General features: G+C 40.6%; 1 protein-coding gene across 3 annotated transcripts; it reads left to right on the top strand.

Moving 5' to 3' along the window:
* Positions 1-21,927: 21,927 nt before the first annotated feature.
* Positions 21,928-52,940, top strand: FAM50B (family with sequence similarity 50 member B). Of its 3 annotated transcripts, none has more exons than XM_049655091.1 (2): positions 21,928-22,029; positions 51,637-52,940. In XM_049655091.1, the coding sequence occupies exon 2, from the start codon at positions 51,717-51,719 to the stop codon at positions 52,725-52,727; it is 1,011 nt and encodes a 336-aa protein (XP_049511048.1). In that variant the 5' UTR covers positions 21,928-22,029; positions 51,637-51,716; the 3' UTR covers positions 52,728-52,940. The 3 variants fall into 3 exon arrangements, with proteins under 3 accessions (XP_049511048.1, XP_049511049.1, XP_049511050.1); XM_049655092.1 differs by having other exon boundaries at positions 21,938-22,029; positions 51,640-52,940; XM_049655093.1 differs by lacking the exon at positions 21,928-22,029 and adding an exon at positions 48,682-48,790.
* Positions 52,941-72,089: the final 19,149 nt, after the last annotated feature.

The raw sequence follows: 72,089 nt of genomic DNA, 5'->3' as shown, positions 1-72,089 counted from the left end.
GTTTATTATTTTTTTATTATTTTTTTTTAACTTTGCTGGGCCTAAACTCTTTGCTGATCAAATGAAGATGATAGCTCAAGCATCATTTCCTTTCTGACCATTCACCTTCCTTCATTCCACCCTAAGCTGGGCCAGGATCATCTATTAGAAATTTTCCCAAAATGTCTCCTCCCTTTAGGATACTATCTTAGATTACAATTTCACGTACATTCATTGACCAAGGTCCTCTTCCTCCCCTGGATTATGAGCTCCTTGCTAATTACTGAATTCCCTACAGCTAGCATAGTGATGGGCACCTAGGAGAGGCTCAATAGATTGTAGTTAAAACATGAATGAATAAATAACCTACTTTACCAGGTAATTGGGAATGGTAATTGTGGTAGATTAACAGTAGCTGCAAATTTCTTATCATTTTTTCCTCCCCTTGAATCTGGACCAGCCCCTTCATTCACATTGGTCAGTGGGATAAAGTGGATATGACACTGTAATTTCTGAGCCCGGACATCAATATATTTGCAATTTCCACTTTTGTATACTTGTAATTCTTCTTGGAATCTAGCACACCTGATGTGAGAAGTCCACACACATGACACAGCCATGTGGAGGAGAGCTGAGGATCCAGGGACCACAAGTCTGGCTGAACTCCCAGCCAACAGCAGAGCCTGATGTGGAGCTTAAATTCATGAACTGTGAGATCATGACCTGAGCTGAAGTCAGACACTCAACCAACTGAGCCACCTAGGTGTCCCTGGATGGCTGGCTTTCTTTGGAGGAGCTACCCTGACATTGGTCAAGGCCCATGACCCCAAGGAGCACTGCCTGCAGATCCCCTATCTGTTAAATGTGACTGCTTTAAAGACATAACAACTGTAAATTTTATGCACCTAATGTGGAAGCACCCACATACATAAAACAGTTAATAACAAAATCTACAGTAATACAATAATAGCAGGGGACTTTAACATCCTACTTACATCAATGGACAGGTCACACAAACAGAAAAATCAATAAGGAAACGGTGGCTTTGAATGACATATTGGACCAGATGGATTTATCAGACATATTTGCAACATCCTAGTCTAAAACAACAGAAATACACATTCTTTTCAAGTGCACAGGGAATGATCTCCAGAATAGATCACATATTAGGCCACAAAACACAAAACACTTTCTGTACACAATGCTATGAAACTAGAAGTCAACCACAAGAAAAAAATCTGGAAAGACCACAAATATATGGAGGTTCAATAACATGCTACTAAGCAATGAATGAGTCAACCAAGAAATCAAAGAAGAAATCAAAAAATACATGGAGATAAATGAAAATGAAAACACAATGGTCCAAAACTTTGGGATGCATCAAAATCAGTTCTAAGAGGCAAGTTTATATCAATAAAGGCCTACCTGAAGAAGCAATAAAAACCTCAAATAAACAACCTAAACTTATACCTAAAGGATCTAGGAAAAGAAAAATAACAAACAGCAGAAGGAAAGAAGTAATAAACAGCAGAAGGAAAGAAGTAATAAAGATTGAAGCAGAGATAAATGACATAGAAACTAAAAGAAACACAATAGAACAGATCAATGAAACCAGGAGCTGGTTCTTTGAAAACATCAACAAAATTGATAAACCTTTAAAAAGAGAGAGACAGAAAGAGACAGAGACAAAGACAGGACTCAAATAAACAAAATTCAAAATGAAAGAGGAGAAATAACAACCAACCCCACAGAAAGGATTGTAAAAGAATATTATGAAAAACTATATGCCAACAAGTTGGACAACCTAGGAAAAATAGATAAATTCCTACAAACATATAACCTCCCAAAATGTCAACAGCATTGTTCACAGAACTAGACTAATCCTAAAATTTGTACAGAAACACAAAAACCCCTCGTAACCAAATCAATCATGAAAAAGAAAAACAAAACTGAGAGTATCACAATTCCAGACTTGAAGTTACACTACAAATCTGTTGCGATCAAAACAGTATGGTACTGGACAAAAGTAGACACATAGATCAATAGAACAAAACAGAAACTTCAGAAGTAAACCCACAGTTACATGGTAAATTAATCTTTGATAAAGCAGGAAAGAATATATAATATATAAGCAGTCTCTTTAACAAATGGTGTTAAGAACACTGGACAGCCACATACAAAAGAATGAAACTGGGCCACTTTCTTACACTACACACAAAAATAAGCTCAAAATGGATTAAGGACCTAAATGTGAGACCTAAAACCATAAAAATCCTAGAGGAGAGCACAGGCAGTAATGTCTCCAGATGTGTCTTCTGAGGCAAGGGAAACAAAAACAAAACTCAGTTATTGGGACTTTATCCAAATAAAAAGGTTCTGCACAGCAAAGGAAATAACCAACAAAACTAAAAGGCAATTATTAAGTGGGAGAAGGTATTTGTAAACTAATTATAGGGTAAAGGGTTAGTATCAAAATATATAAAGAACTTCTACAACTCAATACAAAATAACCAAATAATCCAATTTAAAAATGGGCAGAAGATGGGGTGCCTGGGTGGTTCAGTCGGCTAAGCATCTGACTTCTGCTCAGGTTGTGGTCTCATGGTTTGTGAGTTCAAGCCCCACATCGGGTTCTGTGCTGACAGCTCAGAGCTTAGAGCCTGCTTCTGGTTCTGTGTCTCCCTCTCTCTGCTCCTCCTTTGCTCACGCTCTGTCTCTCTCAAAAATAAATAAATAAATAAATAAATAAATAAAATAAAAATGGGCAGAAGATATGAACAAGACATTTCTCCAAAGAAGACATACAGATGGCCAACAGACACATGAAAAGATGCTCAGTATGACTCATCATTAGGGAAATGTAAATCAAAACCACAATGAGATATCACCTCACACCTGTCAGAATGGCTAAAAGCAACAACACAAGAAATAACAGGTGGTGGTGAAGGTGTAGAGAAAATGGAATCCTGGTGCATTATTGGTGGGAATGTAAACTAGTGCAGCCACTGTGGAAAAGAGTATGAAGGTTCCTCAAAAACTTCAAAATAGAAACTACTCTGATCCAGTATTTGTACTACTGGGTATTTACTCAAAGAATATGAAAGCCCTAATTCAAAGGGATATATGCAGCCCTATGTTTATTGCAGCATTATTTACAATAGCTAAATTATGGAAGTAGTGCAAGTGTCCATTGATAGATGAATGGATAAAGAAGATATGCTACAGGGGAGCCTGGGTGGCTGGGTGGCTCAGTCAGTTAAGCATTGGACTCTTGACTCCAGCTTAGGTCATCACCTCACAGTCATGAGACTGAGCCACAAATTAGGCTCCGGGCTGGGGGTGGACCCTGCTTAGGATTCTCTCTCTCCCTCTTGGTCTGCCCCTCCCCCAATTGCATGTGCTCTTTCTCTCTCTCGCTCAAAAAATTTTTTAAAAAAAGAAGATCTGGTGTATATACACAATAGAATATTATTCAGCCATAAGAAAGAATGAAATCTTGCCATTTGCAACAATATGGATGGATCTAGAGAGTATAACATTAAGTATAAGTCAGTTAGAGAAAGACAAATACCATATGATTTCATTCATATGTGGAATTTAAGAAACAAAACAAATAAAAAGGAACAAAAGGAGAGAAACCAAAAAACAGACTCTTAGCAAACTGGTGGATGCCAGAGGGGAGGTCAGTGGGGGGATGGGTGAAATAGGTGAAGGGGATTAAGGGTATACTTATCATGATGAGCACTGAGTGATGTACACAATTGTTGAATCATTACTTTGTACACCTGAAACTCATGTAACACTGTACGTCAACCACACTGGAATTAATTTTTTTTTAAATGTGATTGCTTTAGTCTCAAGTATGTATAGCTCCTTGAGGGAAGCGACCAGAGCACTCAACACTCTCTTTGGCTCATAGTCAGTGTCCACAAGTACTTTGTCTTCTATTTGGCAGGCTTCCCCAGGAAAGGATTATCTGGTGACCTGAGGATAAAAGCACTGAACTCAAAGTGGTTTCATCAGAAACCTGAGGTCAGTGAATCAATGCTGGTTTGTTTCTTGGACCTTAATCTCTCACACTTCCCACATTGACCCCATGCTGGGAAGGATAAAGCAACCATGAGCTCACGTACCAGAAACCTGCAAGGTCTGGATAAATCCACAAACAGATCAAACTAGAGTAACCAGGGTGGTCTGCATTGTCAAGCCTTTTCCTCACACTGCTCTAGAACAGTACAGAAGGTCATCTTTACTCCTGCCCTATGTCAAGAGCCTGAGGCACTGATGAAGGTTGAAGTCAACTGCCACAATTTTTCCTGAATAGGTAACAAACACTTTTATTAGAACTTTCTGATATTCTCGGGGTGCCTGGGTGGCTCAGTCAGTTAAGCATCCAATTTTGGCTTAGGTCATGATCTCAGTTTGTGAGTTTGAGCCCTGTGTCAGGCTCTGTGCTGACAGCTCAGAGCCTAGAGCCTGCTTCAGATTCTGTGTCTCCTTCTCTCTTTGCTCCTCCTCCATTCGCACTCTGTCTCTCAAAAATAAAATGGAAACATTAAAAAAATTTAAAAAAAAGGAATTTTCTGACATTCTTTTTTGAACTTCATGTAAATTTGAAGTCACTGAGTATCTTTATGACAGTTCATGTTGGACCCACAGTGGCTGTGGGTGCTGAAGTCTCAAGGAACCTACCACTCTGCCTCATTTTGTCAGTGCTTGTGACCTATGCCCCTTCTCCTAGACTGTCCAGCGCTGGACTGGAGTGCTCGGGTGGGTTCTAACACACCCACGGGCTTCCCTGGCAGTTCTTCCCACCTAAAACATGTATCTTTGTTCCTAAAATAATTGGTTCCTTGCCATATGTCAAACATGCTGGATATTGTGGATACAGAGAGGAAAAGACATAGTTTCTGTCACTAAGGAGCTTTAGTCTGGTGGGAAGGCATACATGCCCAAAATAGTATGAAATAGGGGCAGTTTTTGCCTAAGAATGCCAGGGCTGCAATGTCTAAGTGGTACGTACAGGACCATGAGATGGAACCAGAGTCTCCCCTCTTTTGCTTATAACTGACTCCAAGCCAGCCTGGCATCCTCTCAAATACAGGTGTCCAATCCCAGACACAGGGAAGGCTGTGGCCAAGGTGGGGATCTGAAAGCCAGGAACCAGAGTGATTGCTGAATCACTGAATCTCATGTGTACTCACTCAATTTATTTATTTTTTTTTTGAAAAAACATTTTTAAAATTTTTTAATGTTTATTTTTGAGAGAGAGAGAGAGACAGAGCATGGGCAGAGAGGGGCAGAGACACAGAATCAGAAGCAGGCTCCAGGCTCTGAGCTGTCAGCACAGAGCCTGATGTAGGGCTCAAACTCACAAGCTGTGAGATCATGACCTGAGCCGAAGTTGGATGCTCAACCGACTGAGCCACCCAGATGCCCCTGAAAAAATGTTTTAATGTTTATTTTTGAGAGAGGGAGAGACAGACAGAGCGTGAGTGGGGAAGGGGCAGAGAGAGAGGGAGACTCAGAGTCCGAAGCAGGCTCCAGGCTCCGAGCTGCCAGCATAGAGCCTGACGTGGGGCTCAAACCCACAAACTGGGAGATCATGACCTGAGCTGAAGTTCAGTGCTTAACTGACTGAGCCACTCAGGTGCCCTGTATTCACTCAATTTAAATAGGGACCCTGGGGCACCTGGGTGGCTCAGTCAGTTAAGTGTGGGACTCTTGGTTTCGAATCAGGTCATGATCTCATGATTTTGTGAGTTCGAGCCCTGCATTTGGGCTCTGTGCTCACAGCAGGGAGCCAGCTTGGGATTCTCTTTCTCTCTCTCCCTCTCTCTCTCTCTCTCTCTCTGTCTCTGTCTCTCTCTCTGCCCCTCCCGTGCTCACGCTGTCTCTGTCTCTCTCAAAAATAAATAAATAAACTTAAAAAAACTCAACAGGGACCCTAACAGGAACTGATGAAGTTGAGAGCATTCCAGCTCGCGTGTGTGCATTCAGTGATGCAGAACACGGGGTACTGAGGACCGGCTCAAGGACTCGGCCTCCCCCATGCTAGCAGAAGTAGGGCAGACCAACGTCTTCAGGTGAAGCTGGTCCAGGACCACTCTTTCCCTTTGGTCCTACACTTGAGTGTGGAGAGGATTTGACAAAGCCCTGCCCCTCAGGGGCGGGGCCTCATATTTCAGTCCAGATGGAAACCTAACTGCATAGCCCTGAAAACTAAGAGTCTCTGATTTTCTACTTTTGTTTGTTTCAGTTTCCTCTCTTATGGATTATGACGCATTTACTTTTTGCCATTATTTTATTATGCACTTTTATTAGGCAGGAAATAAACAGATAAAAAGAGAAGGAGGGAGGGAGCTATGACGGACATACAGACAAGTGTTGATAGATAAATGGATGGATGGAAGGAAGATAGCTTCAAGCTGGCATGCAGAGAAGAGGGTGAGGGATGAGCAGAAGAAAACAAAAGAGAGAGACTCAACATGTCAACATGACAACTTTGTGAGCTTGTATTCACCCCCAGCTCTGCCCTCAGGAACTTTCCTGAGCATTCAGCTCTTGAAGGCAGCTGAAGCCACCCACTGCTGCGTGCCAGAGCTTGGCCTTTCCATTCCCCGTGTGCAGGCAGCCCAAAGCTATGCTCACAATGGAGGCAAACGAGTAGCCAGCCAAGGTGTCCTAAGTGCTCATCAGGTGGGGCAGCTCCTGGAAGTGCGGCAGGTACTGTCAAATTGGCTTCAGGACAGGATCACAGCAGCCCCACCGGTGGAAGTGGAGAGCTGGCAGATATCACTAAAGCTGACACCAAAATTTGAAGGCCATTCCCCAGAATCATAGAACCTTAGAGCTCCACAGTCACACGTCCCAGGGAGATGGTATGATTTTGCCTGGGTCAGGATACATGCTGCTATTTCATACTTCGCTATTTTGGCCACACACATGCACAAATCTGGATGGTTTTGTGATGATGTCCTGAATGGCCAAGGAAATTGTACAAGAGTGAGTCCTGGTTTTGAGTCTTGAACTAATGTTTTATCCTGTGTTTAATGAATGCCTATTGGGTGAATGAGTGCCTAGATATATACAATAATATACACACCTCTGCATTCCAAAATCCTGAACAAATTACTTTTGATTTTATAAAGTCACAATAGAATTGGTTTTTAATATTTCAAAATCTGGGTTTCAATATCTCAGAACTTCCCATATTGACACCCTGTCCTCTCTCACACCCTACCCCTTCCTCTTCTGAGGAGTCTCATCCCCCCACTCCCTAAGTCTCTGTAGTTTGTAACATTTCTTACCAAACAATTACTTAAAATTATTATTTTCATGGACTCCATGATTTGAAAGTTTTTGTGTGACAAATTATATTTATTAAGAAATAATTTCTTTCCCGAGATTGAGGGGTAAAAATGGCCCCCAAATTCCTTTTCCATCCCTTGGATGGGTGGGTTGATTTGACCACCAGGATAGAAAGAGAACTTTTGAAATTTCTAGATAAGACCTCAAAAAGCCTTGAAGTCTCCACTTGTGCTGTCTTGGAATATTGCTGTCCTTATAAGAAGCCCAGGTTCTCCTTCTGGAGAGCCTATGAATAGCTCCAGCTAACCAGCAGATGTGGGAGTGAGGCCATCTTTAACCAGCCTGAGTAGACCCTCCAGATGGCCACAGCCACATGAGTGACCCCAGACAAGACTAGAAGAACAGGCTAGCTGAGCCCAGACCAAATGGCAAAATCTTAAGCAAGTATGCAACTGTTGGTTTATGGTACTAAATTTTGGGCAGGCATGTTATGCTGCCTTAATAGATAATAGATAGTGAAATTATTACCAGAAATGAGGTACCTGCATAATAAAAACCACAAGTATATGGTGTCATCTTTGGGACCAGACCGAGTCTGGAAAAAAAATGAGGTAACACATGTTATGTAGTGGTGGAACAATGGGGGGAAATGTCATGTGTAGCAACTTAGAAAATAGAAAATGTATTTAATAAGCTTGTAGCCCTGGGCAAGAACATCTCTACATAGAGTGCTGAAATTCAGTTGAGTGTTTTTGCTGAGTAGAAAAACATACTGCGAAAGCGAGGTGAGCTGAAAGAAATTGTGAGTTTGCAAACAGAATTCACAGCGAATATGGAGGGCCCAGGACTTACAAGGTGGGAAAATCAAAGTCAGCCAAACAAAAAGGCATTGTCCCAGAGCAGCCTGACCCAGTAGCAGATCTGTCTCAGGACACATGGACAGGTGTGGCTCAAGAATATCAGAATCATGGGGGCACCTACGTGGGCCAGTCGGTTAAGTGTCTGACTTTGGCTCAGGTCACGATCTCATGGTTCATGGATTCAAGTCCTGTGTCAGGATCTGTGTTGACAGCTCAGATCCTGGAGCCTGCTTTGGATTCTGTGTCTTCCTCTCCTGCTGCCCCTCCCGCACTCGTGCTTTCTCTGTCTCCCAAAAAATGAATAAACGTTAAAAAAAATTTTTTTTAAGGAATATTGGATTCATTGGAAGCCCACAGAGTCTCTAAGAGAGTTGTATTATAAAAAGCACCAACAGCTCAAACAGACAATGGCTGAGACGGGGCAGACGCAAGAGATCTCTAGATGCCCAACTTTCCATGGGCAGGAATCAGACTGAGAGAGGGGCTAAGCTACCACCGTGGACCCTTGCTATGGAAAAGGAAGGACTTCTCAGTGAGTTATAGTGAGTCCAGAGGGCTGAGCCAAAAGGCCAGAGAACAGTGGCCATCAGATCCACTCCCAAGGAGCAGAACTAGGCCCAAAACACCAAACATGCCCAACCCCCACTCCCAGCTGGACTTCAGAACTTCTGTGTGTACCCAACTGCCATGTGCCCCAACCCTCCCCCTTTTAATGTGAGGGCCCTGTTTCCCCATTATATATTGGGTAGTAAGGGATAGAGGATTCAGTTTCTACCTCGTAAGTCTCCAGATCCAAAGAAACTGCACCTGACAAGCTGCCTCCAGGGAGGCTCACGTGTATCTGGACCTGCTCCAGAGCACGAGATGATAGGTTCTAAGCCCAGTGCCCTGAGGGGTGAGCCTTCAGGGACTCTCAGGCTGAGTGAGTGCTTTTCGGGTGTGGGGACAATGTAAATAATTGTGGCCAAAGAGCTGAATGGGTGGATTAAAAATAGCCACAAATTCTTTGCAGCTCTTCCCATCAAGAGATGGAGTTTGTGCCCCTGCCCCTTGATTCTGGCCTGGCCTTGCCACCAGCTTTAATTAATAGAAAGTGCTGGAAGTGACACTGGACAACTTCTAGGAGCGGCTGTAAGAGACCTTAGACCCTGCACTCCTGCTCCTGTGGAATCTGCAGCTGCTGCCTCCACATAGGAAAACCACTCTCACCTGGCCACATGCGGTGGAACCAAGGCTCCCCAGACAACATGGCAGCTGACTGCCAGACCTGAGACCATTGCAGACCACCCACCCAATGGCCACCACTGTGAAAGTGACCCCAGGTGAGACCATCAGAAGAACTCCCAGCCAATTCCAGCCCAAATGGCTGAAACACAATGGTTCAAATAAATAGTGGAATTTGAGCAAATAAATTGTTGTGATTTATGTGAGCAATAAGTAGTTGTTATTTAAACAAACAGTTATTATTTTAAGCTACTAAATGAGGGAATGCTTTGTTACAGGGCAAAAGATCATGAAGGCACAAGAAAATAACCCCTGTTGTCACAATGGAATCTATTTTCACTGAATCCAAAGAACCATGGTACTGCTGTCAACACTTGCAGGATTTCACTTTGGTCCCCGTTTCTATCCCTGAGGATGTGGGGACTCCGGGGAGGCTTGGAGGGAATCATCACCCTCATTCTGATACCTCAGTTTCCCAAGGTGTTGCTTAAGGGGCTCAAGGCACCATCCTTCTCCAGGTCTGGCAGTGTGGGCATGCTGTGAGTCTCAAATGTTGAGGCATACTAGAAGTAGCCATCCAAAGCCATGCTTCTGGAACTTTACTGTCCAAGTGAGTCACCCAGTGCCCTCGGTTAACATGCAGATTCCTACTGAGAGTCTGCCTTTCTAACTGGCCCCCAGGTGGTGCTGGGTGCTGTAGGGCCACAGCCAATGACCTGAAGTCTCAGCCCCATCGTGTATTAGAATTGCTTGCAGAACTTCACAAAACACAGGTGCCTTGCCCCCATCCCCAGAATTTCTGACTTAATTGGCCCGAGGTGTAGACCAGGATGGGATTTTTGAACATTCCTTGTTCACTGCACTGTGCAGCCTAGGTTGAGGATGGATTGCTCCTGGCACCTGGGGAAGGGGGTGCTACCCATACAGCCAGCCACTGCCATTTCTGTGAACACTGCCTGACCCCTCCCCTGCAAAGGAGCTACATTCACCCCTTACACGTAGTTGGAACCAGCCAGAAGGCTGCCAGAAGCAGCAGGCTGTCATGGCCAAACCATGTGCCAGAGTGAAGTGCTGCTCAGGGCTTAGAACACAGATGTGCTGTGCACAGCTGTGTGACCTTGGTCCCAGCTCTGAGCCTCTCTGTCTCACCTCTTCACCTGTGAAGAGAGTCTTAAGGCCATCTTTTGGAGTCAGTAGGTTGGTGAGAGGCAACGTATGCCAAGCACTTGGCTCTGTGACAGACTCAGTAAATGGGAGCTCCTATTCATAGATACAGAAGCAAGAGCCTAAACAACCAGGGACAGAGTAATTGAGAGGGGCTGATAGCTGGGGTCAGTGTCTGCCAATGGGAAATAGCCAGATTGGAAGAGATCCCTCTTGGTAAATGCCAGGCCCTTCCATTATCTGTGATCAGTTCGGTATATTAGCTCTGCCCTGCCAGGGAGCCCAGGACCTGAATGACTTCCTTTGAAAGACTCCAAATGTGAAAAAAAATGAACTATTTCAGAGTTTCAGGTCCTCTTTGGAATGTACTTTTTCTGTGTTTGGGGTAAAAGAAACGCATTTTTAAAAACAAAACAACCTTCATTAGATAGGGGGGAATGTGGAATAAACTCCACATCAACAGGAAGATCCCAGATGGCAGATTTATTTGTTCATGTTAAAAAGGCAACTTTGTAAACAATTCTTGTGAGGTTTGGCTTTGCTCTGCTGCTCACGAAATATTAAGGTCTGTCACTTGAGCAAGACAAACAATTCCAGAACCCGGGACCTTCCAGACACTGGTCTGGGGTTGCTTTTGGTTTTGCAGGGGGTGTATCATGATAATGTTTGCTTTGGTGGTGGTGACTATATTGAAGAGGATGGAGAGAGGGGGGAGAGGGGTGAGGGAGAGAGAGGTGGGGAGAGAGGGAGAGGGGGGGAGAGAGAGAGAGAGAGAGAGAGAGAGAGAGAGAGAGAGAATGGCAAGGAAAAGTAGACTACAGAAGATAAGGAGAAGATTTTAAATGGGACTATGCAGAATCTGGGAGATGGGGCTCCTGTACCTAAGCCCTGCTTCCTCCCCATACTTTTTCCTGCTTTCCCTCCACTCCTGTCTTCCCTCATACTGCTAAATTACAAAAGTATCCAATATTGTATATGTCTAAAAGTAGAAGGTGAACATTCTCATCCTACCCAGTTCCTTGAACAATGGTTCTCGTCTTTTAGTATGTATAAGGATCACCTTGGTTAAAAACCCAGGTTGAAAAGCACATGTTCCTGGGACCCACCCCCAGAGGGTCTGATTTACCAGATCTGGAACAAGTCTGAGAATCTTCACTTAGAGCAAGCCCCCAGCCCACCCCAGTGATTCTGACGCTAGTGGCGATTGAACTCTGCGTGAAGATGAGGTGCTTCAAGCTAACTAGTGCTGACTGCTGTCGGGAACTTGATGTGTGCCTTTGACACACAAGCTTGCAGGAATGTACACGTGACATGCGGCATGGAAAATGCACTCACAACACACAGACACACAGACACAGGACTGTACTACATATGGTATATGCTTTTCCCTGCCAGCCGACACAGCCATGAGCCAGGGCCCCCATCTGTCATAAAACCAGCATTTTACTAGACAAATTAAGAGAAGGTTTAGAACATGCTTGTAGACTGCTCTCTCTACCTTGCAAAACCTGCCCACGCAGAGTCAAATAAAGCCACGCCTTGTTGCCAGTGACATTCTAGAGTTGCTGGCTGGTCTTTATCTGCAGCTGGCAACAGATAAGGCTTTCTGCTGCCCTACAAATAGCCTTTAACCTATTCCCTGTGGTCATGAATATTTTCTGGTGAGCAAATACTCTGATGAGTGTTCTCTGTGCCTTGCTGGTCAGAGTATCATGACTGGTTTTTGATGGAACAAACTGTATCACCCCCTGAGGACTGTGGAAAGAGCAAAGATCTTGATGTCAAACAGGACTGAGTTCAATTCGATGCTCCCTTTTATCAGTGGTATATGTTTGGGCAAGTCAATTAACCTCTGAACCTCAATTTTCTCATCTGTTAAATGGACATAACAACGCTTGACTCACAATAGTGTCATGAGGATTTCAATCAAATGACACAGAGAGAACGTGACCCACAGTAATCTTTCCGCAAATTCATTCCTTCAGCTAGTATTTATTTTATGCCTGTTTATTGCACCCTGATGCATTGCTTAGCCAGACCTTCTTTCCTCTGCCACAAGCAGTGTTAGATGCAGCCATGGGAGCTGGCACAGAGGCAGAGTGAACAGAACTGACAAACGTGCCTGCCTTGATGGAACTCATGTTCTGGTGGTGGCTGTCATTTTCATCATTATTATTTCATGGCCATCTACCACAATAATGCTGTAAATTAATTTTGTCTTTGTGATGGAAGTAAATGATGAGTTGGATGTATAGGCGAGATGTCCAGGCAACTTCTCTAGGGACCAGGCTGTAGATGTGTCTAAACCCTATTGGAATAAATCACAAATAATTCAGGTTTACATGTATGACCCTTCAGCTAAATGGCTATATATAAATTAGTCTTATACCCACCAAAGTGGCTGATTCCTTCAAGTGGAAAGCAAGACAACACCCCTTGAATATGCTCATCTTTCTTGGTTAAGGGACTATAGCCAAACTCAAAACTAGCCAGCTGAATTGTCTACCTGGTCAACTGAAACCAAATAATGCACACTATGGGGATATTTCCTGGGACTGAGTGGTTTGTTTTATTGCATAAATTTTAGACTGTTTAGTATGTATTCAAGAAGTTGTTGTGTCCAGAAAATTTCAAAAGAAAACCCAAGAGAGAATCAAAACCCCAGAAAAATGAGGAATGTTTTTGGGGTAATGAAAGCCAGGAAAAATAATTTTTAAAGCTGTTTTGAATAAGACTCTGTGTTATTTCAATTCTTTGCGTGTGTGAATGACTAATTGTAATTCAGTCACAAGTGACAGAAAAAGTGAAAGACAATTCCGAGCACAGTAAGTTTAGACGCTATGTTATATGCAATGCATCTAACAAACCCCTTGCTGGAAAGAAAGACATTTACAATTTTTACCCAAGGAAAATCTGTTTCTGGGGTACCTGAGTGGCTCAGTTGTTAAGTGTCCAACTTCAGCTCAGGTCATGATCTCACAGTTTGTGGGTTTGAGCCCCGCCTCTGTGCTGACAACTCAGAGCCTGGAGCCTGCTTCAGATTCTGTGTCTCCCTCTCTCTCTGCCACTCACACACTCTCTCTCTCTCTCTCTCTCTCTCTCTCAAAAATAAACATTTAAAAAAATTTAAAAAAAAAGAAAATTTCCCACTAAATAAACACGGAATAAACATTAAAAGAATATTGGCCTGGAGGTGCCAGCGTGGCTCAGTGGGTTCAGCATCCATCTCTTGATTTCGGCTCAGGTCATGATCTCTTGGTTCATGGGACCGAGCCATATGTTGAGCTCTTGTTGATGGCACAGAGTCTGTCTGGGATTCTCTCTCCATCTTTCTCTGCCCTTCCTCTGCTCACACACTCTCTCTTTCAAAATAAGTAAATAAACTTAAAAAAAAAAAAAGAATATTGCCTTGAAGGAGGGGTACATTTGTAGTTTCCCAGAAACCCTCATGCCTGGGTCTAGTACTGTTGGAATGAGGTTCTGTCTTTGTGGGATAAGGGTCTCATCAGATGGGATTAGGTCCTCATTTATTTATTAAAGAATGTTAACCCAGGGGCACCTGGGTTGCTCAGTCAGTTGAGCATCTGACTTTGGCTCAGGTCATGATCTCACTGTTCGTTAGTTCAAGCCCGGCATTGGGCTCTGTGCTGACAGCTCAAAGCCTGGAGCCTGCTTCGGACTCTGTGTCTCACTTGCTCTCGCCCCTCTCCCACTTGCATTCTGTCTCTGTCTCTCAAAAATAAACATTAAAATAAAATGTTAACCCATTTTTTGTGCACTTCTTTATTAATTAAAATCCATTTTTTGAGCCCTTATTTTAACGTCGGTACTAGGAATGCAAAAGTGAGTTAGCCTCACCCGGCCCTCACCTAGCTCAGAGACTCAGGAAGTGAGAACTACAGAACAGTGTGGTACTACAGGATTCGTGAAAACCCAGCCCAGCTGCAATGCCCAGCAGAGGCTGGCAGAAAACTGAGAGCGCAGCCCAGGCGATGCATTATTTAGCCAGACCTCCCTTCCCGCTGCCATCAGTCAAGTGTCATGTTCTGCCAAGGAGAAGAGCCAGCAGGGTGGCCACACTGTGAGAGTAGAAAGCTCTTAGGGTCTGTAACAGGGGGGCACTGACACGAGAGGGGACTTCCCTCTCCCGGCAGCTCTCTTGTTTTAGGCCAGGGGTTGGTAAACTTTTTCTGTAGAGGGCCGGATAGTAAACATTTTTACCTTTGTGGGCCATGTGGTCTCTGTAGCAACCACTCAACTCTGCCTTTGTAACATGAAAGCAGGTCACCTAATGGATATGGCTGTGTTTTGGTGGAACAGCATTTACAAAAGCAGGGCTGGCAGGGGCCTACGGGCTGTGGCTCTCGCACTCCTGCTCTGGCCCCTGACTCACAGTTACCAAGTGGCTTCACTGTCCCCTGCTCCAGGCCTGTTTATTTGCTCACACAGACACTCTAGGGCCCCACAGGCTTGTGAAGGAAGAAAGCAGCATTTCCTCCATCTATCTGCCAGATTTATGTGCACAGCGTGTATCTCGAGAGTCCCCTTCTGTTTGGCCTTCAATTCTGACATCAACTTTCACTAGCCGCCTAACTTTGGGCAAAGCACGAACCCTGTGAACCTTGTTCCTCCTCTGTGAATGGAGATAAAAATACCATCTGCTCCAAGTCAGACGGCAAAGGCTCACGTCAGCTTTTCTTCCTTCCTCTGACAGCACCCCACCTTCTCTCCTCCATAAGAAGTATGCCCAGGGGTGCCTGGTGGCTCAGCGGGTTAAGCATCAGACTCCTGATTTCGGCTTAGGTCATGATCTCACGGTTCATGGGTTCGAACCCCGCGTCAGACTCTCCACTGACAGTGTGGAGACTGCTTGGATTCTGTCTCTCCCTCTCTCCCTGCCCCTCCTCTGCTCTCTCTCTCTCTCAAAATAAATAAATAACATCAAAAAATGTGTCCAGAAGATGCCAGTTCTCAGGCTGTGAGGTCAAATTACCATTTGCCCTGGAGTAGCCCTTTATTCAGGAGGAACTTTATAAACATCAAGAAACTATTTTTCCAAAACCCATCTTAAAAAAATCCCAGTCACAATAAAAGCACATTGTGCTCTTCAACGTTTGCTTTGAGGAAGTGTTTTTCCACTGGTGTTTTAACTGAAGGGTTTTGTTGCTTCCTTCATTTCTCCTAGTGGTGCTTGGAGACAGAGCCCACATACTGACTTGTCACCCTTGACTTGCTCTCATGGATAAGACTTCATTGCCCTTGGGAGTTGGCCAAGCAACCAAATAGCTTCTGTCTCCTGTGTCTCAAAATCCTCAAGGCGGTGCAAGCTGCATTTTTCCAGGACCGGGACAGGATGCCAAAGTGATGATGTCACGGCCCCGGCAGCCGGCCCCTCCGTTTCCTGTTTCTTTCCTCCTGACAGACTCATGAATCATATCAGCTTTATCATTTGACTCCGAGCTCATTTCCCTGTTCCACAAACGTTGGAGTTCGAGGAGGTGGGAGCCAAGTGTAATCAAAACATGAAGTCCCAAGTTGCTTTTTCCTTGCAAAACTGGAACCCATGTTCTCCCGTCTTGAAAGAAAGCACAGCATCTGGCTTCATTTGGAGTTTTCCAGCCAAGCACTCAGCTCCCTGGGTCAGACGGTGGTGATCTCATCTGCAAAGCTGGCTGCTCACTGTGCCAGAGGCGGGCAAGGTCCCGGGCAAGGTGGCAGCAGGGACCTCGTGCATGGCACTTGGCGGGTGTGTGTGCAATGGGGAAGGTCTTCACAAAAGTAAATCCGGGAGTAGGTAATAAGACTTTTACAAATGCAGACACAATCTGTGATCATGGTTTGCCCTTCTCCCAGTAACATTTCTCCTCTGTGTCTGCACCGTGGTGCCTCCACATCCCTGCCCTCATATAAACATGTTGGTAGGAAAGAGAAGTCTACCCATGAGTTTGAAACTGACACACCAATGTCTTGTAAATTTGAGGACGGTCTAGGGAGGGTCAGACGCAGGAGTTACTCAGGTACTCAGCTCCCTGGAAGGTGCTAACCTGCTTGCAGGTCATTTATCCCATAGTGTTTAATTTATTCAGCATGTATATTGTGTGAGCCTCAGGCTCCGCTCTGAGGGTTTTACTTCAATTTGTTTTGTCTTTGTAAATAACCCTACAAGGTGGATTCAGTTGTGGTTGCCATATTGCAGAGGAGGAAACTGAGGAACCGAGAGGTAACTTGACGAAGATCACGTCCCAGAGTCTGTCTTGATGTGGAGGATCCTGAACACTGTGGGTGGATGCGTGCCATGGTGTAAGATTGTAAGAACATCAGTTTCTAAAATGCGTGTACATAGCTCAGAAATTCCATGTATATTTTAATAATTGGTGTCATGAGAGTTGCCATTTATGTTTACTGGAGCCACATTGATGTGGCGTGAAAGTATACAACTTAGTACATAGACAATGTAAATATGCCTTATGCAAATAATATTACTGCTTAGCACTCCAGGAGCCTCTGTGTCCCAGGCTGGGGCCTGCATCCTTGACTGGTTCCAGAATGGACCCCTCAGCAAATGCAGGAGTTGCATGTGAAGAGGGAGTGAAATCTTTTATTCCTAGTTATGATTCCACAAGCTGGCCCTCCTGGGCTGCGAAGGGACTTTGACCGAATAATGCTATTTTCTGCAAATGTTGGTGAGGCCAGGCTTGTATCCATTTAATTGGCTTTCTCAAATCTTCTTTGGAGTATAGCGATTTTGAGAAAGCTTGTGACTACTGAATTCTGATTCACCCTGCACCTATCTAAGAGGAGGAGGGATTTACTGGCCAGGAAGCCTGTGGAAGTCAGACACTAGCTTACTTTAACTCAGGGACTGTGAGTCGCCTTCAAGTGACCAAGTGACCAAGCTCAGTGAACCCTGCCTTTCAGCTCCCTCTTCCCCCCACAACCCCTCCGTCCTGACATCTATGCCTCATCTTCCAAAAGGAAGCAGGCTGAATTTAATTTTGACTTTAAATGAGAAGCTGCAGATCATAAGTATATGTTTTGTGTTTATTTCTTGTGTTTATTTGAACATATAACATTAAATTTACCCTCTTCATCACTTTTAAATTTACAGTTCTGTGCATTATGTACATTCACACCACTGTGCAATCATCGCCACCACTCCAGAACTTTTACGTCTTCCCAAACTGAAACTCTGTCCCTATTAAATACGAAATCTCCCCACCCCAGCCCCTGACACCCCCCACTCTACTTTCTGGCTCTATGAATTTGACTGCTCTAGGGACCTCATATAAGTGAGGTCATCCAGTATTTGTCCTTTTGTGACTGGCCTATTTCATGGAGCATAATGTCCTAAAGATTCATCCATGTCTTGGCATGTGTCAGAATCTCCTTCCTTTTAAGGCTGGATAATGTCCGACTGCATGCATATATCACATTTTGTTTATTAATTTCTCTCTTGATGGACACTTGGGTTGCTTTCACATTTTAGTTATTATGGATAATGGAGCTGTGAGCACTGATGTACAAATATCTCTTCAGAATTCTTCTGAGTATATACTCAGAAGTGGAATTGCTGGATCATATGGTCATTCTATGTCTCATTTTTTGAGGAATCCCATTGTGTTTATTTTTTAAAAAGGCTACGGAAGATGGATACATGACTTCTCACATTCCTATCATCAAAATTTTTTTTAAAAAGCACAATAAAGCTCAGTTTCATTAATTACTTCAAATCTGAAGTAATTCACTGATAGGGCTGCAGTTTTGTCTTTTCTTCTTCATCCACTTCTGTGAGATATTTTATAAGCTTCTTCTCTTACCATACTGTCTACATTAGCATATACTCAGCATTATAATATAAAATAAATAAGAGCTCTACTAGACTTACTCCTTAAAGAATATTCTAAGCAGTGGATTATTGCTTTGCTTTCTATCCCCACAGCACTGTTTACTAAGACACAGTGTAGGCTTTCATTTTCCTGGTCATTTACTCACTCAACAAATGTTAGGCCCTTTGCCATCTGTTGTGGGCACCATTAGTCACCATTGAGTGTCTTAATCCGTGAGGACCCATGCCTGTGCATTATTGCTCTAAACCCATACATTGCCTATGCAAATGGCCCCAGAAATTGGAGCAGGATGAAGATGGGCCTAAGAGCTGGGGAGGCCATGGAGACTTAGAGAGCCTGTGTCTTATTGGAGGGACAGCCACTTGTTTATTCTGTGGGAACACAGACCCAGTTTTCCAAATTGTTCTAACTTCCAGGAGTGGCAAGAAATCTAGATTTTAAACGGTTTAATTTTTTTTAACATTTATTTATTTTTGAGAGAAAAGGACAGAGCATGAGGGGGAGAGGGACAGAGAAAGAGGGAGACACAGAATCGGAAGCAGGCTCCAGGCTCTGAGCTGTCAGCACAGGGTCCGACACGGGGCTCAAACTCACAAACCGTGAGATCATGACCTGAGCTGAAGTCGGTTGTTCAACTGACTGAGCCACCCAGGCACCCATAGATTTTAAATGTTTTAAAATGCTAACCACTTACTCAGGAAAAAAGTTAACACACTGCACAGGCCAAATAAAAACAATTTGCAGGTCAAATGAAGCTCATGGGTCACTAACTTTGAACTCTCCCTCAGCTGAAATGCTTTCCTGCATCACAAAGGCCATATATGAGGAACATCTTGTTTTCCCAGAAGGTATGAATGAACCAAGAAATGAAAATAGAGGTGGACTTCCATGAAGCTAATGGAGCTCTACTTCTCTCAGCCCTGTACTTGCCTGGGCCCCTTCTCTGGGGCTATGTATTTAGTGTTTTCCAAAGTAAGAAATTTCTACCACAAGAACTGCTCTTTCCATTCTGACTTCCCCTGTCACATTTCCCCTCATCTCAGGTGGCACTGGACTGGCCAAGGAGATGCTTGAGAAACTAGCAAGGGGAAGTCGAGTTGAAGGTACAGAGTTAAGAGGGATGTATTTGTGTGGTGAGGACAATGCCCATGGGCCACAGCAACACTTCCCCACTCTGACCTTTGACTGGCCCTAGGATGAGAAGTCTGCAGGACCAAGTCATTAGACCTGCCCCTGGGCCCAAGCCCCAGATTCTATACCATACCTTGGATCCTGCAATTTCCTGCTAACACCTGGGGTTTGCTTTGGCCTCTCATCTGAATCTACCCTCTTATGGATGGTCAACCATCACTGAGTGTGCTCCCCTGGGAAGAAGGGCTATGAGGTGGCTGTTTCCAGGGAGTATGAATGGAACATGAGCATACATATGTGTGAGGCCCTGAAAGGTGTTGCATAGAGTCTGAGGTGGGTGAAGAAAGGCAGGAACCAGCCTTCAATGGGAATCCTAAATCCAAATCTAGTTTTCCCAGTCACTATGAAGGTATATTTTTCAAAGAAGAAGAAAACATATCTATTCAATAGTTTATTAGTGTGATTTCTAATATTTAACCTTTCTAATACAAAACCTTTAAATATTTAAACATTTAGACCTCCATTTGTACTCAAGCCTGGGACCCCACAATATTAGGAGTGTACCTGGATCACAGTAACTTTTATCCATAGTTGTTTAGGTCATTACTGTTGTGCAGCTATTGTTCTAAAACTTAGTGTCATAAAACAACCATCTTATTATGTTCATGGATTCTGAGGGACAGAAATTTAGACAGGGCACAGCTTGTCTCTGCTCCACAATGTCTGGAACCTCATCTGAGGACACTCCATGGTAGAAGTGACTCTGGAATAGGGTCTGCTGGTTGGTGCCGGCCGTCAGCTATGGTCTCAGCTGTGCTGTGAACTACAGCATCTAATGTGGCCTAGGTTTCTTCAAAGGATGGCAGCCACAGTAGAATCAAACTTCTTGTATGGTAGATCAGGGCTAGAATCTACCCTGGGGTGCCAGGGTGGCTCAGTCGGTTAAGCGTCTGACTTCGGCTCAGGTCATGATCTCTTCATTCCCAGGTTCTAAGACCACATTGGGCTCTGTGCTAGCAGCTCAGAGCCTAGAGTCTGTTTTGGATTCTGTGTCTGCTTCTCTCTCTCTGCCCCTCCCCTGCTCACACTCTGTCTCACTCTCTCGCTGTCTCAAAAATAAACATTAAAAAAAATTAAAAAACAAAAAGGCAAGAATCCCTGAGAACAAAATGGTAGATATAGAAGTATTATTCTGTTGGTTACAACCAAATCACAAGCCCACCAAGATTCAAGGGGAGGAGACATAGACTCCATCTCTCAGTGGGTAAGTATCAAAGAATCTGGGGGCTGTGTTTTAAAACGATCACTCGGGGCGCCTGGGTGGCTCAGTCGGTTAAGCAGCCGACTTCGGCTCAGGTCATGATCTTGCGGTCCGTGAGTTCGAGCCCCGTGTCGGGCTCTGTGCTGACAGCTCAGAGCCTGGAGCCTGTTTCAGATTCTGTGTCTCCCTCTCTCTGACCCTCCCCCGTTCATGCTCTGTCTCTCTGTCTCAAAAATAAATAAACGTTAAAAAAAAAATTTAAAACGATCACTCAGGTTGGGGCATGTGGGTGGTTCAGTTGGTTAAGCATCCACCTTCATTTCAGATCTGATCTCAGTTTGTGATTTCGAGCCCTGGGTGGGGCTCTGAGTTGACAGTGCAGAGCCTGCTTCGGCTTTTCTAGGCTTCTCTAACTCCCTCTCTCTCTGCCCCTCCCCTGCTCTCTCTCTCTCTCTCTCTCTCTCAAATAAATAAATCAACATTAAAAAAAACCCACAAAAACTTTTAAAACTACCACTCAGTTTAAAATATCGTTAGCCATTCTGGTGTTTCAATATCTTCCAAGAATATATCTACTGGCAATTGAAAGAGCATTCCAAGGACACTTGATATCTCTTTGAAATCTTATCTCAAAGTAAAGGAAATACAGTACAGTTTTTCCTCATTTCCTCACTTCAACAGAAATCCTAAAAATTTGTGTATCGGTCATGAATTTTTGAAGCGAAAAGAAATTTTTCTAAAGTATCAATGATAAAAAAAAATGCTTTTGATAAACTATGTTATAGGAAAGAACAAATTATATCTTTCTATTCTCTATATCAAAAACATCATGAAATTTTACCATCCGAAGAGACAATAAAGAATGTGCTGCCCAAAAAGTGCAGGTGTTTTACACTGTTACATCATTAGCACATCTTTAAGAATATTCAAGACACAAAGTGGTAATTAATCCCAAGGAAGGAAAGACCAACATAAGTTAAGTGTAGTCCAGGATAACTTCAGGGAAAATGAGGGAAAGATAGGATTTCAATAGGTAGAAGAAAAATGGAGGCTGAGGGCAGAGCTGAGTCAGCTGGCCAACCCATATTGTCAGTTACACCTGACATCAGGTCTGATTGGCTCAGTCTCCACTCTGATTGGTCAGTGACTGCTACAGCAGTTGGTAAATGTTTTGTACATCATCCCTGTCAGTTAGAAGGGACAATATTAACAAAGACACAGAGAAGAATAATCTCGGCCTATTTATAAAACGGTAAGGAAATTAGACCAGCTTGAGTCCAGCTGGGATAGTTATGGGGAGGACAGCTGTTTAATTATGGTAAAACCAATTGTGAAGAATATTGAATGTCAGTCAAAGGTTTTGTACATAATTCTGCAACCAGTGGAGGGTAGTGAATGATTCTGTAAAGTAAGGACAAAAATGGAGACTATTTTTTGTATTTTAGGAAGATTGCAGCAGTAGTTGAGTGAGGGGAAAACTAAGGAAATCTTTTTAGGAGGTAGTTATAATAATTCAGGCATGAACTTATCAGATGTTAACTAGGGGACTAGTAATTTGGGCCTGTTTGTGTATCACTTCTTTAACTTAAGTTTTGTATTATTGGCTTAAAATGGATTATGTATTGAAGACCTCTTCTTAAAATGCCTCACTTAAAATCCTCTGGTCCCACCTCCTTCCAGCCACTGATGCTGATGCAGTGAGCAGTTCTATTCAACCAGCTTTATGCTGAAGCACCTTTTGAGTGCATCTTTTCTCTTCCTATCCCTGGCTTCTCTGATGCAGTGGCAAACTGGGGTGCCCAGCCAAACTACTGGGCACTCACTTATGTACAACTAAGAAATGCAGGGTTATTAACATCTTATGGTCAACCATCAACCACTGGGGATGTGTGCCGTAGGGTAAATGCTTTCCCTTTTCTCCCCACCCCACAGTGATATATTTCATGGAGCTTCCCAAAGTTCCTGTGGGGTCAAATAGTCACTATAGAGATGGCTACCTGGATTATACTGGCTTTCCTTCTAACTCTCCCACCTCGTTCTAACACTCCCCTCCTGCTCCCTGTGAACACATCCCCAAATAAATCACCCATGCCCATGCATAAGCCTTTGTATTATGCTCTTCTTTGGGGACGCCTAGGCTGAACTAGAACAGGATCTTTACTTCCGGGTCTTTTGAAACCACCATGGTGGAACCTCACATCATGTTCTGCTCCCATTAGAAACGTCAATATGGCCAATAGCTAATATCTCCTTTTGACCTTTTAAATTTAAAACTTGAGCTTGTAGAGCTGATTCAGTCCCATATACTAAGCAGCAGTTTTGTTTGTTGTTGTTTTGAGAGAGAGAGCATGAGCAGGGGAGGGGCAGAGAGAGAGGGAGGGAGAGAATCTTAAGTAGGCTCCATGCTGAACTTGGAGCCCAATGCAGGGCTTGATCCCATGACCCTGGGATCATGACTTGAGCTGAAATCAAGAGTTGGATGCTTGACCCACTGAGCCACCCAGGCACCCTCTAAGCAGTGGTTTTAAGCAGACAAGGAGGTAATTCGGAGTCCTGGGAAAAGCAGAGAATCTCGAGTTATGAGATCTGGATTTAAGCTTTGCTACTTACTAGGTGAATGAGCGAGGCAAATTATATAATTCTTCTAGTTTTCAGTCTCTCCATCTATAAAATAGGAACTTTAGTAACTACTTACCTTCTTAGGGTTCCTATAAGTACCAAACAGGAACAAGGTATGTGTGCTACACTTTTGCTAATTTGAGTGCTCAACTTATATTCTCCCTTCCTCTTGGGTATGTGATCCCAATTTCGTTTGGATGAATATTCACCATTTCCCAACACATCCCATGTTTCACACCTCCCACCTCTGTGCCCCGCACTAGGGTAGGCTCTGATTGACCAAATACCAAGAGATTATTTGTCATTTTCCTGGAAATGTTGATTGGAAAAAAGCAAGACATGAGATTTGGGAGAGAAACTCCCTCACTCTTCTGAGAGAGTAATCAAAAAAAAAAAAAATCTCTCCTTGCCCTGAATATGAATGAGACAGCACATAACTCCTAGAAATCTGTAGACATCATCTAGTGGCCCTAATGAGGATAAACCTAAAGATGAAACAGAAAGGAGCTGTGGTGAGATTACTGAACTTCTGAACCAAGCCACATCCAAAGCCTACATGACCTTTGATCATTTCAGATAAGTGAATCATTTTTTTTTTTAAATAAGTGAGTCAAATATTTTATTTAAGCCAGTTTGAGTCAGGTTTTTCTCTTACCAGGAATAAAAGAATTCCCAACTCATAGAGTATGTAAATAAGCTTTATAACTTGCAACTCACTATAAAAACATTAGTTTGTACTGTTTTTATTATTACTAGTTAGCAAAGATACCTATAGTCCATGCAGCAGGTTGAGAAAAATTCCTTTCCTGTTTTCATTTTAATCTAGTACAAACTTTTGGGAAGAAATTTAAATGACTGCCTTATGGTGATTTCAGAAATAGATCCCAGCTAGGATAACTATATATATAGAAAGAAGCAAATTTAAAAACAAAAAAACAAAAAAAACAAACAAAAAAAAGACGCTATAAAACTGACTGAATTTTAAAAAATATATTAAACTCACAAGTCATAAAAGAAAAGACTGTCAGAATTAGCTACATAAAAATACAAAAACTTCTATAATTCAGGGGAAAAAATGACTATAAACAAAGTTAAAATGCAAAGACAACCTGGGGGAGATGTTATACAGTAGATAAACTCCCAATATATAAAGAGTTCTTATAAATCAATAAAAGGAAACTGCCTCAATAGAAAGATAAGTAAAGGCTTCATCATGAAATTTAAAGATCATAAGAAAAGATGCTAAACTTAAGATCAAAGAAAGTCAAGGGTAATCTTTAAAAGATATTACTAATAATTGTGATAACTAACACATATTAAGCACCAGGCACTATAAGAATTCTTTCACAGAAATTTAGGTATAAGAATAATCATCATAGAGTTAAACAAATGAAAACAACTTGAATGTCAAGCAATAGAAAACTGGTAAAATACATTATGATACATTCCTATACTGAAATACATTGGCGCCATTAAAAGGGATCCAATAAGCTCTTAAGTGTTAACATGGAAAGAAGTATAATACATTGTTGAGTTCATCAAACAGAATGATCCCATTATATTAAAGTACATATTTACATATACATTTATGGTCTAGAAGTAAATGGCAACTATTAATAATGGTTATCTCTCAGGGGCACCTGGGTGGCTCAGTCGGTTAAGCTCCAGTTGGGCTCAGGTCATGATCTCACAGCTCGTGTGTTCAAGCCCCGTGTTGGGCTCTGTGCTGACAGCTTGGAGCCTAGAATCTGCTTCAGGTGCTATGTTTCCCTCTCTCTCTGCCCTTCCCCTGCTCACCCTGTTTCTCTCTTTCAAAAATAAATAAGCGTTAAAACAAAACAAAACAAAAAAATAATGGCTATCTCTCAAGTATAAGATTACCTAGGGACCATTTTGTGTAGTTTTTATAAAATGTATGTAGTATAAAAATATTTTTATTTTAAAATAAATAATTAAATGAGCATGAATCAGAAAGAAATCTGGGTTGGGTAATATGTGGCCACCTTGATGGCTGAATCCATTCCTCTTGTCATCAGCCTTGAATGCTGATGAAGCATCTGGCAGATGATAGTGACTATCATCTTTAGAAAGAGTGGAAGGCAAGAGGAGGGGCAGCATTAAGAGCTACACTCCACTGTCCCAAAGTTGTGCATACAGCAGCACTGGTGGGTTGGAGAGGGCATAAGGAATGGCTTCCCAGGGAGGTATGAGCGAAGAAAATAGAGCTTTCCCAACCAAGAAACTAGGAATGAAGAAATTTCACAATCAGCTCTGGGTGAAGGAAGGGATTTAGTTTTTTTATGTTCGTTCTCCTAAATGCCCACCTACAGCATTCAGAATTGGCTCCTTGAAAACTATGAGAAGTAGTCATTTTCCAGGTTCTGGCTGTGAAGGCCAGAGGCTGTCCCATCTCCTCTGCTACCAAACCAGGAATTTCTTGTACCTGATCTCATCCCTTCCTGGTTCTTTGGAGTTGCCTTTGGACTAATTTTGATAACATGTCAGCACTGCTATGAACAGCCAAAGCCTGGTATGATCCTATGAGGTAAGGCCCTTGGCTGAGTTGACATCTCCCTGCCCCTTGTAGCAGCATTCTCACACAGAGTCATGATACCAAGACTTTTCTTTCTAGGAAGCAACTTTATTTGTGCCAGCACTGGCTCAGTTGGGTTCATACCCAACACCCCCGAACACCAAGTGGCATAGTTTTTTATATATTTTCAACTTTCTTTTGTCTCCCATATATGGTAACACACAAACATGCAATCTGATTAAGTGGTCTCATGTTACAAGGTCATGAGGAATATCACGTAGGAATATAGCCAGGTTGCCTTGAGGTTTTTTTAGTTTACATTCCTTAAGGAGTGGACCCTACCACACCTCCACCTCCAGAACCTGGAGTCTGGAGTTCTAGATAACAAGCACAAGGAGGAATTACACAAACAAATAAGCTTTATGCTCTCTTAATCCATGCCTTGTCACTGACTTAGATGAATTACGAGAAAGTTCTTTGGTTGAATCCTAGGCCTTATAACTCAAAAGGATCAGACAGTATCAGTGTGTAATTTTTTAGATGAAAAAACTGAAAACTTAAATGTTACCTAATTCTTCCGAGGCCATGACAAACTTTAGAGCTGACGGGAGAATCCAGTCCTCCTCTCGTAGCATGATTTCCACTCTGCCATGCCACATTTTTGGTTGCCACATTTCCAGCAGCAGAGTTTCAGAGTTCCAGGGATTTATAAAGAGTAATCTTTTACATCTTCACTCAAAATAGTGAATTGGAAATGAAGTTGTAGGACTGAACATTTTTACTGTAATGCCTAGTGTTGTTAATAACAAGAGTACTTAAGTGTAATACAGTCAAACAATGTGACATTTGTTTATTCATCCATTTATGAAACATTTATTCAGCATATACAACATGCCAGGCCCTGCTGCAGGAAAAGTGAAAACTTACAGCAGTAGCAAGGAACCACATAACCTGGCAATAATTTTAAGCCATACATCCTTATCCAGTCAGTCTGGTCCTGCCCATTAGATCCCTGACCATTGGTCTTGGCCACCCTTGAACAAATAATTAGTACATCATTGCAAAACACTCAGTTTCTTGAAGACCCTCTGGCAACATTCACTTACAATAAACTCTTGGATACGGTCCCTGTGGATGGTAGTCCGATAGAAATCTCTGAAAGTCAGGACATACAGAAGTTTTTACTTCTTACATTTCATCTATCACTGGGATTTCTGCATCCTTTACAACATTTACAGGAAGTCCTGCCAGGTAGACAGGACAAACTGCATCATCAATTAAACAACAAGACCCAGTCCTAACCCCTGGAATGATTTTAGACAATTGCAGTGGCTCAGCAAAGACTCCAGCTAGTAAATTTTGGTTACAAAATAAGCATGGCTATATGTTAGTAAACTCATAAACCACCACATCTTATGAACAGTTGTCTGAGAATGGGCTTTCCTTGTATCAGAATGGCTACCTGTACATTTCCTGAAATGTGTGGAGAAGCACCAAGGCAGGCTGACCATTGACATCACTGACAGCTGGTTGTGTTGCAAGTGTCTCAACAAGTGCCAAAGAGTCTGTGTCTACTGAAAGAAAGTGTGCATTGAAGTCAACGACAGCAGGAAGCATCCTGTGGGAAGCTCTCTCATCTGTTACCTGCAGTCCCTAAAATCACCTTCAACATACTAAAGGCAAAAATCCTGTCTCCACCACAGATTCACATTACAGAAAAGTTACACACTGATTTTTTCTTAAAATCTAGGTGACAAATTGGTCACTTATAACCAAGAATGAAGAAAGTTCTTTACATAAAAGGGAAATGACACCAGAAGGAAAATTTTAACTTTAGGAATGAAGGAAGAGAAATGGAAATGGAAAATATTTGGGTAAATATAATCTATTGAGTTCTTTTCCTGAATTCTTTAAACTATGGGTGATGGTTGAAGGCAATAATTGTAACATTATCTAATGGGTTTTCAACTCATGTAGATGCAATGTACACAATAACTACAGGGAAGAGTAAAAGGACATACAGAGTGATGAAGTTTTTGTATTCCTCTTAAAGTAACAAAGTATTAGTTCGAATAAACTGAAAAATAAAGGATATATGTCATAACCCCCAGCATAATGACTAAAAATCTATAAAAAGATATAGTAAAAGCCTCAAAAAAAGATATGTTAAAGCTTCAATAGATAAACTGAAATTGAATACTAAAAAGTAATCAAATAATTTAAAAGAAGGAGTAAAGGGAAAACAGAGAAATGAAAACAGGTGGAAACAAGAGAAAAATAACAAAATGATAGACCTAAATCTTAACGCTTCAGTAATAAATACAAATGGCTCCAAAAAGACAAGGAACGCCAGAGTGGTTAAAGAAAAAGAATCAACTATATGCTGACCATGAGAAAATCACTTTAAATGTACTGACATAAGTTAAAAGAAAAAGATGGAAAAAGAAATTACATGAAAACACTAATCAGAATAAATCCAGAATTACTATAATAATATAAGACAAGTAGACTTTAAAGAAAGGAAAATTACTGGGACAAAGAGGGACATTTGATAAATGGGTCATTCTACCAATAAGACATAACAATCCTAAGTGTATATGTACCTAAAAACAGGACTTTAAAATACATTATTTAAAAATAGGTAAAACAGAAGGGAAAAGTAGAAAAACACAATTATAATTGGAGCCTTCAATACTTCTCTTTCAGGAGTTGATAAAACAAGTGTATAGAATAGAAAATCAGCAAGATATAGAACTGAACCAACTGATCTACTGACATTTTTAGAACACCTCCAAGGAACAACAGAAGAACACACATTCATTTCAAGTGTACATGGGACATTCACTAACATAGACCATATTCTGGGTTATGAGAAAATCCTCATAAATGTAAGAGAATAAAAATCATGCAAAGTATGTTTTTTGATCACAACAGAATTAAACTAGAGATCAATAACAAAATGATGACTAGAGTATCTCCAAATCTTTGTAAATGAAAACACACACACTTCTAAATAAATAATACATGAGTCACAAAGACTCTCAAAAGAAATTAGAAAATAGTTCTTGGGGGTTTTTTGTTTTTTTTTTAGAGAGTGCACATGCACACATGCATGTATGAGTGAGTAGGAGAGTGGCAGAAGGAGAGGGAGAGAGGAATCCTAAGCAGGTCCCATGTTTAGCATGGAGCCCAACACAGGGCTCCAACTCATGACTGTGAGATCATGACCTGAGCCGAAATCCAGAGTCGGATGCCTAACCAACTGAGCCACCTGGGTGCCCCTAGAAAATATTTTGAATTGAATGAAAATGAAAACACAACATATCAATATTTGAGGAATCCAGTTAACACAGTGCTTCAAGAGAAATTTATAGGTTTAAATACTTAAATCAAAAAAGAAGAAAGATTTTGAATAAGTAATCTAAGCTTCTACCTTAGGAAAAAGGGCAGGTCAGCAAATAGAGGGAAGGAAAAAATAAAGATAAGAGCAGAAATTAGTGAAACTAAAAAGAGTAACAAGAGAAAATAAAAGAAAAAAATTGTTTCTCAAATAGATCAATAAAATTCAGTAAACTTCTAGACAGACATAAAGAAAAAACAGAGAAGATACAATATAAAGAATTAAAAAAAGTAAATCACTATAAATTCTATAGCCAGCAAAAAGATAATGAATAATACAAAACTATGTACATAACTTTGACTGCTTAGATGAAATGGACCAAGTCCTCAAAGGCCACAAAGTATCAAGACTCACCTAAGAAAAAAATAGGCATCCTGAATAGTTCTATCTATATCTGTTAAATAGATTGTAGTTTAAATCTTGCCAAAAAAGAAAAATCTAGGCCAAGATGGTTATATTAACAAATCTTGCCCAATGTTTAAAGAAAAACACCCAATTCTGCACAATCAGCATCATACAGGAAATTCTAGTCAATGCAACAAGGGAAAGAAAGAAAGAAAGAAAGAAAGAAAGAAAGAAATGACATACAGATTTAAAAGGAAGAAATTAAATTGTCTCTGTTCTCAGACCATAGCTGTTGTTTCAGGAAACATGATGTCTATATGGAAATCCCAAGGAATCTATAAAAAACTTGTAGAATTAGCACATGAGTTTAGCAAGATGGAAAGATACAAGGTCAACAGAAAAAAATCAATTTTATTTATATATATTGGCAATGAGTAATTTGAAATCAGTTTATTTTTTTAATGTTTATTTATTTTTGAGAGAGAGAGACAGAGTGCAAGCAGGGGAGGAACAGAGAGAGGGAGACACAGAATCTGAAGCCATCAGCACAGAGCCTGGCATGGGGCTCAAACTCACAAACCATGAGATCATGACTTGAGCCAACGTAAGAAACGTAACTGACTGAGCCATCCAGGCACCCCCGAAATCAGTTTTTTAAAATGCCATTTATAATAGCTCTAAAAAAAAGATAAGTAGTTGAGTATAAAGCTAACATGCAGAATCTATGTGCTAAAAATTACAAAGTGCCAATGAAAGAAATGAAAGGAGACCTAAATAAATAGAGAGCCACACAGTGTATGTAGCCATACAACGTTCATCTCAACAATACAGTTAAGATGGACAAATCTCCCCCAAATTGATCTATAAATTTAATGCAATTCCAATAAAAATACAAGAAGGACTGTTTATATAGACTAGGTGATTCTACAACTTATATGAAAAGGCAAAAGGACTAGAATACCAGAAAGTTCTTGAAAAAGGATTAAGCAATTTTAAGACTTGCCATAAAGTTGCAGTATTCTAAAATAGTGTGATATTAACAAAGGAATAGATACATAGTTCAATGGAACAGAACAAAGTCCATAAATATACCCACACAATATAGTTAATTGATTTTTGACAAAGGTATAAAAAATATTAAAAAGAATAGTCTTTTAACAAATTGTGTTGGAACAATTAGATGCCAATATGCATACAAATTAACTTTGACCTAAACATTGTATCGTAAACAAAAAAATTAAAAACTAGACTATGTGGGTCCTTTCCATAATTTGGCTATTGTTGATAATGCTGCTATAAAACCAAAAAACAGACTCTTAACTATAGAGAACAAACTTATGTTACCAGAGGGGAGGAGGTGGGGGAAGGATACAATAGGTGACTGGGATTAAAGAGTGAACTTGCTGTGATGAGCACCAGGTGTTGTATGTAAGTGCTGAATCACTAAATTGTACACCTGAAACTAATATTACACTATGTTAACTAACAGGAATTTAAATAAAAACTTGGAAGAAAAAAATATATAAAATGGGTTTCACAACCAGGTAAAAAAATTATTAACGTGGGTTTCCTGTAAAAAATTTAAAATAAAAAACAGACCATAGATCTGAATGGAAAATGTTAAACTATGAAATTTTGGGAAAAAGCTTAGGATAAAATCTTTGTGACCTTAGATTAGGCAAAGAACTCCTAAATAAGACATCAAAAGCGTGATTCATAAATGAACAACTGACAATTTTGACTTCATCAAAATAAAAAACTTATGCTCTGCAAAAGTCACTTAAAAATGAAAAGAGAATCTACACTTGTAGAAACCACTACAAATCACATATGTGATAAAAAATTTGTATCCAGAACCCAACAAAACTTAATACTCAATAGTAAGAGAACAACTCAATTAAAAAATGGGAGCAATTAGGCAAGAAAAAGAAATAAAGGACACACAAATCAAAAAGAAAGAAGTAAAACTGTCACTATTTGCAGATGACATAATATTATATGTAGAAAATCCTAAAGAATCCACTAAAAATATTAGAATAAACAAATTCAGTAGAGTTTCAGGATACACAATCAAAATAAAAAAAAATCTGTTGTGTTTCCATACATAAATAACAAACTAGCAAAAAAAGATACTAAGAAAACAATTCCATTTATAATTCTGTCAAAAAAATAAAATACTTAGAAATAAATTTCACCAAGGAAGTGAAAGATCTGTATACTGAAAACTATAAGACACTGATAAAAGAAATTGAAGAAGACACAAATGAAAAGATATACTGTGCTCATAATTGGAAGAATTAATATTGTTAAAATATCCATGCTTCCCAAAGCAAATTTGGGGACAAACAAATTCAATGCAATCCTATCAAACTTCCAATAGCATTTCTCACAAAAATAAAACAATCCTAAAATTTGAGTGGAACTGTGGAAGACCCAAAAATAGCCAAAGCAAGCCTGAAAAAGAAGAACAAAGCTGGAAGCATCACTCCCTGATTTCAAACTATATTTCAAAGCTGTATTGGCAAAACAAACAAACAAAACAAAACAAAACAAAAATAAAAAACAGAGACACATAGACCAATGGAACCGAGTAGGGAACCCAGAAATAAGCTCATGCATATATGGCCAGTTAATTTACAACAAAAGAGCCAGGAATATAGGATAGGGGAAGAACAGTCTCTTCAATAAATGGTGCTGGGAAAACTGGATGGCCACATGTAAAAGAATGAAATTGGACCAATATCTTACACCATACACAAAAATTAACTAAAAAGGGATTAAAGATTTGAATGTAAGATCTGATACCATAAAACCCCTAGTACAAAACATAGGTGGTAAGCTTGACACTTGTCTTGTGAGAATATTTTGGATTTGGTAAAAAAAAATTAAAAAAATAAATTAAAAATAAATAAATAAATAATAAATAAATAAGTGGGGCTACATCAAACTAAAAACCTTCTACACAGCAAAGAAAACCATCAGCAAGATGAAAAGGCAACCTAATGAAGGGGAAACAATATTTGCAAATCATATGTCTGATAAGGGGTTAATATCCAAAATATATAAAGAATTCCTATAATTCAATAGCAAACAAAGAAACCAATTAAGAAATGGGCAGAGGACTGTTATTCAACATAGTATTGGAAGTCTTAGCCTCTGCAATCAGACAACACAAAGAAATAAAAGGCATCCAAATCGGCCCAGAGGAGGTCAAACTTTCCCTCTTTGAAGATGACATGACACTCTATATGGAAAACCCAAAAGATTCCACCAAAAAATGCTAGAATTGATTAATGAATTCAGCAAAGTTGCAGGATATAAAATCAATGCACAGGAATCAGTTGCATTCCTATACACGAACTCAATGAAGCCACAGAAAGAGAAGTCAAGGAATCGATCCCATTTACAATTGCACAAAAAACCATAAAGTACCTAGGAATAAATCTAACCAAAGAGGTGAAAAATCTATATGCTGAAAACTATAGAAAGCTTATAGAAGAAATTGAAGAAGACACAAAAAAATGGAAAAAGATTCCATGCTCCTGGATAGGAAGAACAAATATTGTTAAAATGTCGATACTACCCAAAGCAATCTACATATTCAATGCAATCCCTATCAAAATAACACCAGCATTCTTCACAGAGCTAAAACAAATAATCCTAAAATTTGTATGGAACCAGAAAAGACCCCAAATAGCCAAAGCAATCTTGAAAAAGAAAACCAAAGCAGGAGGCATCACAATCCCAGACTTCAAGCTATACTACAAAGCTGTAATCATCAAGACAGTATGGTACTGACACAAGAACAGACACTCAGATCAACGGAACAGAATAGAGAACCAAGAAATGGACCCACAAACATATGGCCAACTAATCTTTGACAAAGCAGGAAAGAATATCCAATGGAATAAAGACAGTCTCGTCAACAAGTGGCGCTGGGAAAACTGGACAGTGACATGCAGAAAAATGAACCTGGACCACTTTCTTACACCATACACAAAAATAAACTCAAAATGGATGAAAGACCTCAATGTAAGACAGGAAGCCATCAAAATTCTTGAGGAGAAAGCAGGCAAAAACCTCTTCGATCTTGGCTGCAGCAACTTCTTACTCAACATGTCTCCAGAGGCAAGGGAAACAAAAGCAAAAATGAACTACTGAGACCTCCTCAAAATAAAAAGCTTCTGCACAGTGAAGGAAACAATCAGCAAAACTAGAAGGCAACTGACAGAATGGGAGAAGATATTTGCAAGCAACATATTGGATAAAGGGTTAGTATCCAAAATCTACAAAGAACTTATCAAACTCAACACCCAAAAACAAATAATCCAGTGAAGAAATGGGCAAAAGACATGAATAGACACTTCTCCAAAGACGACATCCAGATGCCCAACCAACACATGAACTAATGCTCAACATCACTCATCATCAGGGAAATACAAATCAAAACCACAATGAGATACCACCTCACACCTGTCAGAATGGCTAACAACCACTCAGGCAACAACAGATGTTGGCGAGGATGCAGAGAAAGAGGATCTTTTTTGCATTGTTGGTGGCAATGCAAGCTGGTGCAGCCACTCTGGAAAACAGTATGGAGGTTCCTCAAAAACTAAAAATAGAACCATCCTACAACCCAGCAATTGCACTAGTAGGCATTTATCCAAGGGATACAGGTGTGTTGTTTCGAAGGGACACATGCACCCCCGTGTTTATAGCAGCACTATCAACAATAGCCAAAGTATGGAAAGAGCCCAAATGTCCATCAATGGATGAATGGATAAAGAAGATGTGGTATATATATATACAATGGAGTATTACTCGGCAATCAAAAAGAATGAAATCTTGCTATTTGCAGCTACGTGGATGGAACTGGAGGGTATTACACTAAGTGAAATTAGTCAGAGAAAGACAAAAATCATATGACTTCACTCATATGAGGACTTTAAGGGACAAAACAGATGAATATAAGGGAAGGGAAACAAAAATAATGTAAAAACAGGGAAGGGGACCAAACAGAAGAGACTCATAAATATGGAGAACAAACTGAGGGTTACTGGAGGGGTTGTGGGTAGGGGGATGGGCTAAATGGGTAAGGGGCACTAAGGAATATACTCCTGAAATCATTGTTGCATGCTATGCTAACTAATTTGGATGTAAATTTTAAAAAATAAAAAATAAAATAAAATGATAAAAAAAAATAAAAGAAGAAAAAAAAAAGAAATGGGCAGAGAATGTGAATAGAGATTATCCCAAAGAATATATAAAGATGGACAACAGGTACATGAAAAGATGTTTAACATTACTATATGTCAGGTAAATGCAAATCAAAACTACCAAGATAACACGTCATATCTGTTAGAATGGCTATTATCAAAAAGACAAGAAATAACTGTCGACAAGGGTGTGGAGAAAAAGGAGTCCTGCGCACTGGAGGTGGTAATGTAAATTGGTATAGCCACTGTAGAAAACAGTATGTAGCTTCCTCCAAAAATTAAAAATAGAACCACTATATGATACAGCAATTCCACTTCTATGTATTTATCCAAAGAAAACAAAAATATTGACTTAAAAAGATGTATGTGTGCCGTGCTTATTGCAGCCTTATTTATAATAGCCAAGATATAGAATCAACCTAAGTGTCCACTGATGGATGGATGACTGAATACCACATTTTCTACATATATGTATATGTATATACATATATATACATAATGGAATTTATTCAGTCATTAAAAAGAATGAAATATTGCTATTTGCTACAACATGGATGGACCTTGAGGGCATTATATTAAGTGAAATACATCATGTAGAGAAAGAAATACCATATAATCTTACTTATATGTAGAATCTAAAACAAAAAACAAAACAATAAAGCAGTGAGCTCATGGAAACAGAGAACAGACTGGTGGTTACCAGAGGTGGAGAATGGAGGGGTGAGGGTATGAAGGAGGCTAAATGGGTGAAGAGAGTTAAAAAGTACAAATTCCTAGCTACAAATAGGTCATAGGGATATAATATATAGCATGGGGGACAAAAAGGAAAAAAAAATAAGCAAAAGATTTCAAAGAACACTTTACTGAAGAAAATCCATAATGGCAAATAAACATGTGAAAACATGATTTTAACACCATTTTCCACTTTGTGAAATGCAAATTAAAACCTAACGGCATACCATTTACATACCCCTATTAATTAGAATAGCTAAAATTAAAAAATAAATAAGAACACAATACCTACCTGGCAATCCTATACTTAGGGAGAGAAATGAAAACTTTTGTTCACATAAAAACCTCTACATGAATATTTATAGCAGCTCCATTCATAACAACAACTGGAAGCAACCCAAATGCCCAAATGCCTTTAATCCAAATGGCTTAATAGATAAAGAAATGGTGGTGAATCCACAGGATGGAATACTACTCAACAATAAAAAGGAATGAACTATTGATACACACAACAACATGGGTGAATCTCAAAAGCATTACAATGGATGAAAGAACTCTGACTCAAAGCTTACATATTGTCGAATCTATGTGACATTTTGGAAAAGGCAAAAATGTAAGAATGAAGATCAGTGGTTGTAAGGGGTAGAGATGGAGGTGGGAGTGTAACTACAAACGGATGGGACAGGGAGTTTTCTGAGGTGATAGTTTTCTGTTCCTGACTGTAATGGTGATTGCGTAAGTGTGTTAAAACTAAGAGAACTGGTATACAACATTCAACTTCTCTATGCTATGCTCACCACCGATGTAGGTATCACTCGTCAACATGCAAAGGCTATTGCAATACCATTGACTATATTCTATACCTGAAACTAATGTAACATCATGTGTCTACTATATGCAAATTAAAAAAATAAAATAAAGAGATTCCACCTACACCTGCCTAAAGAACCCAGAAAACCGCCAGAGGATTAGCAGAAGGGAGTCTCCGGAGTCAAGTGCAGACTAGAGGCCCACGGAAGAGGGTAGGAAGGGCGGCGAGGCGGTGCGCGCTCCACGGACTGGCGGGAGGGAGCCGGGGCGGAGGGGCGGCTCGCCGGCCAAGCAGAGCCCCCGAGTCTGGCTGGCAAAAGCGGAGGGGCCGGACAGACTGTGTTCCGACAGCAAGCGCGACTTAGCGTCTGGGAGGTCATAAGTTAACAGCTCTGCTCGGAAAGCGGGAAGGCTGGAGGACAAAGGGAGGGAGAGCTACTGAGCCCTCGGACGGCAGAGCTCAGCTTGATGGGGAACAAAGGCGCCAGCGCCATCTCCCCCGCCCATCCCCCAGCCAAAATCCCAAAGGGAACCAGTTCCTGCCAGGGAACTTGCTCGCTCGGCGCAAACACCCAACTCTGTGCTTCTGCGGAGCCAAACCTCCGGCAGCGGATCTGACTCCCTCCCGCTGCCACAGGGCTCCTCCTGGAGTGGATCACCTAAGGAGAAGCGAGCTAAGCCTGCCCCTCCACCCCCCGTGCACCTTGCCTACCCACCCCAGCTAATACGCCAGATCCCCAGCAACACAAGCCTGGCAGTGTGCAAGTAGCCCAGACGGGACACGCCACCCCACAGTGAATCCCGCCCCTAGGAGAGGGGAAGAGAAGGCACACACCAGTCTGACTGTGGCCCCAGCAGTGGGCTGGGGGCAGACATGGGGTCGGACTGCGGCCCTGCCCACTAACTCCAGTTATACACCACAGCACAGGGGAAGTGCACTGCAGGTCCTCACCACGCAAGGGACTCTCCAAAATGACCAAACGGAAGAATTCCCCTCAGAAGAATCTCCAGGAAATAACAACAGCGAATGAACTGATCAAAAAGGATTTAAATAATATAACAGAAAGTGAATTTAGAATAATAGTCATAAAACTAATCGCTGGGCTTGAAAACAGTATACAGGACAGCAGAGAATCTCTTGCCACAAAGATCGAGGGACTAAGGAACAGTCACGAGGAGTTGAAAAACGCTTTAAACGAAATGCAAAACAAAATGGAATCCACGATGGCTCGGCTTGAAGAGGCAGAGGAGAGAATAGGTGAACTAGAAGATAAAGTTATGGAGAAAGAGGAAGCTGAAAGAAAGAGAGATAAAAAAATCCAGGAGTATGAGGGGAAAATTAGAGAACTAAGTGATACACTAAAAAAAAATAATATACGCATAATTGGTATCCCAGAGGAGGAAGAGAGAGGGAAAGGTGCTGAAGGGGTACTTGAACAAATTATAGCTGAGAACTTCCCTGAACTGGGGAAGGAAAAAGGCATTGAAATCCAAGAGGCACAGAGAACTCCCTTCAGACGTAACTTGAATCGATCTTCTGCACGACATATCATAGTGAAACTGGCAAAATACAAGGATAAAGAGAAAATTCTGAAAGCAGCAAGGGATAAACGTGCCCTCACTTATAAAGGGAGACCTATAAGACTCGTGACTGATCTCTCCTTTGAAACTTGGCAGGCCAGAAAGGCTTGGCACGATATCTACAGTGTGCTAAACAGAAAAAATATGCAGCCGAGAATCCTTTATCCAGCAAGTCTGTCATTTAGAATAGAAGGAGAGATAAAGGCCTTCCCAAACAAACAAAAACTGAAGGAATTTGTCACCACGAAACCAGCCCTACAAGAGATCCTAAGGGGGATCCTGTGAGACAAAGTACCAGAGACATCACTACAAGCATAAAACATACAGACATCACAATGACTCTAAACCCATATCTTTCTATAATAACACTGAATGTAAATGGATTAAATGCGCCAACTAAAAGACATAGGGTATCAGAATGGATAAAAAAACAAGACCCATCTATTTGCTGTCTACAAGAGACTCATTTTAGATCGGAGGACACCTTTAGATTGAGAGTGAGGGGATGGAGAACTATTTATCATGCTCCTGGAAGCCAAAAGAAAGCTGGAGTAGCCATACTTATATCAGACAAACTAGACTTTAAATTAAAGGCTGTAAGAAGAGATGAAGAAGGGCATTATATAATAATCACAGGGTCTATCCACCAGGAAGAGCTAACTATTATAAATGTCTATGCGCCAAATACCCGAGCCCCCAGATATATAAAACAATTACTCATAAACATAAGCAACCTTATTGATAAGAATGTGGTCATTGCAGGGGACTTTAACACCCCACTTACAGAAATGGATAGATCATCTAGACACACGGTCAATAAAGAAACAAGGGCCCTGAATGATACATTGGATCAGATGGACTTGACAGATATATTTAGAACTCTGCATCCCAAAGCAACAGAATATACTTTCTTCTCGAGTGCACATGGAACATTCTCCAAGATAGATCATATACTGGGTCACAAAACAGCCCTTCATAAGTTTACAAGAATTGAAATTATACCATGCATACTTTCAGACCACAATGCTATGAAGCTTGAAATCAACCACAGGAAAAAGTCTGGAAAACCTCCAAAAGCATGGAGGTTAAAGAACACCCTACTAACGAATGAGTGGGTCAACCAGGCAATTAGAGAAGAAATTAAAATATACATGGAAACAAACGAAAATGAAAATACAACAATCCAAACGCTTTGGGATGCAGCGAAGGCAGTCCTGAGAGGAAAATACATTGCAACCCAGGCCTATCTCAAGAAACAAGAAAAATCCCAAATACAAAATCTAACAGCACACCTAAAGGAAATAGAAGCAGAACAGCAAAGGCAGCCTAAACCCAGCAGAAGAAGAGAAATAATAAAGATCAGAGCAGAAATAAACAATATAGAATCTAAAAAAACTGTAGAGCAGATCAACGAAACCAAGAGTTGGTTTTTTGAAAAAATAAACAAAATTGACAAACCTCTAGCCAGGCTTCTCAAAAAGAAAAGGGAGATGACCCAAATAGATAAAATCATGAATGAAAATGGAATGATTACAACCAATCCCTCAGAGATACAAACAATTATCAGGGAATACTATGAAAAATTATATGCCAACAAATTGGACAACCTGGAAGAAATGGACAAATTCCTAAACACCCACACTCTTCCAAAACTCAGTCAGGAGGAAATAGAAAGCTTGAACAGACCCATAACCAGTGAAGAAATTGAATCGGTTATCAAAAATCTCCCAACAAATAAGAGTCCAGGACCAGATGGCTTCCCAGGGGAGTTCTACCAGACATTTAAAGCAGAGATAATACCTATCCTTCTCAAGCTATTCCAAGAAATAGAAAGGGAAGGAAAACTTCCAGACTCATTCTATGAAGCCAGTATTACTTTGATTCCTAAACCAGACAGAGACCCAGTAAAAAAAGAGAACTACAGGCCAATATCCCTGATGAATATGGATGCAAAAATTCTTAATAAGATACTAGCAAATCGAATTCAACAGCATATAAAAAGAATTATTCACCATGATCAAGTGGGATTCATTCCTGGGATGCAGGGCTGGTTCAACATTCGCAAATCGATCAACGTGATACATCACATTAACAAAAAAAAAGATAAGAACCATATGATCCTGTCAATCGATGCAGAAAAGGCCTTTGACAAAATCCAGCACCCTTTCTTAATAAAAACCCTTGAGAAAGTCGGGATAGAAGGAACATACTTAAAGATCATAAAGGCCATTTATGAAAAGCCCACAGCTAACATCATCCTCAACGGGGAAAAACTGAGAGCTTTTTCCCTGAGATCAGGAACACGACAGGGATGCCCACTGTCACCGTTGTTGTTTAATATAGTGCTGGAAGTTCTAGCATCAGCAATCAGACAACAAAAGGAAATCAAAGGCATCAAAATTGGCAAAGACGAAGTCAAGCTTTCGCTTTTTGCAGATGACATGATATTATACATGGAAAATCCGATAGACTCCACCAAAAGTCTGCTAGAACTGATACATGAATTCAGCAAAGTTGCAGGATACAAAATCAATGTGCAGAAATCAGTTGCATTCTTATACACTAACAATGAAGCAACAGAAAGACAAATGAAGAAACTGATCCCATTCACAATTGCACCAAGAAGCATAAAATACCTAGGAATAAATCTAACCAAAGACGTAAAAGATCTGTATGCTGAAAACTATAGAAAGCTTATGCAGGTAATTGAAGAAGATATAAAGAAATGGAAAGACATTCCCTGCTCATGGATTGGAAGAATAAATATTGTCAAAATGTCAATACTACCCAAAGCTATCTACACATTCAATGCAATCCCAATCAAAATTGCACCAGCATTCTTCTCGAAACTAGAACAAGCAATCCTAAAATTCATATGGAACCACAAAAGGCCCCGAATAGCCAAAGTAATTTTGAAGAAGACCAAAGCAGGAGGCATCACAATCCCAGACTTTAGCCTCTACTACAAAGCTGTCATCATCAAGTCAGCATGGTATTGGCATAAAAACAGACACATAGACCAATGGAATAGAATAGAAACCCCAGAACTAGACCCACAAACGTATGGCCAACTCATCTTTGACAAAGCAGGAAAGAACATCCAATGGAAAAAAGACAGTCTCTTTAACAAATGGTGCTGGGAGAACTGGACAGCAACATGCAGAAGGTTGAAACTAGACCACTTTCTCACACCATTCACAAAAATAAACTCAAAATGGATAAAGGACCTGAATGTGAGACAGGAAACCATCAAAACCCTAGAGGAGAAAGCAGGAAAAGATCTCTCTGACCTCAGCCGTAGCAATCTCTTACTCGGCACATCCCCAAAGGCAAGGGAATTAAAAGCAAAAGTGAATTACTGGGACCTTATGAAGATAAAAAGCTTCTGCACAGCAAAGGAAACAACCAACAAAACTAAAAGGCAACCAACGGAATGGGAAAAGATATTTGCAAATGACACATCGGACAAAGGGCTAGTATCCAAAATCTATAAAGAGCTCATCAAACTCCACACCCGAAAAACAAATAACCCAGTGAAGAAATGGACAGAAAACATGAATAGACACTTCTCTAAAGAAGACATCCAGATGGCCAACAGGCACATGAAAAGATGTTCAACGTTGCTCCTTATCAGGGAAATACAAATCAAAACCACACTCAGATATCACCTCACGCCAGTCAGAGTGGCCAAAATGAAGAAATCAGGAGACTATAGATGCTGGAGAGGATGTGGAGAAACAGGAACCCTCTTGCACTGTTGGTGGGAATGCAAATTAGTGCAGCCGCTCTGGAAAGCAGTGTGGAGGTTCCTCAGAAAATTAAAAATAGACCTACCCTATGACCCAGCAATAGCACTGCTAGGAATTTATCCAAGGGATACAGGAGTACTGATGCATAGGGGCACCTGTACCCCAATGTTTATAGCGGCACTCTCAACAATAGCCAAATTATGGAAAGAGCCTAAATGTCCATCAACTGATGAATGGATAAAGAAATTGTGGTTTATATACACAATGGAATACTACGTGGCAATGAGAAAAAATGAAATATGGCCTTTTGTAGCAACATGGATGGAACTGGAGAGTGTGATGCTAAGTGAAATAAGCCATACAGAGAAAGACAGATACCATATGGTTTCACTCTTATGTGGATCCTGAGAAACATAACAGAAACCCATGGGGGAGGGGAAGGAAAGAAGAAAAAAAAAAAAAAAAAAAGAGGTTAGAGTGGGAGAGAGCCAAAGCATAAGAGACTGTTAAAAACTGAGAACAAACTGAGGGTTGATGGGGGGTGGGAAGGAGGGCAGGGTGGGTGATGGGTATTGAGGAGGGCACCTTTTGGGATGAGCACTGGGTGTTGTATGGAAACCAATTTGACAGTAAATTTCATATATTAAAAAAAAAATAAAAAAATAAAATAAAATAAAATAAAATAGTCACGGGGATGAACAGTACAACATAGAGAATAATCACAAAATTATAATGGCTTTGTACAGTGATGGTAACTTACACTTAATATGGTTGGTATTTTGTAATGTAGATGATTGTTGAAGCTGTATGTTGTACACTTGAAACTAATATAATATTATGTGTCAACTATACTTCAATTAAAAATTTAAAAAACAGGGGTGCCTAAGTGGCTCAGTAGGTTAAAGTGTCTGACTCCTGATTTTGGCTCAGGTCATGATATCACGGTTTCTGAAATCAAGCCCTTCATCGGGCTCTGTGCTGACAGCATGGAGCCTGCTTGAGATTCTTTCTCTCTCTCTCTCTCTCTCCTGCCCCTCTCCCCCTCTCATGCTCACTTTCTCTCTCTCTCTCTCCAAAATAAATAAGTAAATAAATAAATTTAAAAAAATTTTTAAATAAAAAAATAAAACAACTCAGAGAACTGTATAAGCAAAAAACAGAGTCAAATTTACAGTTTTTAAGTTTAAAAAAATTAAAAACGACTTTGGAAAGTCGTTTCCAAAGGGCTTCAGCAGTGTCTCACATATATATAGCAGGGCTTCAGCAGTGTCTCACATATATTCCCGTAGTTAAGCAACAACAGTTATCAACAAAATATCCTCCTTCCCTCCCCACCCCTGCCCCCACAGAAGGTTAAACTATCAACCAAGACATTGGGACAATGCTTGGGTCAATAGTTTCTTCTAAATAATAAGTCTTGGGCCAAGAGTTTCTTCTAAGTAAGTGCTAACTCAATAACAAAATGTGGCATTATGGCCAGGGCTATGGTATCACAATATGTGAAGACCAAAAAGTCCAAGATCTAATCAGCTCATGTGTGCACCTCCCCTACCCCAAGGGACAGAGTCAAAAGCCATGTTATATGGACCTTAGTACGCTGTGTGTCTCACATTTTATCATCAGGAAATCAGTCCAGTGGGGACTTCTGAAGCTCGTGCCAACTATAATTAATAACACAGATTTTCTATCACATGTGCCCTGACTAGTGTCTCTGGAAAAGAAAAATGTTATTTAGAATTTGTGAAAATTTGTAGGCAGTAGGTATTTGTCAAAACTCATATAATGGCACACCAAAAAGAGCAAGTTGTATTTTGTGTAAATTAAAAAAAAAAAAATGTTAACCTTTGGGAAAAGCCTATCTCAAACTGTAACGTAAGACACATTTTAAGCAACTATTTCACGTCTTTTTGTTTATTAGAGCTCAAATTAAAGTGATAGGTGGTAAGAATGTATACCATGAGGTTGGTTCTTCTTTTGTCGTTTAGTTTATTACTGGAAACAGAAAATACAAGTCAGCAGAGAGGTCAAAAATGGAGGGTGGGGAGAGTCTGACCTGTTAGGAACCTAACAGGAATTAGGAATTGTTAGGAATTGTTCTGTTTATGTATTTCACAACCATCCTATTAATGGGGTAGTATCTTCCATGTTTATAAGCTGTTTAAGGACTAAATCCTAATAGTGATAGATCAAGTGAACTACATAATGGTGATCACAGGTGATACCAAAACTCCTCTGGGGCTGCTGGAACCCTGGAAGATCATAATGGCTTTAGGAAAATTATTAACTAGTCTGGCTTTCCATGAGATCTAAACCCACCAAGTGGTTAGCACGTTTGGAGTGTGAGTGCATTTTACAGAAAGCTCCAAGGTGCTCCAGGGTGGTGGTTCCCTGGGAAGCAGAGTGGACATCCAGGAGCTTTGGCTGGTATGAAGGAGTTCTCCAGAAAATGACTGATTAAGAAAACAAGTTCACATAGAGTTAAACAGTACATTCTGTCGGCTGTAATGATGTTGTCATTTACATGACACCATAAATAATCCAATGAATATATTAACACCATAAGTGAGATTTCTTGGTTTCTGGTTTGCATTTACTTCAGCGTTCCTTAAGGGTGTGGTCCTTTCCTGTTCACCCAAAGTCAACACTAGGTTCAGATATTTTCTTACCTCAAAATTTCATTTTCTGAATTTATTGAGCAATCATTCCCCATTCACCTCCAGTGCCAAGAAGTGGGTATCTCAGGGTAATCTCTCCTCAACTAGCTTCATTATCTATGAATCCTCTAAACTATCTTAGAAGCAACCCCAGGAACAGGTTTAAACCTCTTGTAAACCCAGTGTCCCCCAACATGCTGGACCCCATGGCACTAGTGGGTGTTCAGTGTTGGCTCGGAACAGTGTCAATTATGGCTGTCATTGAGCTCCAGCCAAAGGTCCCGCAAAGTGACAGGTGCTGCTCTGAATGATGAATTCTTCATCCCATGATCACTCCCAGTGGGGAGAAAATAAATGGTTTTTCATTTTTTTTAATTTTTTAAATATTTATTTTTGAGAGAGAGAAAAAGGACAAGTCAGGGAGGGGCAGAGAGAGAGAAGGGGACAGAGGATCCCAAGCAGGCTCTGTGCCATAGACAGCAGAGAGCCTGATGCGGGTTCAAATTCATGAACTGTGAGATCATGAACTGAGCTGAAGTTGGACACTTAACTAACTGACCCATGCGGGCACCCCCAAAATAAAGGTTTTGAGAGAATTAACCAATCTCACTACTGTCTCTTCACTATAATCTGAACCACCCATTTTCAGCAAAGCAAGAAGAGTGGGGTGGCGTTTAGATACCAATAATCTCCATTGACAACATTATAAAAAGCAAGACGGGACACTGACCAAGGACCAGAGTTGGCTCTAACACCCACATGGCTGGTGATGGAACTAGGCCAACCTCTGATTTGGAGCTGTCTTCTGAGGTCAATGTAAAAAGCCACATTCACTGCACTTTCAAAAAAAAAAAAAAACATCCTTGGAAAAACTGTGAGTGACAGTGTAGTATTGTAATGCCTTCTACATGTTTCTACACAAAATAACACTTCCCTTTACTACTTTTCCTCTAAGTGTTCAGTGGGAGAAGATACAATCCTGATTAGTTTAGAGTATTTTCCCTTCTGAGTAGACAACTGACTTTTTATTTTTCACTGACTTTTTTCTATAGGTATGAGCTCCTTGCCACCCCTCCCTCACCCCTGTTATCTGTCATGTCCCTTCACTTCTCTGGCGATACTTCTAAAAGCTGTGTTTCAAGTGACACTTTGCAATCTTAAACAAAAGATGTGTACCTTTTGAAAAAAAAAGAGAATCAGAGCTTCATCTCCTATTTGCCCTTCACCCCAGTTTGCCTCCACCAGCCTGCAGCCGTGGAGGTACAGGACAAAACTCACCACAATTCCATTGCTGATTAAACTGTAAGGAACATAGGGGTGCCTGGATGCCTCAGTTGGTGGAGCGTGGGACTCTTGATCTTGGGGTCGTGAGTGTGTGGAGATTACTTCAAAGTAAATCTTCAAAAAAAAACTGTAAAAAACATAAAAGTATATTATTACATATGACATTTGCCATAGGTTTCTCAAAAATGCCTTTTATCAAGTTCAGGAAATTCCCTTCCACGTCTAATTTGCTAATTTTCATTTAGTTTTATCTGCAGGTATTGGAGATGTTATTAACATGGTTATTACATAGGTAGATATTTTAGTATCAAACTATCTTTGAATAGGGCCTACTTTCATATGCATGTGTTCATAAACTGCTGGATTCAATTTGTTAATATTTTGTTTGAGATTTAAGATTACCATATAATTTAATTCCTTGCATTTTAAAAATCTGGTTTAAATATTAACAACTTCCATAATAATGCCTTCTTCCTCCGTGAGTTGGCCAGATACTTCAATTTATTGTAGGGAGAAATTAAATCTTAATCCACCATATGAAGAAGTCAATAGATAAAGTAAAATTGATTAGCCACAAAATAGCAATGTAAGAATTACTGAAGAATAAGAAAGTAAATATGAGAAGAAACATCTGATGGGATTGGAAGGAGTTGCTTCTAGAGAAAAGAGCGATAAAACTGGGCACTGCTTGATTTGCTTTTGTTTTATTTTATTTTGTTTGTTAAAATAATCATTCTAGGGGTGCCTGGGCACCTCAGTTGGTTAAGCGTCCGACTTTGGCTCAGGTCATGATCTCACAGTTCCTGGGTTCAAGTCCTGTGTCAGGCTCTGTCCTGACAGCCTGCTTCAGATTCTGTCTCCTTTTCTCTCTGCCCCTCCCCCACTTGTGCTCGGTCTCTGTCTCTGTCTCTCTCTCTCTCAAAAATAAACATTAAAAAATTTTTAATAAAAAAAAAATAAGCCTTTTAGGGGTGCTTGGGTGGATCAGCTGGTTAAGCTTTTTACTTCGGCTCAGGTCATGATCCTGTGGTTCATGAGTTTGAGCCCCACATTGGGCCCTCTGCTGTCAGCACAGAGCCTGCTTCAGATCCTCTGTCCCCCTCTCCTTCTGCCCCTCCACTGCTTGCTCTCTCTCTCTCTCTCTCAAAAATGAATGAAGATTAAAAAAAAGTAATAATCCTTTTAATATTACTTTTCTTTTAAAACCATGAATATGTATTACTTTGATAAAAACTAAGGTGCAGATTTAGTTTCACAAAACTCAGAGATATTTATGGTGCAGAATCTATTTTGAGATCTGTGACACCTTCTTCCTTTTCTCTAGTGAACATATATTAAACTTGTGGCTTGTTTGTCCAAGCTCTTTCCAGCCAGTACATTTTGCATCTCCCTCTCTCTGAACACGTGAAACTTCTTCCCTCCACCTTGCAACATCCCCAAATATTGGATTTCTCCCAAGCAAACGTTGGAAGACATTTTTAACCCCCTCCCCCTATTAGAAAGCATGCAATAAAATCATTTTTATATTCATTTAAAATATCCTACGAAGGACTTCTGGTCTGGTGACAGAATTCTGTAGAGGTCAGGCACTGGTTGGTTGGAGGTTTTTTTTTTTTTTTTGGCATCTGGTTGAATGATAGGTGCTGTGGCTTTGGTTGGACAACTAATTCAGTATACACTGATGGATGCTGGAGGGATCCTTGAGTGATGATGCTGTCAGGAAGTACTTCCTAGACCCAATTTGGGCTGATTGGGAAGTGTTGCCCTTTACAGACGCTGGTCCACCAACCAGTTTCATGGTAAGGCTGACTCTGGAGATGAGCTTATACACGCCACTTGTTGGATGATCATTTTAAATCAGAATTAAGACTGATGAGAGGTAAACTGCAAACCAATCATGACAAAAGGTATTCCTTTGTTGATTTGTTCTTTTTGTTTGTGATGGAAACTGATTATCTTTGTTTTCTGTTAAAACAATTAAAGCAGTAGCTTTTGAGTTTTGTGGGATTTTTAAAAATTGGCGCCACTGGTTTGCATATTTGCTTTATTTTGTTGCTAAATGGGAAGGAGGTGACATTTTCTTTAAATTAAAATTTGCATATTTAATCAGCATTTCAGATTCCTTGGAGCAGACTGTTGCTCCCTTCCATCTATTTGTGTTATTGTCATTGTTGATACAGTGGAAGAGTTGAAAACAGTAGACTTTAGCTTGCTGGGGTACTTTTCATTGAGGATTGAGATCACAAGCAACTATCATCTTGGGACCCGTGGGGTGGGGGGAGTTCTTAAAATCAGGACTTCAGACTCTAAGAATAAAACTGCTTCCTTCTGTTATTTGTTTTTCTTGTCAACCTTTTCGAAGAATTTAAGACTAACTCTCTTAATTCTGGAGGCTGACTGGCTATGGTATTTGAAGACTGTGATTGAGTTAAGACAATGGATGCTAGATAACAGGAAGAGGAAAGACGAGGTTTGGGGACTATATTGACATTTAGATTCTGATTAGATTGGAAAAGGGCAATTATAGTTGATGTGGTCATATTATATTTGATTGGATTAAAGTGTGGCTGGTTGGATTATCTAATTGAAAAAGGAGGTGGCCAAGCAATCTGATTTATGTTATATCTAATAAAGGTAATCACACAGGGATCCTGGAGAGAAGAGGGTATCGGTAACTTTGTATATCTGGGGGTGGCAGGGGTGGGGTCACTGGAGGCTGCTAGAGGTTTTCTATAGGGGATAACCCTGAAGATGATCTTGAAGGCTGGCACAGTGGACAGCAGGCTTCTAGGAAGGGTATGTCCAAAGGAAACAGTTATGAAAGGGCATCTGGTACTTAAGAACACTAAAATGTTCCAGGTGGCCACTGTATGGTGTGGAGTGTTGGGAAATGGGTGGATAGGTTTGGTGATTAGGGACCTGGTAGGAAAAAATTTAACATTCCAGTTTTATCTCAAAATAGAGAGTTGGAGGAGATTTTCAAGAAAGGGAGTGACATTATCAGATATATTTTTTATGAGGACCACTGGATTATTTATAGAAGATAGACAAGAATGAGAATACACTGGGGCACCTGGGTGGCTCAGTCAGGTAAGCCTCCGACTTTGGCTCAGGTCATGATCTCACGGTTCATGGGTTCCAGCCCAGTGTTGGGCTCTGGGCTGACAGCTCAGAGCATGTAGCCTGCTTCAGATTCTGTGTTTCTCTCTCTCTCTGTCCCTCCCCCACTCATCCTCTGTCTCTCTGTCTCTCTCTCAAGAATAAATAAACATCAAAAAAGTCAAAGAAAAAGAAAAGAAAAGAATGAGAATATACTGATGATAAGGCACTGATGAGGAGGCTTCAGGTGGAAAAAAAAGCACAATTGTTATCTTAAGGCCAGTGGTAGGAAAGGAGAGAAAAGGAAAACATATGAAATATTTTCTTTTAATTGGTTATGTGTGAAGGACAGTAGTCCAGGAAAATGCTTAGAATTCTTGTTTGGCCAATTTGGTGAGTGGTAACACCACAATATTTTCTCCTTGGCACATAGGTGCCATATTTTACTATCATATGAGAAAAGGTTTCTTCTTGAGGTTGTGCTCACAGGCATCACTGCTTTTAGAAGGACGTGATGAAAGTCTGGCATATATTTCACAGCCAGTTTTTCTAAACGTGGTTCCTTGAGGCACTGGTTTTGAGAAAAGTAAACAGATACTCTGTAGAGGAAGAAATGTTGAATAATCCAAAAAACTTTTGGGAAACATGAAATATTACACCCCCTTGGAGAGTCACAGTGGAAACATATCAGAGACTCACAGTAAAAAGACTCTTAAACTTTCTTTGACTCTGACTTTCCCGTATTTACTTGAGTTTAGAACTCCTTTTTCACAGAACACATATTTGGGGGGATTTAAGTAGACCAAATGCAGTGTTTGTGTTATGAAATTTGGGTAGGATTCGATTATCCACAAATAACTGTGTTTGAATCAGAAGACAGAACTGTATCCAGTGGTGTGCTGCTAAATGTTTACTGGCCAAACTAGGGGAGGTGGGGGAGGTAGGAGAGAGTGGAGGTGTGAGAGATACAGAAGGAAGCACAAAATAGTTGTCTTGGAGAGCAAGACAGCAGACTCCCTGAGGCAGCATGATAGAATTACCAGGCAGTTTTGAATCCCCATTGGAGGGTTGAGGTCATGAACTTCAAGTGAGGCTAGCCAACAATAGCAATGCTGTTTTCCTCAGCCCTGCCGTTTAGGAGTTATGAAGACAGGGGCTACATTTAACCAGGATTAGAGCTTTTCCAGGCAAGAATAACAGGAAGGAAAGGAGCATGAGAGATGAGAATCCATGCAATGTCTGGTGGGTAAGGAAGGAGTAAGCAGAGGGGGGTATGATGGAGAAGTGCTTTGGATCAGAGGTCTCGAACTATCAGAGGACAGTTGGAGTTAGGTTATTTATTCCAAGAGTAAGCAAACTGAAAGGAAAGGAGGTTCTAGAGTTCAGATTTGGGAAATGGGGCACTTGCTCATAGTGATAAGAGCTAGGGCATGGCAAAGGAAGAGGCCATCAGAAGTGAGAAGGTCTAGGTGTCTGGTAGGTTCTGTGGATGACATCCAGGATTATGACGAATAGAGGATGGAGGAGGACGGCAGTTGAGCCAGGTGTTAAACCTCAAGGATTCTGGAGGAAAGGGAATTCCAGAGATGACAGCAACAGCTGGGGTAGTATCACTGGGTTGCATGAGCTTCAAGGAAGCTAGGAGTTCTAAAAATGTAGAAGAAATGTTTTTGAAACTGCAAAGACATCCCACTTTTAGAGTGTGAGATGATGTGGATGTCAGAGGACATGGATGTGGATGTGATGTAGATGTCCTCTACTTTAGGAGAAATGGTCTCCTCAGGGAACAGCCGGCTTCCAGCATGAGACAAGAAGGTAAAGGGAAGGTCCCAGAGGTGGCTGAGGATTTAGGAGAGTTTGTTGATGAGGAGTGTCTTTCCAGAGGGTAGAGTGGAAGAGTTTGGGAGGGTGGGGATGGTTGGATGAGACCTTGTCTTGAGTTTGTGGGGGTGAGGCTCCAGAGGATGACGAAGCTGTAGTGCATGAGGCAGGATGGACTGGTCTTGAGGGAAGATGGTTGATTCAAGTTGAGTCCAATAAAATTAGGGAGAGGCTTCATTCCACTTTGGCTGAAACACCAAGAAGCATCCCTAGATGCCTCGTTTTCCACAGCAAGCAGGGCCATACCTACATTGCTTTTGCACACTTTAGTACTGGGCATTAGGTGGACTCAACAAATACTCACTGCAGAAATTATTCTCAAGGGACAACAACTAATACGGTCCTGCCTCACTTCTAACATATTAATAGGATCTTAGCTAACATTACCACCCTCTAGGAAAGTACTAAAAGATGCTTTTGTCTGACCCTTCTCCCCTCACTCACTTACCTCCTCAAGAAGAGTGGTGTATCTGATTGCGGGGACAGGTGCCTTCTCCTCCAGGGCCAACCTGGACATTTTCCTCTCAGACTCTGCTTTCCTGTGGTCAATACACCCAAATCCAGTCCCAGGCCCATTGCAGGCCTGCTTTCTTGGTTCCCCAACTCTTGCTTGACGGGGGTACCCAGACAGATAAGGGTACCTGGACGGGTGAAAATTTGCTGTAAACCAACCCTCTCCACGTACAGCTCTCAAAACCCAGCTTTGCAATGTCCAATATGGGAGCTATTAGTCACATATGGCTATTTAAATTTAAATTAATTAAAATAAAAGTCATTGTCTTGATGGCACTAGCCACATTTCAAGGGCACAATAGCCTCACATGGCTACACATCGGTCAGCACAACTACAGAACACTTCCGTCATTCCAGAAAATTCTAGTAGAATGCACCTCTCTGAAACATTAATCAAACCATTGTTATTGGCCCCTTTCTAACTCAAGTGTTTTTCATTGCAGCAGAATCCATGAGCTAGCCCGGAAACTCCCAGGCATCAGACAGGAACTGGAAACGAGAGTGGGCGTGCCGAGCTGCCAGCATGGCGCAGTACAAGGGCACGATGCGGGAGGCCGGCCGGGCCATGCACCTGATCAAGAAGCGGGAAAAGCAGAAGGAGCAGATGGAGGTGCTGAAGCAGCGGATCGCCGAGGAGACCCTCATCAAGTCGAAGGTGGACAAGAAATTCTCGGCTCATTACGACGCCGTGGAGGCCGAGCTGAAGTCGAGCACGGTGGGCCTGGTGACCCTGAACGACATGAAGGCCAAGCAGGAGGCCCTGCTCAAGGAGCGGGAGATGCAGCTGGCCAAGAGGGAGCAGCTGGAGGCGCGGCGGCTGCAGCTGGAGGCACTGCGGGAGAAGGAGCGCAAGCAGGAGCAGAAGCGCAAGATCTGCAGCCTGTCCTTCACGCTCGACGAGGGCGACGAGGGCAACGTGGATGAGGAGGTGGCGGCTAGGGAGCAGCCCACGTCGGCGGGGCTGAGCAAGAAGAAGAACCTGGGGAAGAATCCAGATGTGGACACGAGCTTCCTGCCTGACCGCGACCGCGAGGAGGAGGAGAACCGGCTGCGGGAGCAGCTGCGGCAGGAGTGGGAGGCCAGGCGCGAGAAGGTGAAGCGCGAGGAGATGGAGGTCACGTTCAGCTACTGGGACGGCTCCGGGCACCGGCGCACCGTGCGCATCCACAAGGGTGGCACCGTGCAGCAGTTCCTGAAGAGGGCCCTGCAGGGGCTGCGCAAGGACTTCCGTGAGCTGCGGTCGGCGGGCGTGGAGCAGCTCATGTACATCAAGGAGGACCTGATCCTGCCCCACTACCACACCTTCTACGACTTCATCATCACCAAGGCCCGGGGCAAGAGTGGGCCGCTCTTCAACTTCGACGTGCACGATGACGTGCGGCTGCTGAGTGACGCCACCATGGAAAAGGATGAGTCACACGCGGGCAAGGTGGTGCTGCGGAGCTGGTACGAGAAGAACAAGCACATCTTCCCCGCGAGCCGCTGGGAACCCTACGACCCTGAAAAGAAGTGGGACAAGTACACGATCCGATGACCCCCTTCCCGCTCCTCTGAGGCTCCCTGTCATGTCCCACCCCCACCTTGTCCTGCATATGGAGCCTTGGCGGCCCCCTGGTGACCTCCTGCCCACACCGAGGCAGCGACAGCCAGCAGAGGAAACGGTTTTCTGTACCCTGGAAATTCCAACTTAATTTGGTGACCTTCATTTCTTTCCCGAAATTTAATAAAGAGCCGAAAGTTCTCGTGATTCAAGTGTTGTCATTCTGTTGCTGATGGTTACTTTTGGTTTGGTTGTTTTGCAGGGGGTTGGGGGCGATTTTTAATGTTACTGTGTGAATTCATGATATGGCCACGTTGAGCTATATTGGAACCATGACTGGGCATACCATGGGACACAAGTGAGAGCAAGGGGTGCATTTTTGATCTGGGTCACGGTATTTAAAGAAGTACTCATGGGCATGGACTTTGGAGCCAAACTGCCTGTGTTTGATTCCCAATTTAACTTCTTTACCTGCTGTATAATTTGGGACAAATTAATTGAACCTCTGTGCCTCAGTTTCCTCTACTGTAAGTAGGGTAACAATATCTCTTATGTCATAAGATCTCTTTGGAGATTAAATAAGTATTTGTAAAGCACTTAGAACTCAGTAAATGTCTGTTATTCTTATGGTCTTGGTTAATTTATTTAAAGAACCACTATGACGCATTTCAGAACCATGTGAGGACAAAAGGTTGACCTGCCCACAACTTTAACCAAGATCAGGGGAGTTGGGAGGGGGCAGTGGCTCACGAACTGGGAGAGCAGACCCTTTTGAGTGATCCTTAGCTGGATTGTTTAGCCCCAGGGATTGGGAGTTAGTTAGTATAGCCTAGAGATCAAGATTTCTGTTTGCCTTTTGCCTCAAGCTCCAATATGGCTCTGCACAGTGCTGTTGAAGATCCTGTCTTTATTTGCCTTAAAGTTTTGATACTTGATTTAGTGTGGATTTCCTTGTGTTAATGTTGATTATTTAAAATATTGCAAAAAAAAAATAAAAATAAAAAAATAAAATAAAATATTGCATTAGGGGCGCCTGGGTGGCTCAGTTGGTTGAGGGTCAGACTTCAGCTCAGGTCATGGTCTCCCAGTTAGTGGGTTCTAGCCCCACATCGGGCTCCGTGCTGACAGCTCAGAGCCCAGAGCCTGCTTCAGATTCTGTCTCCCTCTCTCTCTGCACCTGTCCAGCTCACACTCTGTCTCCCTCTCTCTCAAAAATAAATATTAAAAAAATCTTTAAATATTGCATTAAAATATTTATCTTCATTACAGAGTTTTTGGGTGTTTCCACTCCCCACCTCCAACATTTGCCTTAATGCCCAAGGGAGATGCCTCACTCACTTTACCCCAGTCCCAGCTTGGAGGGTAGGAGGGACCCTTCTTTTCTCAGAGTTCTTGACTTAACCCATAAACAAGAACTTCTGCCAGAATGTTGGCCCTCTGGACTGTGGGTCCCAGCATTGGGACTATTAGGATCATTGGGGAAGCTTTTAAACCTTCCAATTCCCAGGTCACATCCAGAGTCAGGATCTCAGTGGGACGTAGACATTAGCATGTTTCGAAGCTCCCCAGGATTCAACGTGCAGTCAGTTTTGAGAAGGAATGTGTTAGGGTTGCCTTCTCTCTACCTCTTACTAACTCCTTCCCTGAGATTCCAGACCATACGTACACCTGGGTCAGAGCTCAGGACAGGCTGAGGGCCTTATCTCTGGACTCTGATTTACTTGGTGGTGGTGGTGGGTGTGTGTGTGTGTGTGAAATGGTACTACCCAAAGTGTGGTCCTTGGAGTGGCAGTGTTAGCCCTTGGCAGCTTATCAGAAAGCAGAATCTCCGGTCCTACCCCACACCTACTGAATCAGAATGTGTGCTCCAACAGGATCACCAGGTGATTCATATGCACAGTAAGATTTAAAAAACCTGTAGCCGGCTAGATGTCTGTTCTATAGTCCACACTTTTTTTTTTTTAATAGTGATTTATCTTTGAGAAAGAGAGAGAATGAGTGGTGAGGGACATAGAGAGAGGAAGACAGAATCCAAAGCAGGCTCCAGGCTCTGAGCTGTGAGCAGAGCCTGACTTGGGGCTCAAACCCATGGATCGTGAGATCATGACCTGAGCCAAAGTTGGTCACTTAATCGATCGAGTCACTCAGGTGCCCCTCTATAGTCTGCACTTCTAACATCTTAACTCAAGACCTAGACTTAGAGGGTGCTAATAGTAGGACCCCACATCTTCGCTTGCAGGTCCAAGCTACATTTTCTAATCCAGCTTTAATTTGAACATTGATATCCTGGCCACAGTCCAACCCTTGCATCTGTTTCTTAATTGGTTTGGTGTTACTTAGACTCACTTAGTTACTTAATCCTTCCATGCATGACAAAACCCACAAAGTTCACAGTGGCTTAAGCAAGCTTATTTCTTTTCCTGTACAAATCTAGAGATAAATTTGCATAGCATCAATCAAGGACCCAGGCTACTTCCATCTGTTCTTTTACCAAAGTGGTCTCCATACCCGCAGATACCTCATGATCCAAGATGGAAGCTCCAACTCCAACCACCACATACACATACCAGGAAACAGAAAGAAGGTAAGGGGAGAAGGAAAGCCCAGAGGCATAAAATGACTGTCTCTTAAGGATACGTGTAAACTGACAAATAATACTTTGATTTAGATCCCTTTTGCCAGAGCTTGGTTCTTTGGCACACTTTGCTGCAAGGAAAGCTGGGAGACATAGTCTTTTTTTTTTTAATTTTGAAGAAAAAATTATTTTTTAATTCAAGTATAGTTAAGATACAGTGTTATATTAGTTTCAGGTGTACAATATAATGGATCAACAATTCTAACATTACTCAACGCTCATCATGATAAGTGTACTCTTTAATCCCCTTTAACTATTTCATCCATCCCCCTACCCACCTGCCCTCTGGTAACCATCAGTTTGTACTCTTTAGTTAAGATTATGTTTTTTGGTTTGTCTATTATAATTGCTCATTTGTTTCTAAGATTCCACATACGAATGAACTCATTATGGTATTTTTCTTTCTCTGACTTATTTTACTTAGCATTATACTCTCTAGCTCCATCCATGTTGTTGCAAATGGCAAGATTTCATTCTTTTTCATGACTAATATCTATATCTATCTATCTATCTATCTATCTACATACATATTAACATATCTTCTTTATCCATTCATCTATTGATGGACACTTAGGTTGTTTCCATAATTTGACTATTGTAAATAATGATGCAATAAAAATAGGGCTGCATATATCTTTTTGAACTAGTTTTTTCATATTCTTTCTAAAAATTTTTTTGTTTTTTTATTATTTTTTTAAATATGAAATTTATTGTCAAATTGGTTTCCATACAACACCCAGTGCTCATCCCAACAGGTGCCCTTCTCAATACCCATCACTCACCCTCCTGTCCTTCCCACCCCCCATCAACCCTCAGTTTTGTTCTCAGTTTTTAAGAGTCTCTTGTGTTTTGGCTCCCTCCCTCTCTATCCTTTTTTTTTTTTTTCCTTTTCCTCCCCCATGGACTTCTGTTACATTTCTCAGGATCCACATAAGAGTGAAAACATATGGTATCTTTCTCCGTATGACTTATTTCACTTAGCATAACACTCTCCAGTTCTATCCACGTTGCTACAAATGGTCAGATTTCATTCTTTCTCCTTGCCAAGTAGTATTCCATTACGTATATAAACCACAACTTCTTTATCCATTCGTCAGTTGATGGACATTTAGGCTCTTTCCATAATTTGGCTATTGTTGAAAGTGCTGCTTAAACATTGGGGTACAAATGCCCCTATGCATCAGTACTCCTGTATCCCTTGGGTAAATTCCTAGCAGTGCTATTCCTAGGTCATAGGGTAGATCTATTTTTAATTTTTTGAGGAACCTCCACACTGTTTTCCAGAGCGGCTGCACCGGTTTGCATTCCCACCAACAGTGCAAGAGGGTTCCCGTTTCTCCACATCCTCCCCAGCATCCATAGACTCCTGATTTGTTCATTTTAGCCACTCTGACTGACGTGAGGTGGTATCTGAGTGTGGTTTTGATTTGTATTTCCCTGATAAGGAGCGACATTGAGCATCTTTTCATGTGCCTGTTGGCTATCTGGATGTCCTCTTTAGAGAAGTGTCTATTCATGTTTTCTGCCCATTTCTTCACTGGGTTATTTGCTTTTGGGTGTGGAGTTTGGTGAGCTCTTTATAGATTTTGGATACTAGCCCTTTGTCCGTTATGTCATTTGCAAATATCTTTTCCCATTCCGTCGGTTGCCTTTTAGTTTTGTTGATTGTTTCCTTTCCTGTGCAGAAGCTTTTTATCTTCATGAGGTCCCAATAGTTCATTTTTGCTTTTAATTCCCTTGCCTTCGGGGATGTGTCAAGTAAGAAATTTCTGTGGCTGAGGTCAGAGAGGTTTTTTCCTGCTTTCTCCTCTAGGGTTTTGATGGTTTTCTGTCTCACATTCAAGTCTTTCATCCATTTTGAGTTTATTTTTGTGAATGATGTGAGAAAGTGGTATAGTTTAATTCTTCTGCATGTTGCTGTCCAGTTCTCCTAGCACCATTTGTTAAAGAGACTGTCTTTTTTCCATTGGATATTCGTTCCTGCTTTCTCAAAGATTAGTTGGCCATACATTTGTGGGTCTAGTTCTGGGGTTTCTATTCTATTCCATTAGTCTATGTGTCTGTTTTTGTGCCAATACCATGCTGTTTTGACGACTACAACTTTGTAGTAGAGGCTAAAGTCTGGGATTGTGATGCCTCCTGCTTTGGTCTTTTTCAAAATTACTTTGGCTATTCGGGGTCTTTTGTGGTTCCATACAAATTTTAGGATTGCTTGTTCTAGCTTTGGGAAGAATGCTGGTGCAATTTTGATTGGGATTGCATTGAATGTGTAGATAGCTTTGGGTAGTATTGACATTTTAACAATATTTATTCTTTCAATCCATGAGGACGGGATGTTTTTCCATTTCTTTATATCTTCTTCAATTTCCTTCATAAGCTTTCTATAGTTTTCAGCATACAGATCTTTTAAATCTTTGGTTAGGTTTATTCCTAGGTATTTTATGCTTCTTGGTGCAATTGTGAATGGGATCAGTTTCTTTATTTGTCTTTCTGTCGCTTCATTATTAGTGTATAAGAATGTAACTGATTTCTGTACATTGATTTTGTATCCTGCGACTTTGCTGAATTCATGTATCAGTTCCAGCAGACTTTTGGTGGAGTCTATCGGGTTTTCCATGTATAATATCATGTCATCTGCAAAAAGCGAAAGCTTGACTTCATCTTTGCCAATTTTGATGCCTTTGATTTCCTTTTGCTGTGTGATTGCTGATGCTAGAACTTCCAACACTATGTTAAACAACAGCAGTGAGAGTGGACATCCCTGTCATGTTCCTGATCTCAGGGGGAAAGCTCTCAATTTTTCCCCATTGAGGATGATGTTAGCTGTTAGCTTTTCATAAATGGCTTTTATGATGCTTAAGTATTTTCCTTCTATCCTGACTTTCATGAGGGTTTTTATTCAGAAAGGATGCTGAATTTTGTCAAATGCTTTTTCTGCATCGATTGACAGGATCATATGGTTATCTTTTCTTTTATTAATGTGATATATCACATTGATTGATTTGCGAATGTTGAATCATCCCTGCAGCCCAGGAATGAATCCCACTTGATCATGGTGAATAATTCTTTTTATATTCTGTTGAGTTTGATTTGCTAATATCTTGTTGAAAATTTTTGCATCCATATTCATCAGGGATATTGGTCTGTAGTTCTCTTTTTTTTTGGTGGGTCTCTGTCTCGTTTAGGAATCAAAGTAATGCTGGCTTCATAGAATGAGTCTGGAAGTTTTCCTTCCCTTTCTATTTTTTTGAACAGCTTGAGAAGGATGGGTATTATCTCTGCTTTAAATGCCTGGTAGCATTTCCCTGGGAAGTCATCTGGTCCTGGACTCTTATTTGTTGGGAGATTTTTGATGACTGATTCAATTTCTTTGCTGGTTATGGGTCTGTTCAAGTTTTCTATTTTTCCTGTTTGAGTTTGGAAGTGTGTGGGTACTTAGTAATTTGTCCATTTCTTCCAGGTTGTCCATTCTGTTGGCATATAATTTTTTATAGTATTCCCTGATAATTGCTTGTATTTCTGAGGGATTGGTTGTAATAATTCCATTTTCATTCATGATTTTATCTATTTGGGTCATCTCCCTTTTCTTTTTGAGAAGCCTGGCTAGAGGTTTATCAATTTTGTTTATTTTTTCAAAAAACCAACTCTTGGTTTCATTGATCTGCTTTACAGTTTTCTTAGATTTTATATTGTTTATTTCTGTTCTGATCTTTATTATTTCCCTTCTTCTTCTGGGTTTGGGGTGTGTTTGCTGTTCTGCTTCTATTTCCTTTAGGTGTGCTGTTAGATTATGTATTTGGGATTTTTCTTGTTTCTTGAGATAGTCCTGGATTGCAATGTATTTTCCTCTCAGGACTGCTTTTGATGCATCCCAAAGTGTTTGGATTGTTGTATTTTCATTTTCATTTGTTTCCATATATTTTTTTAATTTCTTCTCTAATTGTCTGGTTGACCCATTCATTCTTTAGTAGGGTGTTCTTTAACCTCCACACTTTTGGATGTTTTCCAGACTTTTTCCTGTGGTTGATTTCAAGCTTCATAGCATTGTGATCTGAAAGTATGCATGGTATGATCTCAATTCTTGTATACTTATGAAAGGCTGTTTTGTGACCCAGTATGTGATCTATCTTGGAGAATGTTCCATGTGCACTCGAGAAGAAAGTATATTCTGTTGCTTTGGGATGCAGAGTTCTAAATATATCTGTCAAGTCCATCTGATCCAATGTATCATTCAGGGCCCTTGTTTCTTTATTGATCCTGTGTCTAGATGATCTATCCATTGTGGAGTATTAAAGTCCCCTGCAATTACCACATTCTTATCAATAAGGTTGCTTATGTTTGTGATTGTTTTATATATTTGGGGGCTCCGGTATTCGGTGCATAGACATTTATAATTGTTAGCTCTTCCTGATGGATAGACCCTGTAATTATTATATAATGCCCTTCTTCATCTCTTCTTACAACCTTTAATTTGAAGTCTAGTGTGTCTGATATAAGTATGGCTACTCCAGCTTTCTTTTGACTTCTAGTAGCATGATAGTTTTCCATCCCCTCACTTTCAATCTGAAGGTGTCCTCAGGTCTAAAATGAGTTTCTTGTAGACAGCAAATAGATGGGTCTTGTTTTTTTATCCATTCTGATACCCTATGTCTTTTGGTTGGCGCATTTAGTCCATTTACATTCAGTGTTATTGTAGAAAGATATGGGTTTAGAATATTTGTGATGTCTGTAGGTTTCATGCTTGTAGTGATGTCTCTGGTACTTTGTGGTCCTTACAGCATTTCACTCACAGAATCCCCTTAGGATCTCTTGTAAGGCTGGTTTAGTGGTGATGAATTCCTTCAGTTTTTGTTTGTTTGGGAAGACCTTTATCTCTCCTTCTATTCTGATTGACAGACTTGCTGGATAAAGGATTCTCGGCTACATATTTTTTTTTCTGTTCATCACATTGAAGATTCCCTGCCATTCCTTTCTGGTCTGCCAAGTTTCAGTAGACAGGTCTGCCACTAGTCTTATGGGTCTCCCTGTATAAGTTAGCCTGTTTATCCCTAGCTGCTTTCAGAATTTTCTCTTTATCCTTATATTTTGCCAGTTTCACTATGATTGGTCATGCAGAAGATGGATTCAAGTTACGTGTGAAGAGAGTTCTCTGTGCCTCTTGGATTTCAATGCCTTTTTCCTTCCGCAGATCAGGGAAGTTGTCAGCTATGATTTGTTCAAGTACATCTTCAGCCCCTTTCTCTCTCTCTTCCTCTTCTGGAATTCCTATTATATGGATATTATTCCATTTAATTGCATCACTTAGTTCTCTAATTCTCCCCTCATAGTCCTAGATTTTTTTATCTCTCTTTTTCTAAGCCTCATCTTTTTCCATATTTTTTTTACATTTTCTTTCCTTTTTTATTTTTTTTCAATATATGAAGTTTATTGTCAAATTGGTTTCCATAAAACACCCAGTGCTCATCCCAAAAGGTGCCCTCCTCAATACCCATCACCCACCCTCCCCACCCTCCCAACCCCCATCAACCCTCAGTTTATTCTCAGTTTTTAAGAGTCTCTTATGCTTTGGCTTTCTCCCACTCTAACCTTTTTTTTTTCCCTTCCCCTCCCCCATGGGTTTCTGTTAAGTTTCTCAGGATCCACATAAGAGTGAAACCATGTAGTATCTGTCTTTCTCTGTATGGCTTATTTCACCTAGCATAACACTCTCCAGTTCCATCCATGTTGCTACAAAGGGCCATATTTCATTCTTTTCATTGCCATGTAGTACTCCATTGTGTATATAAACCACAATTTCTTTATCCATTCATCAGTTGATGGACATTTAGGCTCTTTCCATAATTTGGCTATTGTTGAGAGTGCTGCTATAAACATTGGGGTACAAGTGCCCCTATGCATCAGTACTGTATCCCTTGGGTAAATTCCTAGCAGTGCTATTCCTGGGTCATAGGGTAGGTCTATTTTTAATTTTTTTGAGGAACCTCCACACTGTTTTCCAGAGCGGCTGCACCAGTTTGCATTCCCACCAACAGTGCAAGAGGGTTCCCGTTTCTCCACATCCTCCCCAGCATCTATAGTCTCCTGATTTGTTCATTTTGGCCACTCTGACTGGTTTGAGGTGGCACTGAGTGTGGTTTTGATTTGTATTTCCCTGATGAGGAGCGACGTTGAACATCTTTTCATGTGCCTGTTGGCCATCCGGATGTCTTCTTTAGAGAAGTGTCTATTCATGTTTTCTGCCCATTTCTTCACTGGGTTATTTGTTTTTTGGGTGTGGAGTTTGGTGAGCTGTTTATAGATTTTGGATACTAGCCCTTTGTCCGATATGTCATTTGCAAATATCTTTTCCCATCCGTTGGTTGCCTTTTAGTTTTGTTGATTGTTTCCTTTGCTGTGCAGAAGCTTTTTATCTTCATAAGGTCCCAGTAGTTCATTTTTGCTTTTAATTCCCTTGGCTTTGGGAATGTGTCGAGTAAGAGATTGCTACGGCTGAGGTCAGAGAGATCTTTTCCTGCTTTCTCCTCTAGGGTTTTGATGGTTTCCTGTCTCACATTCAGGTCCTTTATCCATTTTGAGTTTATTTTTGTGAATGGTGTGAAAAAGTGGTATAGTTTCAACCTTCCGCATGTTGCTGTCCAGTTCTCCCAGCACCATTTGTTAAAGAGACTGTCTTTTTTCCATTGGATGTTCTTTCCTGCTTTGTCAAAGATGAGTTGGCCATACGTTTGTGGGTCTAGTTCTGGGGTTTCTATTCTATTCCATTGGTCTATGTGTCTGTTTTTGTGCCAATACCATGCTGTCTTGATGATGACAGCTTTGTAGTAGAGGCTAAAGTCTGGGATTGTGATGCCTCCTGCTTTGGTCTTCTTCAAAATTACTTTGGCTATTCGGGGCCTTTTGTGGTTCCATATGAATTTTAGGATTGCTTGTTCTAGTTTCAAGAAGAATGCTCTTTTTCCATAATTTTATCTTCTAATTCACCTTCTCTCCTCTGCTTCTTCCATCCGAGCTGTGGTCGCCTCCATTTTATTTTGCACATCATTTATAGCATTTTTTAGCTCCTCATCACTATTTCTTCATTCCTTGATCTCTGTAGCAATAGATTCTCTGCTGTCCTCTATACTATTTTTCAAGCCCAGTGATTAATTTTATGACTATTATTCTTAATTCTTGTTCTGTTATATTGCTTAAATCATTTTTGATCAATTTGTTAGCTGTTGCTACTGCCTGGAGTTTCTTTTGAAGAGAATTCTTCCGTTTCATCATTTTGGATAGTCCCTGGGGTGGCTCAGAACTGCAGGGCACTTCCCCTGTGCTGTCTGGAGTAACTTGTGTTTGTGGGCGGGGCTGCAGTCAGACCTGATGTCTGTCCCAGCCCACTGCTGGGGCCACAGTCAGACTGGTGTGTACCTTATCTTCCCCTCTCGCAGGGGCAGGACTCACTGTGGAGTGGTGTGGGCCCTGTCTGGGCTACTTGCACACTGCCAGGCTTGTGGTGCTCCTTTGATGGGATCTGGCATATTAGCCAGGGTGGATCCACAAGGTGCACAGGGGCAGGAGGGACAGGCTTAGCTCGCTTTGTTGTTGGTGGTCTGCTTCAGGAGGGGCCCTCAGCACCGGGAGGGAGGCAGGCAGACCCGTCAGAGGGATGGATCCACAGAAGCACAGCGTTGGGTTTTTGTGCAGTGCAAGCAAGTTTGGTGACAGGAACGGTTTTCCTTTGGGATTCCGGCTGGGGGATGGGAGAGGGAGATGGTGCTGGCCAGTGCCTTTGTTCCCCCGAGCTGAGCTCTGTCTTCCAGGGCTCAACACCTCTCCCTCCTAGTGTCCTCTCACCCTCCCTCTCTCTGAGCAGAACTGTTGACTTCTAACATTCCAGATGTTAAGTCCCACTGGCTGTCAGAACTCACACAGTCTGGCCCCTCTGCTTTTGCAAGCCAGACTCAGGGATTCCGCCTTGCTGGGGAAGGGGTGCTGCCCCTCCACCACCCCAGTTCCCTCCCGCCAGTCCGTGTAGCGCTCACCACCTCTCCGCCCTTCCTACTCTCTTCCATGGGCCTCTTGTCTACACTAGGCTCCAGACAGTCTGTTCTGCTAGTTTTCTGGCAGTTTTCTGGGTTATTTAGACAGATATGGGTGGAATCTAAGTGATCAGCAGGGCGAGATGAGCCCAGTGTCCTCCTATGCCACCATCTTCCCTGTTTTCTCCTCTTTCTTTTTCCAATGGAACTGTCTGTGGCCACCTTGTTCCCAGCAGACCCTGAAGCTATAGTTGCTAATTCTGCCTCCCTAAAAATTTTTTTTAAATGTTTATTTTTGAGAGAGAGAGAGAGATAGAGAGGACCAGTGGGGGAGGGACAGAGAGAGAGGGAGACACAGAACCCGAAGCAGGCTCTAGGATCTGAGCTGTCATCACAGAGCCTGACACAGGGCTTGAATCCATGAACCATGAGATCATGACGTAAGCCAAAGTCGGACTCTTAACCCACTGAGTCACCCAGGTGTCCCATGAACTAGTGTTTTCATATTCTTTAGATAAATACCCAGTAGTGGAATTATTAGATCATATGTTAATTCTAATTTTTTTTGAGGAACCTCCATATTGTTTTCCACACTGACTGCACCTGTTTGCATTTCCACCAACAGTGCACTAAGGTTCCCCTTTCTCCACATCCTCACCAATACATGTTGTTTCTCATGTTGTTGATTTTAGTCATTCTGACAGGTGTGAGGTGGTATCTCTTTGTGGTTTTGATTTGCATTTCCCTGATAATGAGCTATGTTGTGCATCTTTTCATGGGTCTGTTGGCCATCTCTATGTCTTCTTTGAAAAATGTCTGTTCATGTCTTCTGCCCATTTTTAAATTGGATTATTTGTTTTTCTGGTGTTGTGTTGAATGGGAGATGTAGTCTTGAGTTCAGCTATGTCCTTACTGAATTTCTGCCTTCTGGATCTATCCATTTCTGATAGAGGGTTGTAGAAGTCTCCAACCATGATAGTGAGGTAAGCGTGATGACCACTATACTATGGAAGCAGAATTCCAACTGTGATAATGGAGTAATCTATCTCTGAAGTTCTCTCAGTTTTTGCCTCATCTAATTTGATGCTCTTTTGTTAGAAACATACATGTTAAGGATTGTTGTGTCTTCTTGAAGAACTGACATTTTATCATTATTTAATGCCATTCTTTATCCCTGATAATGTTTCTTGCTTTGGAATCTGCTCTGTCTGAAATTGATGTATCTACTCCTGCTTTCTTTTGATTAGAATGGTATGTTTTTTTCTCCAACCATTGACCTTAAATCTATTTGTATCTATATTTAAAATGGGTATCTTGTAGACAATCTATAGGTGGGTCATATTTTTGTTTTTTTATCCACTCTGACAATCTGTCTTTTAATTGTTGCATTTGGACCACTGATGTTCAACCTGATTTTTGATATATTTGGTTGAATGTCTACATATTTTTTATTATTTTCTATTTTTTGCCCCTATTTTTGCCTTCCACTGTTTTCTTGATTTTTATGGTTTTAACTGAACATGTAATATGATCCCATTTTCTCTCCTTTCTTGGCATATCAGTTATACTTAAAAAAAAAAAAAGACTCTTCTTAGTGGTTGCCCAGAGTTTGCAATATACATTTACAGCCAATACAAGCCCATTTTCAGATAACATTATATCACTTCACAGCTAGTGTAGGTACCTTATAATAACAAAGTAACCCCAATTCCCCTCTCCAGTCCCCTGTGTTAACTTCTATATAAGCACATGTAAGCATATATATAAATACATAATATATACACACATAAGCAAACATTTTTAAATGCATGGTTATTATTTTGAAAAAATATTTTCTGTTAGATCAATTAAGAATAAGAAAAATAAAATACTTAATTTTACCTTCATCTATTCTTTCTTCAAAACTCTTCCTTTTTTTTATGTAGATCTGATTTTCTGTCCTATAGCATTTTACTTCTCTCTAAAGAACTTCTTTTAACATTTCTTTTAACAAGGCAGGTCTACTGGCAAAAAAAAAAAAAAGATCCCTCATTTTTGTTTGTCTGAGAAAATCTATTTCTCCTTCATTTTTGAAAGATAATTTTGCAGAGTAAAAAATTGTAGGTTGGTGTGGGTTTTTGTTTCTCTCAATACTTTAAATATTTCACTCTACTCTTTTCTCATCTTCATGGTTTCTGAGAAGTCAGATGCAATTCTTGTCTTTTTTCCTCTATAGATAGTGTTTTTTTTTCCCTTTGGCTTGTTTTGGGATTTTTTTTCTTTGTCTTTGATTTTCTGTATTTTGATTTTCTTTGTATTTGATTTTCTGTATTTTGAAATTTCTTTATCTTTGATTGTCTGTATTTTGAATTTTCTTTATCTTTGACTTTCTGTATTTTGAAGGCTGGGGACATATATGTGTATATATAGATGTTTATCCTTCTTGGTATTCTCTGAGCTTGCTAGATCTGTGGCTTCATGTCTGACATCAATTTGGAGAAATTCTCAGTAATTATTGTTTCAAATATTTCTTCTGTTCCTTTTACTCTTTCTTCTCCTTATGGTATTTCCATTGTGCACATGTTACACCTTTTGTAGTTGTCCCACAGCCCTTGGCTATTTTATTCTTTTTTTTTTTTTCTGTCTTTATTCCCTTTGCTTTTAAGTTTGGAAGGTTTCTATTGAGATGTCTTCAAGATCAGAGATCCTTTCCTCAGCCGTGTCCAGTCTGCAAGCCCATCAAAGGCATTCTTCATTGTTGTTACAGTGGTCTTGATATTTAGCATTTCTTTTTGGGTCTTAAGATTTCCATCTCTCTGCTTACATTGGTCATTTGTTCTCCCATGCTGCTTACTTTATCAGAGTCTTTAGCATATTTATTTATTTATTTATTTATAATGTTTATTTATTTTTGAGAGAGACAGAGACAGAATGCGAGTGGGTTAGGGACAGAGAGAGAGGGAGACACAGAATCCGAAGCAGGATCCAGGCTCTGAGCTGTCAGCACAGAGCCCAATGCGTGGCTCAAACTCACGAGCTGTGAGATCATGACCTGAGCTGAAGTCGGACTCTCAACTGACTGAGCCACCCAGGTGCCCCGAGTCTTTAGCATATTTAAATTCCCAGTTCTGATCATGCTAACAGCCCTGCCATATCTGGTTCTGATGCTTCCTCTGTATTTTCAAATTGTATTTTTTCTGCCTTTTGGTATGTCTTGTAATTTTTTCTTGATATCTAGACATGATATAACAGGTAAAACTCTCTTAGTGAGCCTGTGTTACTGGACTGTGAACATCAGAAGTGTTTCCCAATTTTTTCCCCCTCCACCCTTAAGTGAAACAGGATGGCAAAAGTTAGCTGGAATTGGGTACTTTCTTTCAAGTCACTTAGGCTCTGAGACTACCCCAGCAGATTAGGCTCTAGTTAACTAGTTACTTCTGAGGTCAGACCTTGTTAAAAAGGACAGAGTTCTCTAGGACATTCAGGATGGCTTCCTTCCCCTCCCCTTGCAGGAGGCAGGAATAAATTTTTCTCTGATATTTACTGTGGGAACCTGATTGACCTCCTAAAGGTAAAACAAAAGCATGGAGTCCCCTGGAGTTCTTATATCGCAAGAGTTGACTACAGTGAGCCTGAAGCAATTGTCAATTATAGTTCAGGTTTCTGTATTCCAACAAGGTTACTGCATCCTGGCACTGGTTCCTACAGAGGTTTCTGCTCATGGGTTTCTGCTGTGGTAAGCTGTAATCTTTATTTGTCTGTCTCTCTGGTTCCAGGGCAGCAGTCTGTTCTGTGACCTTACTTCTCTTTCTCTGATGGTTCTTTTTTTTTTTTTTTTTTTTAAATTTTTTTTTCAACGTTTTTTATTTATTTTTTTTGGGACAGAGAGAGACAGAGCATGAACGGGGGAGGGGCAGAGAGAGAGGGAGACACAGAATCGGAAACATGCTCCAGGCTCCGAGCCATCAGCCCAGAGCCTGACGCGGGGCTCGAACTCACGGACCGCGAGATCGTGACCTGGCCGAAGTCGGACGCTTAACCGACTGCGCCACCCAGGCGCCCCTCTCTGATGGTTCTGATGACAGTTGTTGATTGTTCAGTTTATTTGACTTTTCATTTGTTTGTTGAGATGGAATGGAGACTTCTAAGTTCTTTATATGCGTAAACCAGAAACCAGAAGTACTCTTACCCTTCAATATTAGGAAGCATTGAGAATTTTAATAATTTAAGCTTCTTGAAAAGAGATCTTCTGGTGTCTTCTGATGTGTTCCAGTCTGGATTGGTTTCTCTTGTGGTTCATGGCTGACATTCTGGAACCTCCCTGCACCATTATCATGGAAATACCCTCCACTTGCCTTATATGTTAAATTCCATGTTTCCTATATCTTGGGCCTTCTTGTTTTTGTTCTTGATTTACTTCCTCTTTTTGATGAAGTACATCCTCCCATTGTTTGATGATGAAAGATGTTTGAAGATTATTTGGTTTTAGAGCTTGAATATTTAAAATTTTCTGCATTTTACCCTACTACATGATTGAAATTTTGGCAGCTAGAGCTCACTTTCTATCAAAAGGTTAAAGTCATTGTTCCATAGTCCCCAAGTTTGATTTCTTGACTATTCCATTTAATACATTTAGCAGAAGCTCAAGTGTAGGGGTGGTCACTCAAAATCCAGGAAAGCCATCTGAGACCCTCCATGGAGGAGTGACTGAGATGAGGCTTTCTCCATCTTCTTGCCTGTCACTTACTCTGTATGTTCAAGATGCTCTGCTCTGCCTGTCAAAAGAGAACTTCTTCTCAAAGGAAGAAACCTCTCCTTTTGTCAGGTCATCTGATTTCCTAGTCCCCTCACTGGAAAGTTTTCATCCAGATGTAAGTCCCCCTCACCTTATTGTCTATATTACTTTGTACTTGTCAAATGTTGTATATTGTGCTATGCTTTCCTCCCTCATTTCCATGTATTCCTTTGTAAACTCCTTAAGCTGAGGGGTCAAGTCTTTATGATTCCTGTCTCCCCAGAGTGGCTAGACCATGAAAACTGTTTACTTTACTTGGATGGAAATGAAATTTATTTCAGGATAGTCTAACCATAATGACAAATGTACATGCAAAGACATAATTTGGCCCAATTCTTTCTGGATGGACTTCGAGACTGAGGTAGACAGGTTGCATTATTTTGGAGGTTCCCCTCCAAATGAATTCAAGGGGAAGTTGTTACCTCCTTGATTGGTACTAATGGCTCCACAGAACACAAGACACAACCCATCTCCCTTCTGTTCTGCTGCTGATCCCAAGGTAACACCATGGGGACACACTTGTCATTGTAGCACCTCTAAGATGAAATCTGTATTTTGACCAAAGTGCTGCATTTCAGCATCTATTATTATTGGTGTATGCATTATTAGCCAACAGGCTATTCTTCCGCTTGAAAAAACTTGTAGAAGACTATCCATACTACGAGCTAGCATTTAGTATATGCTATTATACTAGAACTTGTTCTAAGCACTTCAGCTATATTAACTAATTTAATTTCTATAAGGACCTTATGAGACAGGTTCTGTTATTCCCACTTTACAGATGAGGAACAGAGAGGTTTAAGTAATTTTCTCAAAGTTAAACAACAGTGATAGCAGAGTTGGGCACTGCTGTGTTTCTTCCCTTTGCTAACTAGAAAGCACTTGATTTATTTTCACATGCTTTTGGGGATAGACAAGACAATCCTCATGTAGTGAGAGCAAAAATGCTTTAATACAGATCAGTGTGAAGAACACTCAACCTTGAATATATCCCTATAAAATCACATGGGAGAAAGCCTGTGTACAGATGAGCTCTTGGAGATCATCATAAGATCTCCCATTTTCTTCAAACACCCTAATTAATTGAGTTACTTAGGAAAGTATTAATAGATGAACAGGACAGAACTTAAACTAGCTTGACACAAGAAAATGCCAAGCAGGTATATTAATTTGAAAGCCATCACAGGGATATCAGGGTCAGGGTCTCATTTGTGTTTTTCATTATTTCTCAGAATAGAGAAAAGGTATTTCTGCATTCCTAACTGAAGGATTGCAGCAAGGAAAAGCATTTTCTTATGGATTCATATATTTTTGCCAACTAAATATAATAATAAATGATATTAAAATGAAAAAGAAAAATCAGATGAAGAAAAAACAATGCTGGAAATTTATAAACTTTTTGAGAAATAGCATATATTTATATTTATGTGTATGTATGTATGTATGTATATGCATGTGTATGGTGTGCATGTGTGCATGTGTATGTAGTGTGTGCATGTGTGTGTATTTATTTGAATTTCCAGCAGAAACCTGAAATGCTCCTTCACAGGCCTCAGAGATCACAAGATACTGAGTATTTCATTAGAGCAGTGTTGAGTAGTAGTTATGGCTAATGAGCTAGAGAAGCTGAGGTCACTAAGGAGGCAAAGGGGTTTTAACCCCACTTGTGGGAGCCAGTCTCCAACAGAGTCCCCAGTGTTTGTTTTCCTTTTGGTTTCATGCTCTTGTGTAACCAGTAGGATTTTGTTAAAATGACAGCGTGTTTTAAAATATTTAAAATGACACTTAAGACTAGGTATAAAAGACATTATACATTTCCACGTTGCTTTTTCAAATACCTCACTCTGGGGGAAACCAACTGTCACTTTGTGACACTTAGGCAGCCATAGAGACAGGTGCACCTGGAACAAAATAAGGAACCAAGGCTTTCTGCCAACAGCCAACAAAAACAAAGCATCCAACTTAGAGTCAGATCTTCCAGCCCCAGTCAAACTTTCAGATGACTGAAGCCCAGGCCAACAATGTGACTGATCACATGAGAGATCCTGAGCCATACATAACTAATAGGTGTATATTAATGGAGACATATTTTTACATACCATAAAATATACTCATTTAAAGTACACAATTCAGTGATTTTTAGTATATTCACACAGCTGTGCAAATGTTACCATAATATAATTTTGGAACATTTTCATCACTCCAAAAGCAAACCCTGTAGTAATAATCTCCCTCTTCCCCAGCCCTAAGCATGTACTAATTATCTTCTGTTTCTATAGATTTGCCTATTCTGGACATATCATATCAATGGAATTATATACTATGTGGCCTTTTGTGTCTGACTTCTGTCACTTAGCATAATATTTTCAAGATTTACCCATGTGGAAGCATGTATCAGTACTTCATTCCCTTTTACAGTCAAATAACATTTCAACATATGGATATATAACATTTCCTTTATCCATTTTTTAGTTGATGGACATTTGTGTTGTTTTCATTTTTTGGATTTTATGAATAATGTTACTGTGAACATTTGTGTACATCATTTTGTGTGGGCATATGTTTTCACTTTTCTTGGGTATATACCTAGGAGCAGAATTATTGGATCTCTTGGTGACTATATGTGTAAACTGCTGAGGAACTTCCAGTCTGTTTTCCAAAGTACCTGCACCATTTTATGTTCCCATCAGTAATGTATGAGGGTTTTTAATTCTCCATATCCTCACCAATACTTATTATTATCCATCTTTTTATTGAAGCCGTCCTTTTAGTTGTGAAATGATGTCTTGTTGTGGTTATGATTTGCATTTGCCTGATGGCTTTTGATGTGAACATCTTTCCTTATGCTTATTAACCACTTGTATATTTTCCTTGGAAAATTTTCTATTCAGATCCTTGGCCCATTTTTAATAGGCTTACTTGTCTTTTTATTATTGAGTCTTAAGACTTCTTTACACAGCAATAATACAAGTGCTGTGTCAGGTATAAGATTTGTAAATATATTTTCCATTATGTGAGTTGTCATTGTATATTCTTGATAGTATTATTTGAGCACAAAAGTTTTTAGCTTTACTCTAGTTCAATTTATCTATTTTTAAAATTTTTTTTTTGCTGATTCCTTTGGCATCATATCTAAAAAACTATTGCCTAACCCAGGCTTATAAAAATTTACTCCTGTTTTCCTTTAAGAGTTTTATAGTTTTACCTCTTACATTTATGTCTTTTGACCCATTTTAAGTTAATTTTTATATATGATGTGAGGTAAGGGCACAAATTTATTATTTTGCATGTGGCTATCCAGTCCCAGAACCATTTGTTGAACAGGCTATTCTTCGCTGGATTATTTGTTTTTCAGGTGTGGAGTTTGGTGAGTTCTTTATAGATTTTGGATACTAGCCCTTTATCCAATATGTAATTTGCAAATATCTTTTCCCATTCTGTCTGTTGCCTTTTAGTTTTGTTGATTGTTTCCTTTGCAGTGCAGAAGCTTTTTATCTTCATGAGGTCCAAATAGTTCATTTGTGCTTTTAATTCCCTTGCCTTTGGAGATGTGTCAAGTAAGAAATTTCTGTGGCTGAGGTCAGAGAGGTTTTTTCCTGCTTTCTCCTCTAGGGTTTTGATGGTTTCTTGTCTCACATTCAGGTCCTTCATCCATTTTGAGTTTATTTTTGTGAATGGTGTAAGAAAGTGGTCTAATTTCATTCTTCTGCATGTTGCTGTCCAGTTCTCTCAGCACCATTTGTTAAAGAGACTGTCTTTTTTCCATTGGATTTTCTTTCTTGCTTTGTCAAAGATTAGTTGGCCATACATTTGTGGGTCCAGTTCTGGAGTCCCTATTCTATTCCACAATGTCTATGTGTCTGTTTTTTTGCCAATACCATACTGTCTTGATTATCACAGCTTTGTAGTAGAGGTTAAAGTCTGGG

Source organism: Panthera uncia (assembly GCF_023721935.1).
Source record: "Panthera uncia isolate 11264 chromosome B2 unlocalized genomic scaffold, Puncia_PCG_1.0 HiC_scaffold_25, whole genome shotgun sequence".
Lineage (NCBI taxonomy): Eukaryota > Metazoa > Chordata > Mammalia > Carnivora > Felidae > Panthera > Panthera uncia.
The sequence above is the reverse complement of the archived record's forward strand: the minus strand, read 5'-3'. Positions and strand labels throughout refer to the sequence as shown.

Coding starts and splice junctions, on each gene's coding strand:
- FAM50B (XM_049655091.1), top strand. CDS start 51,717: ATGGCGCAGTACAAGGGCACGATGCGGGAGGCCGGCCGGGCCATGCAC.